The sequence below is a fragment of the Homo sapiens genome, chromosome 11 (assembly GCF_000001405.40).
Source record: "Homo sapiens chromosome 11, GRCh38.p14 Primary Assembly".
Taxonomy (NCBI): domain Eukaryota; kingdom Metazoa; phylum Chordata; class Mammalia; order Primates; family Hominidae; genus Homo; species Homo sapiens.
The window spans coordinates 124,495,549-124,567,637 of NC_000011.10; the positions used below are offsets into that span (position 1 = coordinate 124,495,549).

Genomic DNA, 72,089 nt, shown 5'->3' on the forward strand with positions numbered 1-72,089 from the left:
TTTCCACATGGGCACTGTGTAGGCTACACTTGGTGCCAAGGAAAAAGCTACCAAGATGGGCGCTTACTTAGTATCGCTCCCCATCTCCCCTCCTCCAAGTGATTCTTCATTCCCTACCAGGATCAATCTGCTTCTGTTCATTCTACAGCACCTTCAGGGATTTTTGCTTTTCTTTAATTATGTCTACATTTAATTTTCCTGTAGGGGTGTCATCTGGTAGAGTTTTTGCTCGATCATACCCAGAATTTCTTTTTTTATCCGTTTATAATATACCCGCATTTCTTCACCCTACGCTATGGATAGCATACTTAAAGTGCAAAAATCTTCAGAGAGCAACACAGTCTGCAGTCACCACTCAGATCAAGGTACAGAACATTTCCAACACCCAGAAGTTTCTTTCGTGACACTCTTTAGTCAACAGCAACACCACTCTCCCAAGAAGTTCCCATATTCTGTATTCTACCTTTATAGACCAACTTCACCTATTCTTGAACTTGACATATTTTGTTCCCTGGTTTATTTTGATAATTATGTCTGTGAGATAGATGGGTCTGTGTTGTTATATGCAGCAGTACTTTGAAGGTTTTTTCTGTGTATTTTACCATTGTATTAATATACAGTTTGTTTCTCCATTTCATTTTATGACAATAATTATTTCTTAAAATAATGTCGGATGATGCAGCTCTGATGGTAATAGAAAACATTATACATGACTTACATACTACACAGATAGATACTGAATATGTGTGTCACTTCAAAAGTTTCTGGGTAGGTTTATAAAATAGCAAAGGTCATCAACACATCTCTAAATTCATGTTAATGTTTATTAAAGTTAATTACATTATTGTTAGTTAAATTCTTGTTTAACATACATTTATGTTTTAAGTAGTCAAAATCACAATAAAGATCTATTTTTCATGGGCCGTATAACTTTGCTTTATTGCCTATTGACTTTCCCTAGATAATCAATTCAGAAAGTAGCTCATGCCCCATTTTATAAAATTAGAGACCTTGATGAAACATAATTACATGTTTTAACATATAGTGTATTTTTGCTTTGATAACATATTGCTGATCATATCTTTCATTTATTTTACTTTTTTTTTTTTTTTTTTTTTGAGACAGAGTCTCACTGTGTCACCTAGGCTGGAGTGCAGTGGTGCCATCTCGGCTCATTACAACCTCCGCCTCCGGGGTTCAAGTGATTCTCCTACCTCAGCTTCCCGAGTAGCTGGGACTACAGGTGTGCATCACCACGCCCAGCTGATTTTTGTATTTTTAGTAGAGATGGCATTTCACCATGTTGGCCAGGATGGTCTCGATCTCTTGACCTCGTGATCCGCCCGCCTTGGCCTCCCAAAGTGCTGGGATTACAAGTGTGAGCCACCGTGCCTGGCCTATTTTACTTTAAATTCTACTCAGAAACCATGTCCCATTATGTTACTATTACATTGTTTCTAAGAAAATATGTTCTCAGATTTATAATATAGTAGGAACATATTACTATGAGTCATGAATAATAAGCAGGTTAACAGCAGAGGGTGAAGGAGGGCATTGCAGGCATAGGAACAAAAAAAAAAAAAAAAGCAAAAACAAAAATTGGAAATGGAAGCCCAGTAAAGCCCTGCATATTTGGGCAAAGGTGCATGACACTACGGGCTACAATGCTGAATGGGTGGAAGGGTAAGAAGGCGGTAGTTGAGGTTGTTAAAGATGATGACCATTTATCCTATTCTCTGCACCCTCACTGGAAGACAAATTGAGAAATAAGACACAGGATAATCACAGAAGCAGATAAAAATGTCAGCTTTTTTTTTTTTTTTTTTTTTTTTTGAGATAGAGTCTCACTCTGTCACCCAGCTTGGAGTGCAATGGCACAATCTGGGCTCACTGCAACTTCTGCCTCCCAGGTTCAAGCGATTCTCCTGCCTCAGCCTCCCAAGTAGCTGGGATTACAGGTGCTTACCACCACGCCCGGCTAATGTTTGTATTTTTAGTAGAGATGGGGTTTCACCATGCTGGCTAGGCTGGTCTGGAACTCCTGACTTTAGGCAGTCTGCCCTCCTCAGGCTCCCAAAGTGCTGGGATTACAGGCGTGAGCCACCACGCCCGGCCCAAAATTTCAGCTTTAATACTGATAAAGTTAACTGGAGGACACAGCTTAAATCTACAACCACACTGGGATTTTCTGATTCCCTCATTGCTTTTGCCAGACAAGCCTAATGAACCCAGGCACAAGGAGAAACAAACAATATCAGGCCTCCCCTACCAAGGGGGATGGGGTACATCAAAGAGGCTACAAATGCTGGTCCAGAGGACAGGCCAGTCCTAAAAAGAGAACCCTGTGGAGACCAGGCCATTCAACTCCAGTTCAGTTACCCAGCTTCAGCAGGGAAAAGCGGAAATATGGATAAAATAAAAGGATTCCTCTCATTCTTTACTCTGCTAGGGCATGAAAAATAGGTGCCCATTTAAAAGGAATCATCTGCTTTCGGCCAGAAATAATTGGCCCATTTAGAAAGAAGGGAAATCTTTTGCCAAAACCAGGTTTCCTCTTGTGAAAAACACGTAATTGCTTATCTCATATAAGTACATAGTTGCGTGTTAAATTATTGCTTCCGACGCCCCATAAATATAGCTAAGAACTATTTCACTGCTGATACATTTATTTTTCAAATTATCTTGAAAAAGTAACTAGAAAATGTAAAGAAGGCAACCTCTCTAAAACTATTTCCACTTCAGCCCAGACGTTTCCCTACACTGGTTGGTGACCTGACCTACTTCTGGGGAACGAGATTATCCTATGCAATCTTTGGACAAATAACCAAAATGTGAGCTGTTTTAGAAGCCTGCTTTCCCACACCATATGTAACTTCAAGAAGAAAAAGGGTAGACGTTGTTCTGCAACAATTCACCAGCGCTTCCCACTTGCAATAACATTCTTGAATTCAGAGTAGTAACAGGGCACTCCATTCTGCCATTATTTGTGTGAGTAAAGAGGGACAGAGAGATGGCCAGAAGAGATTCCAGAAGACTAATCCCACTGGCCACCAACTAGGCCCTCTGGTGCACAAGATGTTATATGATTTGGTTAAGCAGAGAACAGAAACTAATTTCAAAGTATGTGTAGGATGTAGGAAAATCACGAGAGAGTGTTCAGCATCCTTGGACTAGTAAAGGAGGCACCATTACAACGTGCAGGCTGAAGCGGTAAGGGGAGGTGTGTGGGAGAGGCACTTGGCATGAGTGTGACTCCTGGTGGATGGACGCAGTTCACAGCACTCCCATAGGGAGAGGCCAGAGGAATGAATGCACTGCCATGCTCTCTTCTTTCCCTGCATTTCTTGCTAAGACAAAGGGCAAGAGAGTCTGCTAATGCAGTCCACATCCACCAGACTCCCAGGGGACGGAGCAGGTTGGATAAGTGCAGAGAATGCATTTAAGAGGCAAACAGAAGGGCCAGGCGTGGTGGCTCACGCCTGTAATCCCAGCACTTTGTGAAGCTGAGGTGGGCGGATCACAAGGTCAGGAGATCGAGACCATCCTGGCTAACATGGCGAAACCCTGTCTCTATTAAAAATACAAAAAATTAGCCAGGCATGGTGGCACACACCTGTAGTCCCAGCTACTTGGGAGGCTGAGGCAGGAGAATGGTGTGAACCCGGGAGGCGGAGGTTGCAGTGAGCCGAGATCACGCCACTGCACTCCAGCCTGGGTGACAGAGCCAGACTCCGTCTCAAACAAACAAACAAACAAAAGAGTCAAACAGAGGACAATCAGCGTCGTCAGAAACACAACCCTACAAATGAGGCCCAAATGGATAGGAAGAGTAAGATGATAAAATGTAGGCCACCCAAATATCTTGGGTTTATTAGACAAGAGTGCTGGGAGCAGCAAGAAGTCATCCAAGCCCTCCAAGAGGATAAGGTCTCTGGAAAACTACGAGGCTTTTTGTTACTAATGAAATAGGGCCAGGATAAATGGTATGGAGTCAGTGGTTCCAGCTCTAAATGTCTGGGAAGAGCAAAGGCATAGGAAGCCAGGATACCACTAACAGCAAAACAGACTTCTCTTTCCATTCCAAGGGGGAGTAATTCACTCACAATTAACAAAATCAAAATTTTCCTCAATAGGTAGAGCATCAAGATAAAGATAGATATGCTCTATTATGAGTTTTGTTTATGTTCACTTATCAAGAGCAGAAAATGTATCCGGAATGAGGGAAGCTGAGGAGACGAATGATAAATGACCAATTCAGATGCAATTCTTCTCTCCTTAGTGTTACATCAGTAACAAAGAAACACCTCTGCCAGTCGTAGGTGTACCAGATACTTGTCAGTGCTCCACCCCCACGCGCTCAGATCCTGTTCTCATTTTGATGCACACCAATTTCAAGTAAGCTTTCACAAACTCCCAACAGCCAGCACCTACTTTTCTTTGCCAGAGAGTTCTACTCCAGGTGCCAGAGCCCACGTCTCCTGCTCTGGAGAGCCGGGAAATGTATGTCCCCTGGAACATCCCTGAACCCATGACTGACGTGTGTCAGGGCAAAAATATTCCTGAAGCCTGGCCCCTGCCAGGATAATTCTGAGTCACGTGTCTTCAAAGACTCCATGTAGATTTGAGCCAAAGCTGCCTATTTTCAGAATGTGATTGCCATTGCACACTTTCTCAGTCTTCCTCAGACTCACATGTGCATCCCTCCACTAGATTTGCCTGAAATGCCTCCAAAGAAATCACTTTAATTTGAATCTTCATCTTAGGGTCTTCTGATAAACTCAATCCATAACTGAGAAGAAGAAAACCAAATAAAGATTGCACCCAGAGGAAAGAAGATGAAAAAACCATTTGAGGAAAAATGTTAAACCATCACTTTTTAGAAGGAAAGTGTTTCGAATGCAGAATATATCATGAAAGAATTCAAAAGCAAAATGCACGTTTTATATCAGTGTATCTTCAAATCACAGGAAATATCTTAGAGTTCTCATCTCAGGAAACTGGCTGTTGAGTCCAGCATGGCTGCCACTGGCTGTAGAAGATAACGGGGTAACCCAGTGGTTTTCAGAGGTTGGTTCCCAGAGCAACAGCAAAAGTATCACCTGGGAACTTCCTGGGAATAAAGATTCCTGAGTGCTACTTTAAACCTACTGAAGCAGAAACTGTGAACAGAGCCCAGAATCCGCATTTTTCACAAGCCTTCAAGAGATGATTGGTGTAGCCCCTGGACCCAGGAAGTGAACTAACATATATGCATGTACCTAATCCAAAGAAAAAGAAAAGCTTTTGAGTTTGCCTCAGGAAAGAGAAAATGGAGGATGGTGGAAAGGATAGTATGTCAGAGATGAAGATGATCAGTCACTACGCAATGACTACAAAATCACCAGCTTGTGAAGCAGGTGCTCTAAGGAGAGTTTGATGAAAAGAAGTGTGCCACACACAGTGGTTGATGATGCTGCGGTCACAGAAAGACAGACTGACCATTGCCTCTGGGTGGGCCATGACACCATCAATACCTACCCCAGTGCAAGCCAAGCATCGTCAGAGAACAGACCTGAGGCACACAGATCCCACAGTGACCCCAAGCCAAAAGTATTAGAGTGCTCACTGATAGCAAAGCAGATAAAGACAAGGGCAGAATCTTGCACTTCAAATTAGTGGTGATGTACCTCTCAGATATAGAGTTCATTATCATTTTAATTAAAATGACAAAGGAGTAGGACATCTGAAAAACAAAAACAAAAGAAAACAAGCTGAAGACAAGTTCACCAGGATGTTGAGGAGAGAACTTAGCCCAAGCACTGAGTGGCCAAGCACTTAAAATGAGGAGAAGCATACAGGCTGGAATTGTTGTCCATTTGTGAAACAAACAAAAATAAAAGTAGTCTCTGTTGAGACATTTCCCAAGCCATTCACTTCTGGGGAGTCATTTCTGTAGGTAGGACAGAAGAACCTCTTTTTGGACAAAACAGATTCCATGACTCTGAAATGAGAATTTCTATTGCTTTAAAAAGAGAATGACTAGCCTTAACACAGGACAGATGAGTAATGTAAGAACGCCTGTCTTTTCCTGTGTCTTTCTGAACCTTCCTGAGCCCTTCCCATGTCAGTGCACTACCAGGTTTGAAATGCCCTGATACAACCAGCTCCTCAGGCTGGGCCATACTAAGAGTGTGCACAGGAAACCTAGTACTCACAGAAAATATGGGGAAGCAGTATCTCAGAGAGCCTCAGTAGCTGCCCAGGTTGTTCAGGAACCACATTTTGAATCAGAAATGAGAACTGGCAAGAGACCTAGAGACATCATGATCTCTGCCTTCATTGCTTCAGTCGCCCCCACACCAGAATCAAATTGGGCCAGGAGGCAATTTCCAAAATACTCATTTTCAGGCCTCCATATTAGGAAGAATATAAAGAGACACATGATGCCACCATGCAGCCACACTCCCTTGTTCAGCTTAGGGTCAGCAGTGCAGAGTCTTTCAGCCCCCGCACTCCCACTTCCTAGGAAGGGAGGTGGCTTGGATGGTATTTGGGTGGGGAAGTCCTTAGTATATGTTCTTTTCTTTTACTGTAATGGTAAGAAAATTAAAGCCTCCATTATCCTGGAATCACTTCTTGTCTAAAAACCATGGTTTCAAATCAAGTCTGTGCCTAAATACGCCTCCCCAGTTGAAGAAAAAAAAAAATCTGTCTATGGCATTAGGGCCATAAGATGATATTTAAAAGGAGTTGTCTTTTACATGTGTATAGATCAGAGATCTGACTGGAAACCCAAGAAACTTCCCTCAGATACTCTCCTAGGAAGAGTTTCTGTAATAAACAAGAAAATGCGTAGTTTTTACAAATAGAGCACATTTTGACTTCTGCCCAGAATTTTACTTCCCATGGCCAGGTGCAGTGGCTCACACCTGTAATCCCAGCACTTTGGGAGGCTGAGGATCTCTTGGGCCCATGAGTTTGAGACTAGTCTAGGCAACATAGTGAGACCCCATCTCTACAAAAATGTTTAAAATCTGCTGGACGTGGTGGCTTGCACCTGTAGTCCTAGCTACCCAGGAGGCTGAGGAAGGAGTATCACTTGAGCCCAGGAGGATGAGGTTGCAGTGAACTGTGATCATACCACTGCACTCCAGGCTGGACAATAGAGAGAGATCCTATCTCAAAACAACAACAACAAAGAAAGAATTTGACTTCCCACAAAGACTTCTAATCTCCAGAGTAAAATCAGGAGCCCCTCTTTCCAGAGCCCTGAAAGGGTGCAGGATTAACTCTAAGTGGGAATCCCTAGACTGACTCCCTACAATAATGACAAATATTCAAGAACACAATTTGTGAGCCCGGCAATTGATTAGGCTCCTAACATGCCCAACATAGCAAAGCCCAGCATCATATTATCTTTTTCAGAAAAATTATCTAGAAACTTTCAAAGCTACCAAAAATTCTGGGTATTCAAATAACAATGGAAGCTGCCCCACAAGGGCTTGAAACTTGTTCATGAAGGAGAGAGAGAAGTAAATGTCATATTACCATTGGCTGTATGGAAGCAGTGATGAGCTGTGTAGGACAGCAGGGAAGAATCACACATAACCATGGTGACATTTTTCTAAAGATACTTCACTTTTGGAGGCAAGAATCAGTACATATTCTCTATTATCTTGGCTAAGGCAGAAGTTCACTATATGAATGATTCATATCTTTATTCAATAACTATTCTATAATTTCATAATTTCTACATTTAGAAAAGAATATAAAATTAAATTATACCCAATTGCTATAAAAAGTTTCCTTCAAAACATGATGTTCATTGAATAATGGTACAATTATTTTCTAGAGTTTACCTTCTTAAATAATGCTATTTATTTTCCTCATACATTTGAAATAAAATATAGTGTTGAAAAACTGGAGTGGACATAACACTTTCAAGTTTAGGCCAGATAACCACTAATCCATTCTCCATTCCTGCAATTTTGTCATCTCAAGAATGTTACATAAGTGGAATCATACAGAATTTAATATTTGAAATTGGCTTTTTCCATGCAGCATAATTATCTTGTGATTTACCCAAGTTGTTGTGCATATAAACAATTTATTCTATTTTGGAGGAGGGAGGTATGGCTATAAGAGGGCAACAGGCAACATGAGGGACCCTTATGGTGATGAAGCTTTTCTGTATTTTGACTGCACCAATGTATCTCAGTTGTGATATTGCACCATAGTTTTGCAAGATGTTACCATTGGGAGAAACTGGGTAAAAGGTATGTAGAATCTCTGCAGTGTTTTTTACAACTTCATGTGAATCTTCAATTATATCAAAATCAAACATTTAATTTAAATAAATAAATAAATTTAGGTCAGACAGAGTGGCCCCTTCCACCTCGCGACTTCATGCCTAAATGTCAGGACAGTAATCAAGACACATAAACAGAAGCTAAACCTGTGGCTCAAGATGCCCTGAAAACCAAACAAAAAGTCCTCAACAGCATAGAAAAATCAGATTTTTAAATACAAGTACAGGCGTGTTATACTCTGCACTAGGGTACAAAAGGAAACATGGGGAATAAACTGTACATGTAACAAACAAACAAAAATGGCCATGAGAATGTGAATGTAGAGAGGAAAGAAGCATTGGTCACTTTTCTTAATTTGGGGAAGAAAAGGAGAAAGACAGAAGTATCAAGCAAAACGTTTAAGGATAAATCAGGTTCGCATAAGTTTAGAGGTAAAAGATTCAGTGAAGATGAAGAGATTGATGGTCTAAGAAACACAAGGAGATTTTGAGAAAATAAAATCCCAAAGAAGACAAGAATTTGCCAAAATTTAACATCCATTCATTTTTTAAAATTTAACTTTTATTTTAAGTTCAGGGATAGAAGTACAGGTTTGTTACATAGGTAAACTTGTGTCATGGGGGTTTATTGTACAGATTATTTCGTCTCCCATGGATTAAGCCTAGTACCCGTTAGTTATTTTTCTTGATACTCTCTCTCTTCCCATCATCCACCCTCCAACAGGCCCCAGTGTGTATTGTTCCCACATATGTGTCCATGTGTTCTCATCATTTCACTCCAACTTATAAGTGAGAACGTGTAGTATTTGGTTTTCTGTTGCTGCATTAGTTTGCTAAAGATATTGGTCTCCAGCTCCATCCACGTTCCTGCAAAGGACATGATCTCATTCTTTTGTATGACTGCATGGTATTCCATGGTGTATATGTACCATATTTTCTTTATCCAGCCTACCATTGATGAACATTTAGGTTGATTTCATGTCTTTGCTATTGTGACTAGTGCTTCAATGAACATACAAGTGCATGTGTCTTTATAAAAGAATAGTTTATATTCCTTTGGGTATATACCCAGTAATGGGATTGATAGGTAAAACAGTATCTTTGTTTTTAGGTCTTTGATGAATAGCCACACTGTCCTTCAAATTGGTTGAACTAATTTGCACTCCCCCCAACAGTGTATAAGTGTTCCTTTTTCTTTGCAACCTCACCAGCATCTGTTATTTTTTGACTTTTTGAATAATAGCTATTCTGACTGGTATGAGATAGTACCTCATTGTGGTTTTGATTTGCATTTCTCTAATAATCAGTGATGTTGAGTTTCTTTTTTATATGATTGTTGGTTGCATGTATGTCTTCTTTGGAGAAGTGTTTTTTCATGTCCTTTGCCCACTTTATAATGGGATAGTTTTTTTTCTTTATTATTATTATTATTATTTTTTTTAATTATACTTTAAGTTTTAGGGTACATGTGTACATTGTGCAGGTTAGTTACATATGTATACATGTGCCATGCTGGTGCGCTGCACCCACTAACTCGTCATCTAGCATTAGGTATATCTCCCAATGCTATCCCTCCCCCCTCCCCCCACCCCACCACAGTCCCCAGAGTGTGATATTCCCCTTCCTGTGTCCATGTGATCTCATTGTTCAATTCCCACCTATGAGTGAGAATATGCGGTGTTTGGTTTTTTGTTCTTGCGATAGTTTACTGAGAATGATGGTTTCCAATTTCATCCATGGTAAGCAATAGCGTACCAACCAAAAAGAGTCCAGGACCAGATGGATTCACAGCCGAATTCTACCAGAGGTACAAGGAGGAACTGGTACCATTCCTTCTGAAACTATTCCAATCAATAGAAAAAGAGGGAATCCTCCCTAACTCATTTTATGAGGCCAGCATCATCCTGATACCAAAGCTGGGCAGAGACACAACCAAAAAAGAGAATTTTAGACCAATATCCTTGATGAACATTGATGCAAAAATCCTCAATAAAATACTGGCAAACCGAATCCAGCAGCACATCAAAAAGCTTATCCACCATGATCAAGTGGGCTTCATCCCTGGGATGCAAGGCTGGTTCAATATACGCAAATCAATAAATGTAATCCAGCATATAAACAGAGCCAAAGACAAAAACCACATGATTATCTCAATAGATGCAGAAAAGGCCTTTGACAAAATTCAACAACCCTTCATGCTAAAAACTCTCAATAAATTAGGTATTGATGGGACGTATTTCAAAATAATAAGAGCTATCTATGACAAACCCACAGCCAATATCATACTGAATGGGCAAAAACTGGAAGCATTCTCTTTGAAAACTGGCACAAGACAGGGATGCCCTCTCTCACCACTCCTATTCAACATAGTGTTGGAAGTTCTGGCCAGGGCAATCAGGCAGGAGAAGGAAATAAAGGGTATTCAATTAGGAAAAGAGGAAGTCAAATTGTCCTTGTTTGCAGACAACATGATTGTTTATCTAGAAAACCCCATCATCTCAGCCCAAAATCTCCTTAAGCTGATAAGCAACTTCAACAAAGTCTCAGGATACAAAATCAATGTACAAAAATCACAAGCATTCCTATACACCAACAACAGACAAACAGAGAGCCAAATCATGAGTGAACTCCCATTCACAATTGCTTCAAAGAGAATAAAATACCTAGGAATCCAACTTACAAGGGATGTGAAGGACCTCTTCAAGGAGAACTACAAACCACTGCTCAAGGAAATAAAAGAGGATACAAACAAATGGAAGAACATTCCATGCTTATGGGTAGGAAGAATCAATATCGTGAAAATGGCCATACTGCCCAAGGTAATTTACAGATTCAATGCCATCCCCATCAAGCTACCAATGACTTTCTTCACAGAATTGGAAAAAACTACTTTAAAGTTTTTTTTCTTATAAATTGATTGAAGTTCCTTATACATGCTGGATACTAGACATTTGTCAGATGCACAGTTTGCAACTCATTCTGTAGGTTTTCTGTTCATTCTGTTGATAGTTTCCTTTGCTGTGCAGAAGCTCTGTAGTTTAATTAGATCCTGTTTGTCAGTTTTTGCTTTGTTGCAATTGCTCTTGGTATCTTTGTCATGAAATCTTTGCCCATTCCTATGTCCAGGATGGTATTGCCTAGGTTGCCTTCCAGAGTTTTTATAGTTTTGGGTTTTACATTTAAATCTTTAATCCATATTGAGTTAATTTTTGTGTATGGTGTAAGGAAGGGGTCCAGTTTCAATCTTCTGCATATGGCTAGCCAGTTATCCCAGCACCATTTATTGAATAGGGAATCTTTTCCCCAGTGCCTGTTTTTGTCAGGTTTGTTGAAAATCAGATAGTTGTAGGTGTGTGGCCTTATTTCTGGGTTCTCTGTTCTGTTCCATTGGCCTATATGTCTGTTTTTTATAAGTGTCATGCTGTTTTGGTTACTGTAACCCTGTAGTATAGTTTGAAGTCAACACGATGCCTCCAGCTTTGTTTTTTTTGCTGAGAATTGCCTTGGCTATTCAGGGTCTTTTTTTGTTTCATATGAATTTTAAACTAGTTTCTTCTAGTTCTGTGAAGAATGCCAGTGGTAGTAGTTTCATAGGAATAGGATTGAATCTATAAATTGCTTTGGGAAGTGTGGCCATTTTAATAATATTGATTATTTCTATCCATGAGCATGGAATGTTTTTCCATTTGCTTGTATCATCTCTGATTTCTTTGAGCAGTTCTCCTTGTAAAGATCTTTTACCTCCCTGGTTACCTGTATTTCTAGGTAGTGTGTGTGTGTGTGTGTGTGTGTGTGTGTGTGTGTGTGTGTTGTGAATGGGATTGCATTCCTGATTTGGCCATTGGCTTGACTGGTTCCTATTTGGATGCCCTTAATTTCTTTCTCTTTCTTGATTGCCTTGGCCAGGACTCCAACACAATTTTGAAAAGAGTGGCGAAAGAGGGCATCCTTGTCTTATGCAAGTTTTCAAGTGGAATGCTTCCAGCTTGTGCCCATTCAGTATGATACTGGCTGTGGTTTGTCTCAGATGGATCTTATTATTATGAGGTTTGTTCCTTCAATACCTAATGTATCGAGAGTTTTTAACATGAAGCGGTGTTGAATTTTATACAAAGCCTTTTCTGCATCTATTGAGATCATCGTGTGGTTTTTGTCTTCAGTTCTGTTTGTGTGATGAATTCTGTTTGTGTTATTAATTTGCATATGTTGAACCAACCTTGCATCTCAAGGATAGAGCCTACTTGATAATGGTGGATAAGCTTTCTGAAATGCTGCCGTATTTGCCAGTAATTTTTTGATATTTTTTTGCATTGATGCTCATCAAGGATATTGGCCCGAAGTTTTCTTGTTTTGTTGTGTCTCTGCTAGGTTTTGCTATCAGGATGATACTGGCTTCATAGAATCAGTTAGGTAGAAGACCCTCTTCAATTTTTTGGAATAGTTTTAGCAGGAATAGTACCAGCTCTCCTTTGTACATCTGATACAATTCAGCTGTGAATCCATCTGCCTTTTTAAAGTCTGTTTTGTCTGAAACTAGGATTGTAACCCCTGCTTTCTTCTGTTTTCCATTTGCTTGGTAGATTTTTCTCCATCTCTTCATTTTCAGCTTCAATGCATGTGAGATGGGTCTCTTGTAGACAGCATGCCAATGGGTCTTGGTTCTTTATCCAGCTTGCCACTGTGTGTCTTTTAATTGGGGCATTTAGCCCATTTACATTTAAGGTAGTATTGATATGTATGGATTTAATCCTGTCATTATGATGTTAGCCGATTAGTTTGCAAAGTTGTTTATGTAGTTGCTTTATAGTGTCACTGGTCTGTGTGCTTCAATATGTTTTTGTAGTGGCCAGTAGTGGTCTTTCCTTTCCATATTTAGTGCCTCCTTCAGGAGCTCTTGTTAAGGTAGATCTGGTGGTTACAAATTTCCTCAGTATCTGCTTGTCTGAAAAAGATCTTATTTCTCCTTCACTTATGAAGCTTAATTTGGTCAGATATGAAATTCTGGATTGGAATTTCTTTTCTTTAAGAATGTTGAATATTGGCCCCCAATATCTTCTGGCTTGTTAGGGTTTCTGATGAGAGGTCCACTGATAGCCTAATGGGCTTCCCTTTGTAGGTGATGTGACTTTTCTCTCTAGCTGCCTTTAACTTTTTTTCTTTCATTTGACCTTACAGAATCTGATGATTATGTGTCTTGGGGATGGTCTTCTTGTGAAGTATCTCACTGGGATTCTCTGCATTTCCTGAATTTGAATGTTGCCCTCTCTAGAGACAGATTGGGGAGAGAGCTAGATTGGGGAAGATCTCATGAATGATATCCTGAAATATGTTTTCCAGGTTGGTTCCATTCTCTGCATCTCTTTCGGAGTCCCCAAGGAATCATAGATTTGATCTCTTTACATAATCTCATATTTCTCAGAGTTTTAGTCATTTTTTTTCATTCTTTTTGCTCTGTTCTTGTCTAACCATCTTATTTCAGAAAGCTGGGCTTCAAGCTCTGAGATTTTTTCCTCCACTTGGTCTATTCTGCTATTAATACTTATGATTGATTGCATTATGAAATTCTTGTAGTGTGTTTTTCAGCTCTATCAGGTCAGTTATGTGCTTTTCTATACTGGTTATTTTGTCTGTCAGCTCCTGCATTGTTTTGTCATGATTTTTAGCTTCCTTGGATTGGGTTTCAATGTACTCCTGTAGCACAATGACCTTCATTCCTATCCATATTCTGAATTCTATTTCTGTCATTTCAAGCATCTCAGCCCAGTTCAGACCGCTTGCCGGATAGGTGATGTGGTTGCTTGGAGGAAAGAAGGCATTCTGGCTTTTTGAGTTGTCAGGGTTCTTGCACTGATTCATTTTCATCTTTGTGGGCTTATCTACCTTCAGTCTTTGATGTTGCTGACTTTGGATGGATTTTTTTTTCCTTTTATCGTATTTGATGACCTTGAGGGTTTGATTGTGGTATAAGGTGGATTCAGCTGACTGGTTTTGTATCTGAAAGATTTTAGGGGGCCAACATGCAGCTCCCAACTCCTGGACTGTGTGCTCTAACTCTGGGGGACTTGTATTGTGCCCCAACTTTGTTTTCTGGCTCCTTATGGTTAGTAATCCACTGCACTGGTGGGGGATGAGGTGTTACTGGACTGCTGGTCACTACACTCTGATGGGTGGTGTCAGCCAAAGCATTTCATAGTGCAGTGACAGTGTGATCTGTCCTTGTTCACACATGCCAGCAGCAGAGGTAACGGCAGGTGCAGCAGGGTGCTAGTGGGTGCCGGGATGCCTGCCTCCCTGCAGGTGTTTACCACAGTGGCAGAGGCAACATAGCTGGGGGACGTGGGGGGCGGGCCTTGCTGGCAACTGTGTGCACTGTCACACTGGAAGTGGTGTTGGTTCAGGGGTGGGGCACTTGTAGGCACAAGTCTGGGTGCTTCCTCTGTGCCCCACAAGCAGGAGTGATCACTTAGGGCAAGGGAGGATCCACTGTTAGCACAATGGTGGGGCACTGGCGGGAATAGAGCTGGCTGGGTCTTTGCTTCCAAGGCTCTGTCTGCAATGGCAGTCAGGGGACGGCAGGGCAGACTGCATTCCTGCACACCGGCAAGGCAAGGAAAGCAAAACCTGCCCACGCAGGCACTCACCAGCAAAGCAAGGTTGGGGGTTGCCATGGGCCTGAAGGAAGCTACCATATGAGGAGAGAGGGAGCATGTGGGCTGGTGTGTGGCCATAGAGGCTGCCCTTTGGGAGCTCTCTACCAGTCAGGCACAATCTGCCAGTGCAGAAGCTATGATGCAGCCCCCATGGCACCTGAGACTGCCTTGCAGGCAGGCACAGCCAGGCTGAGGACCCAGGAGAGGCCAGCAGCCCAAGGGTTGCTCAGGTCAAACCAGCCCTGTCTGATGGGCAAGACTGCCCTGCAGAGTTGAGGTCTGACTGTCCTTCTTGGGCTAAAGTCTCCTATGGGAGTAAGTTGAGCCTAGGGGAATGGCTGTCCCTGCCCATGCTCTGCTACGGATACTTCCACACCAAACCCTCTGGGCTCATAATCAGGCTTGCTGCCCAAACCACTTCTTTAAGCAGCCCTCCTTGCCAACTAGAATGTCCGTGGTGGCCGAAGGGTCTCCTCCTACTGGGGTTCCAGAGCCCCGTGGTGAGAGCAGGTTGTTCCTTGCCAGTTCAACTCACTCATTCCCCTAGAGCTGTTGGGGGCCAGGAATGAGTCCTCGTGCATGGCAGCTCCATGCACATTCCCAGCTTTCTTCCCCTTCACCCCAGCTTCTGTGTCTTCCCTCCATCCACCCTCAGTGCCTTCCCTCTGAAGATCTGTTAGGAGCACGCCAGTCATTTCAGTCCCTCAGTAAAAGGTGCTCCACCTGGCTGCGTCTAGTCAGCCGTCTTGCCCTCCTCTTGTTTCCATTCATGTTTTTAAAATATTCATTAAATCAAGGAATGATGGATACCTCTTTAAGATGGCAAAATATATAAATTTCAGCCCAAAGCCAGCAACTTACTTTGGAAACACTAGCATCAAAACCAGGATGCTTACAGCCTTCACTGTAAGCAATTATTTAACACTGTATTAAAGTTATTAGAAAATGCAGGTGTAAATGGGAAAGAAATAAGAGGCATAAGTGTCAGGAGGAAAAAATTACAGCTATCTCTATACAGATAAAATTTATTATGTATTTGGAAAGCCTGAGAGAATCTATAGAAAAATCTCTACAAATAATAACAGTTACATTACAAAGTAGATAATTAACAGAGTAATACATCGAATGCATATGTATAAGTAATAATAATATCTAATGAAAGATAAGACAAAATAAAACAAAATTCCCAAGCACAATTATAATAAGAAATATGCAAAACATAGATAAGGAATTATGAAACACTCTTAAAAGATACTAAAGTAGACCCCCAAGACATGGAAAGGCATATCACAGTTTATGATTGGAAGCCTCAAGATCCAAAGATTTTGATTCTCCTTAAATTTACTTCTAAATTTAAGATGCAATCTTAAATGCATCTGTGCAGCAAATATGCCATCAGGTTTTTTTCTGGAGCTAGACAGATTAATTATAAAGATTATGGTTAAACATGAATAGTCAGCAAAACCCTAAAAAAGAGGAACAATATGTGGGAGGTTACCCTCAAGATATGAAAACATAATGAAGCTTCTACAGTTAAAGTAGTGTGATATTGGCTTATGGGTAGACAGATACATAGACCAATGGAACAGAATGGAAAAACACAGAAATAGCCCAGCTGCCTTTGAAATTCAGTATGAGATAAAGGCAGGAGCTCAAAAGTAGAAAAAAGAGGGACTATTTAATAAATGACAATAAAATAACTGGGTAACCATAAGAAAAAAGACAAAGTTGGATCTATTCCTCACATGATACACTGGTATAATTTCTAAATAGATGAGACATCCCAATGTAAAAGAATGAAGCCATAAAAATATTATTAAAAAATGAATTTTCTTCATCACCTAAGAAGCGACAAAACTCTTAACTTTGATTAAAATACCTGAAACAATAAAAGATTAATACATTTAAGGTAAAAAAATTGTATCATGAGAAAAGTCAAAAACCAAATCACAAATTGGAAAAAAAATACATGCAACTTACACCTCAGACAAAAAGCTATTATTCCTAATATACTGTTCTCTTAAAACTTGAAAAGATCAAAATCCCAATAGTTAAGTGAGGAAAAGGTACAAAACAAATAGACCATATAGGAATACCAATAGCTATTAAAAACATGAAAACATCCCCAGTCTTTCTCATAATAAGAGAAATGCAAAATTAAACAACACAAAAACTGTTTCTCACCTATCAGGTTGGAAAATTTGAAAATTCTGAGAAGATGCTGGGTTGGAGAGACTATAGGAAAGTAGACACTGTCATTCACTGCTACAGAAAATACAAATGCCTGTTCTCCCCAAAATGATCCACAGATTCAAGACAATTCCACTAAACTTTCAGAAGGTTATTTTTGTTGGAATTTATAAGTTTATTCTGAAAACTAATATGGAAAATCAAAGGACCTAATATAGCCAAAATAACTCTTTAAACGGTGAATGATGATGGAGGACTTACACTAACTGATTTCAAGAATTATCCTAAAGCTACAGTAATCAAAGCTGTGTGATATTGCTCTCAAGATAGATAAATGAAAGGGACAGAAGAGAGAACAGAAACAGACACACACAAATAGGATCAGCTGAATTTTAACTTAGATGAACAACCATAGGAAAGCTATGTGCAAAAAAAATTATAGATAATAATTAATAATCCATGCCTCACAATATGTACAAAGATAAACTCAAAATGGGTTACAGATACAAATGTAAAAAAAAAAATACAAAACTTCTGCAATAAGATGTAGGAGAAAATCTTTGTAACATTTCTTAAACAAAAAGTTTTGGATATAACAACAAATCTACAATTCATGAATTTAAAAAGTGATAAATTGGACTTCACTAAAATTAAGAACTTCTGTTAATAGAATTAAAAGATAAGCCATGAACTGTCTGAAAATTTAAAATTTGATAAATGAGTATTAGGCTTATTACCTGCATGACAAAATAATCTGCACACCAAATCCCAGTGACATACGATTTACCCATGTAACAAACCTGTACATTAGCCCTCTCTGCCTAAAATAAAAGTTTGAAATAAAAATAAAATAAAATAAAACTTGAAAAAGGACTTGAATCCTTTTTTGACTCAAATTTTTTGAAAACCATTTGGCAGTATTTATAAAAACTAAATATTATGTCTACCCTATTATTGAGCAAGTCCACATCTCATTATATACCCAAAAGAAATGTTTCCATAGTTCAACCAAAATACATGTTCACAAATGTTCATAGAAGCTTTATTAATAATAAGCAAAAACTGGAAACTAACTGTTCATTAACAGGATAAATAATTGTATACACATAATGGGATACTACATAGAGACAAAATAATAACGTTAATCTCTGCATACATGCAACAATACAGATGAGTATCACAGCCTTTATGTTGGGGAAAAGAAACCAGAAACAGTACAGTACATGTTGATATGAACAGTGGCTAGCTGTGGGAGTGGGCGTTGAGAGAGGGTAGTGTTCACTGGGAATGAACAAGAGAAGACCTTCTAAGGTGGTTGAAAGCATTTTACATTTTAATCCAGCTTGTGGTTACACAGGCACATACATATGAAAAAGTTCAATGAGCTATATACTTAAAATCTGTACACTTTACTGTAAGTTAGTCTACAACATTTTATAAAGGTAGTATCTATTTTATTTTATTACTGATATTGGACTGCATACCCACCACACCCACCCCACTCCCAAATTATAGGTCCCTTGGATTCAGTGGTCTATTCAATCCCATCTAAACCACAATCCCGCCACTGTACGCCTATTCTTTTCATTTCACTAACATTGAACAGAATCACTGTAGTGCAAACTAAACATTTCTCCAAACTTCCCTTATTTACCAGTAGAAGGGGACTTCCCTACAGAAAAGTTCCTAAGCATTTCACTTATCACTGCTTCTCAAAGAAAGTTTACCACTCCTGGTGGGTTTAGATTCTTTATATACAGCTATATTCCCCTTTACATAATATTGGGGATGTATTAGCTTATCTGGAGAGCACCATTGCTTCACCACATGTCCCATTATTAAAATATCACGGCTTTCTGCAAGGCCTGAAAATTTAATTATCAATTGCCTCTTCTAATAAGCAACTGCGGCCGGGCACAGTGGCTCACATCTGTAATCCCAGCACTTTGGGAGGCCAAGGCGGGTGGATCACGAGGTCAGGAGTTTGAGACCAGCCTAGCCAAGAGACCAGCCTGGCCAATATGGTGAAACTCCGTCTCTACTAAAAATATAAAAATTAGCCGAGCGTGGTGATGGGCACCTTTAATCCCAGATACTTGGGAGGCTGAGGCAGGAAAATTGCTTGAACCCAGGAGGCAGAGGCTGCAGTGAGCCAAAGATTGCGCCATTGCACTCCAGCCTAGGTGACAGAGCAAGACTCTGACTCAATATAAATAAATAAATAAATAAGGAACTGCTTGGTTCTGCCCTGATATGTTCCCCAAACTATTTTCTGCTCTGTTACTTCCTCTTGACCAGTAACATCCATTAGAAAATAATGCAAATCATGTATGTAATTTTAAATTTTCTAGTACATAAAAAACTGAACAGAAATTATTTTAATGATATATTTTATTTAACATAATATATCCAAAATGTTATTTCAACATATAATTAATATAAAAATTAATCAGTGGGGGCCAGGCACAGTGGCTTAAGCCTGTAATCCTAGCACTTTGGGAGGCCGAGGCGGGTGGATTGCCTGAGCTCAGGAGTTTCAGACCAGCCTGGGCGACATGGTGAAACCCTGTCTCTACTAAAATACCAAAAAAAAAAAAAAAATCAATGGGATGTTTTATATTTTTTATAATAATTCTTCAAAGATCTAATGTGCATTTTATACTTACATTGCACACTTAGAGTATGTATCAATATGGATGATCACTTTTCAAGTGTTCAATAGACATGCATGGCTAGTCACTACCATATTGGATAGTACAGCTCCCAATCATCTTGAACTACATACTTCTCCATAAGACCTCTAACACCCAAGTTAACCCTTGAAATGAAACTCCAGATGCTGTCTCTGTTGGTCTTAAAATAACATGACACCTCCACCCAACATCTTTACATCCCTTAAAATTTTATATCTCTCCCTTGGAAGTTCTAAACCACTAAACTAGTTCTAAACCCTAGGGCTCCACTCACCAAGTCAGTGGGCCCCACGCTTACTTCTATATGAAACCTAACATACTTCCCACTTACACATTATAAAATTCATCAAACACTGATCTTGTCATTTTGCCAAGACCACCTCAACAAAACGTTTCACCTCCTACGTTCTTGCAAAAAGTGATACATTAAAATTATCCTGTGAAAAATAGCATGAAATTACTGTGAATATATTTAGAACTTAAATTTGTTAGGTCAACTAGCATGTGAAATGAAATCTTCCAAAAAGAAATGAGACAATAAAGAATAGCATAAAGGAAAACACTGTGGATTGGGATTCGAGCTGGGATTCCAGTCCCAGGTCTGCCACTAGGTAATTTTATGTTCCTGGGCAAATACACAAATACTTCTGAGTCTGCAATTTGTGGTGTATTACATAAAGGGGAAAGATAAAATTATTCCTAAGCCTCATTCAACATTGAATATTCTATAGGTGTAGAAACTTCTTTATAAATCAAGGAAGAGATGGAGGTGAGGGTGGGGAAGAATAAATCCACTCAGAAAAGAGAGTTAAAATTTTCTCTATATATAGGATGGAAAGCACTGGAAGCTTAGATTCCTCACTGAAAAAAAAATCATCGCAAAAGCAATCTGATTTTAAAAAAATCCTAGTATCTCTTTTCTGTTTCTAAAATTTTTTTCAAGAAAAGCTTATTCTGGAAAAGGTTCTCTTCAGGGCAAGTTTGACATCCTTATTCCTCAGGCTGTAGATTAATGGGTTAAACATGGGCACCACAGTGGTATAGAACAGGGAGGACACTTTCCCCTGGTCCAGGGGTAAAATGGAAGGGGGTTTGAGGTACGTAAAAGCTCCTGACCCAAAGAAAAGAGAAACTGCAATTATGTAGGAGCTGCAGCTACTGAAGGCTTTAGACCTGCCCTCAGCAGAACTAACGCGGAGAATGCTGGAAAGAATAAAACCATAAGAGATAAAAACGGCAACAATGGGCACCCCAATGCCAACGGTCACAACAATAAAGATGACCAGGACATTTATGTAAGAGCCGTTGCAGGAGAGCTCAAGAAGGGGAAGGATGTCACACATGTAGTGATTGACAAGGTTGTCTGCACAAAAGGTGAGAAACACTATATTTCCTGTATGAGCCACAGCCCCAAAAACCCCCATCCCGTAGACACCCAGTAAAAGGAGCAAACACACCTGGGGAGACATGGTGATCGTGTACAACAGTGGGTTACAGATGCCCACGTAGCGGTCCTACACCATCGCCGACAGGATGAAGGACTCAGAAAAGACAAAGAAACAGAAGAAGAAGAACTGACTCATACACCCTGTGAAGGAAATAATGTTCTTCCTTGAGACAAAACTCATCAGCATTTTGGGAATGATGGTCGTAGAGAAACTAAAATCTACGAGGGACAAGTTGAAGGGGAAAAAGTACATGGGGATATGCAGGCGAGAGTTGAGCCCTATCAGGATTATCAAGCCCAGGTTCCCCACCACCGTGACCGCGTAGAAACCTAGAAACAGGAAGAAGACGGGGACCTGGAGTCCCGGCTGGTGGATTAAGCCTGCGAGGATAAACTCTGTCACGGAGGAGGAGTTCTCGGCAGCCATTCTCCTCTAGGCAAAGCTGTGAAGGAAAAAGACTCAGTGAGAGAACGAGAAAGAATCCTCCCCTGCTTAAGAATGACATCGGAGCAGAGAGATTATTGAACTTCTAGAAGATATTTCCTTATTCCCTTGTCTCTGTTTTCACCTTCCCCAAGTGCCCTTTAGCCATCCTGGTAACTGTCTGAGGGTGACATTTGCAGAGTGAAGGCTGCCGAGACTAAGGAGAGAGTCGGCAGAATTGAGCTGGAACAACCCTCCAACCCTCGCCGTGGCCCTCCCCGCTGTGTACTTCATTCCCTCTACAGCCCTTGATCAAGTCGGTAAAACCGGCGGCCCTTCTCTGGAGAGGTGGGAACCACTTGACCTTTCCAGACCTTCTACTTTGGGGTCTGTACTAAACGGAGCAGTAAGATGACGTTGTATCGTCCACAGTCTTTACTGGCATGACTGTGGAATTAGTATAGGATAATAGGGATGGAGTAATTATGTAACGTTATTCATTAAAAGCTAAGAAAAAGGAAGAGAAACATTTATCAAATGTGTCTGAATGCTGTCTGGCATTACAACCATCACCATTCGACACATGAGGATACAAAGCCTAAGCCACTTGCACAAAGCTCTAGTGCAACTGAGTTGCAGCAGCAGGGAAACTCCGTGGTCTGCCTCCCCTAGTCTGAGCTTTTAACCACTCTGCTGTGGCACCAGTGGCTCAGACAGGCACTCACCCTCTACAGCTTGGAGCCACAGTGCTGCTGTCTACTGCCCCTCGCCCATCTCTTTTGCAGAAATCCAAATGGCCTTGCTGTAAAGAAAGTGGCAACTTAGAGCCCAGACACCCTCTGCTTCTGCTTCTCCACTTTGAGGATTAAAACCTCCAATTTATCTTGATTCTTTTGCTGAGATGAAGAACACTATCTCTGATCATGGCTTTGCCCCGAGGCTTCTGCCCAGCTTCCAGAGATGAGACCGCAGTCTTTCCTGACACTGCGGATAACAAGCATCTGGAGAGTTTTATTCTGGAATAGAGACCTCAGAGTAGTTACGGAGGCTCCCTCAGGACCATTGCCAGAGACCAAGTTCTCTAAGGAAAAGGAAATGTTTGTTTTCACACTTGATAATGCTCCACGGGGCTTTTAATGACCTAATATTTCATTCGGGTCGCATCGTTTTAAGCACAATTTTTCTTGCTACCTTATATTGACAACTTACTGTGTACCAAACACTGTATCTGACCCAGCACCTTCATACAGACACCAAGGATCCAACAACAATGTCCAATTTTACCTCATTTATTTCTCACAGTACCTTCATAAATCAGACATGTTAATCTCCACTTTAAAAGTGAGAAGCACACGCAGCTAATAGATTCTAGAATCTTGAGTCAAACTCTGGTCTGTCCAGCTCCAAATGTCACAGGGGCGAGGGACCCTGCTGAGCTTCTTAAGCAATCACAAGACACTTAATGTGTGTAACTGACAACACCCAATTTTGTCTCCAGACACCAGAGTTGGCTCCTCTAAACATTGTCAAAACCATTTTCAGGAGGGGATCTCATTAATACAGGGACTAATACAGTTTCCTGTGGCAACTAGCCTTTCACACCCCTAACCAGGGCCTTTTGTGTATTAAGGATGATACATTTCATAGCCAAGAAATAAATCTCTATTTGGGGAAATTAGAGCTTCAGTATGCCAACAGGTTAGATATGTTTTTGATCCTGCTTCGATGGCAGAAATATTCTTGGAGAAGTTATAAAATCTTAACACAAAAGCAGAAGTCCATCTTCAGGCAAGTCCAAGTGAAACCACCGCACACAAGCCTGTGTGTTTATGAGGATGTGCACATATGTCAGTCAAGCCATGCTCACTCTCAGCTCAGTCTCAGCAATGAGGTTGCCTCATCTGTCGTTATACACTTAGAATTGTCCACACCCCGGAGTGACCCTAATGGATCCCAATCCCTGTCTCAGTCCCACTGCACAAAAGTTACAAAGGGAGAAAAATAATTTATTAAACAAAATGTACATGAGTCCATTAAGCAGGCTTTCCTTCAGATCCAAGTGCAAAGAAGACATTGGAGGTTCTCTGGAAGCTCTATGGGGAATTTTGTCTGTTACTTCAGAGACAGTTGCCATGGCAACTACATTTCCAAATGCATCTTAGACAAGGCTTCTCTAAAGCTGTGTTACCTGATGACTCACTTCAGTACAAGCAGCAAGCAAAAAAAAAACCTATCTGAAAAAATTTTTTCTTCTTGTATCTATTTCATACTTAAACGATATATTATACATGTTACATTACAGAGCATGTGAACATTTACATACAATAAAATATCTTTACATATATGTCTCATGCATGTGTGTTAGCTCTCAGACTTCAGGTAGATCATCAAGTGGTGACAGTATGGCACGGGGTCAATCACTAAACTTACTAGTTTCCCAACCACAATAAGAAGAAGCACAAACCTGGCCAGAGAGGAGAGACGGCACTTGAAATAGTCATTTCAATAGCATTCAAATAGCCTTAATTAACTCCTGAGAAAGAAGATAGAATTAAATTCATCTATCACCAGTCATATGGGTCTGCAATGTCCTTAATGTTAAATTGATTTAATAAGTGTATTTAGCATGTATAGTAATATGTGAGGTCAGGGATACAAAAGGCATTGTTTGTGCCAGAAAGAAATGCATAGTCTAATAGAAACACGTCCCATATTGGCTCATCTTTCTACTTCTGTCCCTTCATATTTCACATTTACCAGGATTCACTTCTGTGCCTTATTTCCACGCTTTTTCTGCTTCCTTAAATTCTCAGTGAGTTACTTTGTTTCATGGCTTCAACAAACCCTCTATATGGATGGCTGCCAAATTTGTGTCTTTAGTTCTCAGTTTCCTGTTAAGCTCCTTTCCTGTGTGTCCCACATTTATTTTGGATATTTCTAAGAGGCTGTTCTCCAATCATCCCTGAACTTGAGTACAAAGATGAGTATATGGCTCTTTACCCCAAAAGTAAATGTCCTCTCAACCATTCCCTTTATTTATTTGGCTGTAATCAATGATGAGAAAGTAGAATGTAGAACTTATAAAGTTAATCTAAATCCTGGCTTTTCTAGAACCATCCCAGTTTATGCCTATTATCTCAGAAAAATTACTAGTATCTCCCCTTTCATTCTGAAATATGTCCCAGTTGAATAAGCATTCAGAGCATGAACTTTGGAATCTGGCAGAACTCAGCTCAAATCTCTGACACTTACAGACTGTGTGATCTTGGGAACTTTGTTTAACCCTTCTATGAGTTTCTGGTGTTGTAATGTTAAAATGGGAAAAATACTGGTAATTCAAAGGATTGTTTTAATGAATAAATAATGCACCTTCTGGCACAAAGACACAAAAAAATCTATTATTATTTATTATTATTTCGTAAATAATTCTTTTAAGTGTATTACTTTTATTTAATTTTCATTAAATAAATAAAATTTACTTATCATCTATTAGAGTAGTAACAATTACTATCCCCTTGGATAAAAGTAATTGCAGAATGGGCTAGAACAGGAAGAGACTGAAGGCAGGGAAATCAACTCAGAGACTACACAAGAGTAGAAACAGAGAGGATGAACAGTGCCACATGTTATGATATTACGATGAAATGCAAAACAATGTTTGGCATCTCTGTGCTTGGAGAGAGAAAAACAGAGACGAGGAGACATACATCAAGTTTGATTGCATTTTCAAGCCCAGGAAAACAGGAGCAGAATGACAAGAATGGAGAAATAAGGAGGGAGAAGGGTAAAGAGCTGAGTTTTAGACAAAAATGTGAAATATTAACAGGACCTCCAAATGACAAGGATCAGAAATAAGTAGAAAACTGGAAATCAGAACTTGGGTAAAGGGATCAGATACAAATAGAGGAATCATCTGAGCAGAAGTGGTCATGGAAAAATGGGGAAATAGCCACAAGGAAGAGTGTTTAAAGACAGAATAATCGGGACAAGGATTGACTCTTTCAAAAACGCCAACAAATAGGTAATGAAAGAAGGACATTGACAAAAGGAAATGTCAAAAAATAAAAAAGCAAATGTAGCAACTGAGAGCAAGCATTTGAGAAGAAAAATATCTGGAATTAAACCCCAACTGTGTTGCTCATTTCCCAGGTGAACTTGAATAAGTTACTTAACCCAGTTAAGACTCAGCGACCCTATCTAAAAAAAAATAGGGATAACAATATCAAATTTGCAGATGTTTGTGAGAATTACATTGTGCCCCAATGAATATTCATTTAGTCAATATTAGTGGAATTTATAAAACGTCACAGAAGCCAAAGGTGGAGAGAATTTCAAGAGTGAGGAATATATGTTACCAAGAGTTTCATGGGAAGAAAAACTGAAAAATAAGCTTAAACTAAGTCATTCTCTCGCCTTTCTATTCACTCATTTTTCCGTACCATTCTTACTGTGCTTAGTCTAATAAAATTTTATACTATTCATTGATTATTTCAAGACTATATTCCATAAGGCCCAACTAGATTAAATACTTCTTCAAGGAAAATTTTAAATCCTATAGCTTCGGGGGTACACTAACATAATCATTATTTATCAGATGACGAATACTTTATAGATAATCTTCAAAAAATGATGAATGTAATAAACTTGCATGTAAATATAATGCAATAAAAATCCATATTACAAAAACATAATTCTGGGGATTTTCTTAACTACCTGAAATAATTTGCCACATTTTATTCTCATGAAAAAAGTAATATGAGCTACACATAATTAAATTTACTGAAACTAAGTTAGAAGGCTTCACTGTGTTAACATTGATACTGACATTCATTGACACTGAAATGACAATGATGCCAGAAGATTTCTGTCTGTCAAGGTCAAAGTGTTTGTAGAAGACATCTCCCCCTTTCTTGTAGGTGCTGGCAAAAGAAAGTAGCTAAATGGCAGAAATTGCTCCGAAGGCTTTAGCTAGAGAGCTGCCAAGAAACTTAAAACTTCTCAAAACTGAATTCTCTTTCCTAGGGGACTTAAATTCTGGAAAAGTGCTAATTTATGCAAAGATACTGTAAAATCTATCATTTACAAGGAGTGTAAAGAGTACAAAAGAAATCAAGACTGTGCTAGAAAGTACAATATGGTGGGGTTAATCAGGACAAACCTATAAAAAACCTTCAAGCAATTTACTGGAAGTGAAGTACGTGGTTTGATGAGTAGAAGCAGGGAAATTATTCTAAGCATAACAGAGACATCTTAATTGACTAATAATAAAATTAAATTGAATGTCTTTTATGTGCAAAGAAACTAAGCGGTTTTATAAAGACAGCAAGGTAACAACGTTTTCTTGTTGGATAGACTCCTCTCTAGTCCTAATTGCAGGATTGAAGAGACTGTCTACAATTTCTAAAGACTTCTGAAAAGAAAAGCCACACACTCTCCCAGTGATGCATTCCAATATTTTGCAAAGCTTTCTCTCGGGAACTTTATTCTGGTGATTAACAGAAATCAAGAGGCAATGTAGCATCCTAGACAGATGCTAGGATTAGGAGTCTAAAGATCTGACTCTGGTCATGCAGTCTTGGAGAAGTCACTAAGATGTCCTTGCCTAGAAATTCCTCCTCTATAAAAGGAAAATTAAAACCTGCCTTATAGATTGCTTGAGCCCAAGAGTTTGAGACCAGCCTGGGCAACATAGTGAGACCTTGTCTCTATTTTATTTTATTCAAGAAAGAATTACTAGACCAACCAAGAAGCAGGAAAATGTGGCCCATAACCCAAAAGAAAAATTGGTTTATAAAAAGAAATTTTTAAAATGATAGAAATGATATTCGTGAAAGAGGGCTTTAAAACAACTGTTGGGCTGGACACAGTGTCTCATGCCTGTAATCCCAGCACTTTGGGAGGCCAACGCAGGCGATCACTTGAGCTCAGGAGGTTACAACCAGCCTGGGCAACGTGGTGAGACTCTGTCTCTACAAAAACTACAAAAATTAGCTGGACATGGTGGCACGCCCCTATATAGTCCCAGCTACTCAGGAGGCTGAGGTAGAAGGATCGCTTGAGCCCATGAGGCAGAGGTTTCAGTGGGCCCAGATTGCACCACTGCACTCCAGCCTGTAACCCCAGCACTTTGGGAGGCCAAGGCGGGCGGGTCACAAGGTCAGGAGATCGAGACCATCCTGGCCAACATGGTGAAACCCCATCTCTGCTAAAATCCAAAAAATTAGCCAGGTGTGGTGGTGCGCACTTGTGGTCCCAGCTACTCGGGAGGCTGAGGGAGGGGAATCGCTTGGGCCCAGGAGACAGAGGTTGCGGTGAGCCAAGATCGTGCCACTGCACTCCAGCCTGGCAACAGAGCTAGACTGTCTCAAAAAAAAAAAAAAAATGTAAGACTGTTATAACTATTCCCAGGAAGTTAAAGGAAAACGTGAACAGAGAGAAGACACGAGAAAGAGCCAATGGAACATCTAGGTATGAAAACTACAACATCCAAAATAAGGCTGAGATAATTCCACTCCCACTTCTCTCACTAACACAACAAACTTCTTCAAAAATCCCTGTAGGGTCAATGGTTTGCTTTGCTGGACAAGACCCCTCCCTTACTAGGCAAAAAATCAATTCAAATTTGAAGTTTTAAATTGATTTTTTGAGCTGTGATCTCACGTTTTGACAATTATGAGTTTCCACCAAGGTTATTCTGAGGACTCTAACTTGAAAATAAATAAAGGTGTGCTCACAGGAAAAAAAACAAAAAAACAAAAAACAAAACACCTGCCTTATATATGCCACAACATTCTTGAATAGATCAAACCAGCAGTTGTTAAATTTGATGAACATTTTTCAGTCTCTTTTTACTTGACACAGGGGACAGCTAACTCCTTGAAACACTCATTTTCCTTCTTTGAAGACACATCATCCTTCCGATCTTCCTCCAACTTCTGGCTACTTCTCAGTCTCCTTCAAGGGCAAACGTTGGATATTCCTCAGGGTTCTAGCCTCAGTCTTCTTCTCTCGGCTTTCTACTTATGCACTCCAAAATATTGTCTACTCTCCTGTCTCATATTACCCTCTGCTGATGACTTCCAGATCTGTATGTCTGTCCACAGCTGAACACTCGACACCTAAAATTCAACACATTAAAAAATCGGTATCACAATCTTTCCTCAAAAAACTTCTCCTTCCCCTATATTTCCCATCTTAATAACCAACACCATTTTCCCAGCTGCTGAATCACCTACATCAATAATAAAGTCAATTTGATTCTAACTTTTAAAAGAATCAGGCCAGTTCCCTGAAAATTAGTTCACTGAAATTTAATTTACCAACAGGACAATTTACCAAAAACCAATTCAACAATGAGCAATTTGCAAAACTTTGTTATCCCTTTTAACAACTTATTTTTTACAAGTACTCTACATATGCATTAGAAAAATTATAAAATACATAGTATTTTATACATAGTACTTTACAATAGAGCAGGAAATAAAAATTATTCATATTTCCACCACCCATAAATAACCACTGTTAAGATTTAGGTGCATTATGTTTGATGTTAGATTATATTGTACATATGATCTTGAAATATTTTTAAACTGTATATCATCGGCATCTTCTTATGTCAATAAATAAACATTATTTTTAATAGCTTTATGATATCCCTTCCATGGGAGTACTATCATTTCGTATGTCAATTCTTTGTTTGACATTTTATTATGTCCAGTTTTCACTATGATAAACACAGCAGAGATGAATATGCATTTTTGGAAACCTAACCATTTATTTTCTGAGGATGAATTCCTAGAAGTCAAATTGCTAAGTCTAAAAATATGCTGTTTAAGAATATTGCGGAAATGTTCTCAAGAAAGACTTTTGCAATAACACTCCTACTAGCAATGTCTGAGCATGTCTTTTTCTCCATGTCTTTTCTAACAATTTCCTAATGCATCCAATACATGCTAAAAATGCCATCACATTGTTTTAATTCATACTTCTTCGATTATATGTTAGGCTTTAGGAATTTATTTTTATATTTCTTGACCTTACCCATTTATACACATTATAGGAATATTTAAATCTACTTTGTTATACAGCCATTATGGAAAACAGTTTGGAGATTCCTCAAAAATGTTAAAATAGAACTACCATATGATCTAGCAATCCCATTACTGAGCAAATATCCAAAGGAAATGAAATCAGTATATTAAAGACATGTCTGCACTTCCATGTTTATTGTAGCACTATTCACAATAGTCAAGATATGGAATCAAACTAAATGCCCATCTAATAAAGAATGGATAAAGAAAATATGGTATATATACACAATGGAATACTATTCAGCCATAAAACAGAATAAAATCTTATCTTTTGCAGCAACATGGATGAAGCTGGAAGACATTATGTTAAGTGAAATAAGCCAGGCACAGAAAGACAAAATACTGCATATTCTCACTCAAATGTGGAAGCTAAAAATGTAAGGTGACTGTAGCAAATAACAATGTAATGTATATTTCAAGATAGCTAGAAGAAAAGATTTGGGATGTTATCACCACAAAGAAATGATAAATGTTTAAAGCTATTAATATGGTAATTAGCCTGATTTGATCATTATAAAATGTATACATGCATTGAAACATCATGCTGTATGCCATAAATATATACAATTATTATACATCAACCATAAGGTTTAAAAGTAATTAATAAAAATAAAATAAATACTTTATTGAGGTATAACTGAAGTAAAATAAACTCAATTGATGTATACAATTCAGTAATTTTTGACAAATGTATATATTCATGCAACCACCACTCAATCAAGATATATGTCATTTTCATTGCCATAAAAAGTTCCCTGGTATAATAAATGACCTTCAAGCTTGGTCTGAGCCAACTATTGCCTGATTTCAGTCACGATGCATTGTTTTTGCCTGTTATCAAATTTTGTAAAAATGTTATCATTCAGCATATACACTTTTTTGTCAAGTTCCTTTCACTCAGCATAAACATTTTTGATTCATTCATGTTATTGGGTGTATCAATAGTTCATCCCTTTTATTGTTGAATAATAATCATTCATATTAATAGACCACAATTTGTTTACGGCTTTGCACATTGAGAGAAATTTGGATCGTTTCCAATTTGGGACTAATGTAAATAAAAGCTTCTCAAATATCCATATGTAAGTCATTTGGTGGACATATGCTTCCATGTCACTTGGATAAATATCTTAGCAGTGGAATTGCTAGGTGAGCTAGAATGTGTACTTTTAATTATGTAAAAATCTGCCAAAATGTTTTCCAAAGTGGTTGTGCCATTTTATACTCCTACAAGCAATAACTGAGAGTTTCAGGTGCTCACCAATACTTGGTATTGTCAGTATTTTTAATTTAGCCATTCTATTGGGTATGAAATGGTGTCACAATTTTATTTACATTTCTCTCACTATTAGTGATATTAATCCTATTTTCATGTTCTTATAGACCAATTTGGCTATTTATATATTTCTTACTTGGCTATTATGTTTTCTTATTATTGCATCTAGATATAAGTCCTTTGTCAAATATATTTTGAAAATACTTAATCTCAGTTAGTGGCCTGTTTTTCATTTTCTTAGTAGTATTTGCAAGGAATAGAGTTTTAAATTTTTATGAAGTCCCATTTATATTGTGGTTAGTGATGTTTTTTGTTCTGTCTAAAATTATTTGCCTAGCCCAAGGTTGTAAAAGCTTTTTTTTCCTTCTATGTATTCCTTTAGAACTTGTATTATTTTTGTTTGTTTTCCTTTTATAAATTTATTTTTATTTTCAATTTTTGTAGGTACATAGTAGGTGTATATATTTATGGGGTATATGAGATGGCTTCATATAGACATACAATGTGAAATAAGCATATCATAAAGAATGGGGCATCTATTCCCTCAAGCATTTATCTTTTGAGTTACAAACAAAACAACTGCATTCTTTGAGTTATTTTTAAAAGTACAGCTAAATTATTACTGACTATATTCGCCCTGTTGTGCTATCAAATAGTAGGTCTTATTCATCCTTCCTATTTTTTTTTTTTTTTTTGTATCCATTAGCCATCTCCATCTCCTCCTTTTCCCCCTAACTACCTTCCCAGACTCTGGTAACCATCCTTCTACTCTCTATGTCCATGAATTCAACTGTTTTGATTTTTAGATCCCACAAATAAGTGAGACCATGTGATTGATGTTTGTCTTTCTGTGCTTGGCTTATTTCATTTAACATAATGACCTCCAGTTCCATCCATGTTGTTGCAAGTGACAGGATCTCATTCTTTTTTATGGCTAAATAGTACTCCATTGTGTATACATACCACATTTTCTTTATTCATTCATCTGTTTATGGACAATTAGATTGCTTTCAAATCTTCACTACTGTGAACAGTGCTGCAACAAGCATGGGATTGCAGATACCTTTTCGAGATACTGATTTCCTCTCTTTTCATTGATTGATGGATCATGTGATAGCTTTATTTCTAATTTTTTGAGGAATCTCCATAGTGATTGTACTAATTTTCATTCCCACCAACATTGTGCAAGGGTTCCCTTTTTTCCACATCCTCACCAGAATTCGTTATTGCCTGTAATTTGCATATAAGCCATTTTAACTGTGGTGAGATGATATCTGATTGTAATTTTGATTTGCCTTTCTGTGATGATTAATGATTTTGAGCACCTTTTCATATACCTGTATGCCAGTTGTATGTCTTCTTTTGAGAAATGTCTATTCAAATCTTTTGCCCATTTTTGATCAGATTATTAGATTTTTCTTATAGAGTTGTTTTATCTCCTTACATATTCTGATTATTAATCCCTTGTCAGATGGGTAGTTTGCAAATATTTTTTCCCATTCTGTGGATTGTCCAATTAAACTATGTTATATTATTTAGTATGGTTCCAAAGTTAATGAGTTTCTATACTTTTTTAGTCCTTTTACTATCCAAAATGTTCCTTATTTTGGATTATTTCTATTGTTATACTTTCAAGTTTGTGGATCTTTCTTTCCTTCAGTGTCTAATCTTCTATTAACCTTATTCAGTGTATACTTTATTTCAAATATTGTATTTTCTTTTTTTTTTTTTTCTTGAGATGCAGTTTTGCTCTTGTTGCCCAGGCTGGAGTATGATGGCGTGATCTCAGCTCACTGCAGCCTCCGCCTCCCAGGTTCAAGTGATTCTCCTGCCTCAGCCTCCCAAGTAGCTGGGATTACAGGCATGAGCCATCATGCTCGGCTAATTTTGTATTTTTAATAGAGATGGGGTTTCTCCATGTTGGTCAGGCTGGCCTCGAACTCCCAACCTCAGGTGATCCACCTGCCTTGGCCTCCCAAAGTGCTGGGATTACAGGCATCAGCCACTGCACCCAGCCCAGATATTGTATTTTCATCTCTAGTACTTCAGCTTAGGTCTTCATTATACTTTTCATTTTTCCCTGCATTGAGTTAATGTTCTCCTTTTCATTCTTGAGCATGTTTTTAATAAATGTAATAACATTTTTAAGGTCTCTACCTATTAATTTCATCATTGCTGTCATTTCTGGGTCTATTTCTATTGATTGCTCTTTCTTCTGGTTATGCTTATATTTTCCTGCTTCCTTTACTGGTTACATTTTATTGGATGCCAGAAATTGTGATTTTTACATTATCAAATGGAAGATTTTGTTGTATTCTTTTGAAGATGATCAGATATTTTTCTGGCACATAGTTAAGTTATTTACGTATAAGTTTGACTATCCCAAGTCTTGTTTTAAAGCTTTGTTAGGAAGATTCAAAGCTGTTTCACTCTTTTAAAGTCTCTACCTAATGCTGTATGTATTATGAGATGTCTACACAGTGGCTTGAAGGAAATCAGACTATTTCAAGCTTTTTATAAGTTTCTGAAGTTTTTTGACCACTCGTTTCATGTAGTCCTTCACTCTGAAATTTTATCCCACACATATGCAGATCAAGTTTTATCCCACACATATGCAGATCAAGAAATAGACGTTCCTCTGCAGATCTCTGATTTTCTATGTATAGCTCCCCCATTCTTGGGTATTCTGCCCTGCATCATCTAGCCACATACATCTTTCCAAATACTGACTTCTGATTTTTCAACTTAGACATCACTGATCTCTTTCTTTTGACCACTCTAGATTGCGGCATGAAAAATACCTATAGTCAAGAAAGCCAAACAATCAGAGGGCTCATGTTTTTTTTCTTTCCCTCCTTTCAGAAATCAGTTTGATATTGTCTGTTGTCAAACATCAGAAAAGTTGTGTTTCATTTATTTTGCCTGATTATCTAGTTGTTTATGGCCCAAAGACAATTTCAGTAGGAGTTTATCTTTCATGGATGGCAGTGAAAATTCACTCACTAAATTTTAACTATGCTGAATCACTATGTTGAAAAATTACTCAAATTCAAAAAATATTATTTTCACTGACATGGAATTTTTTTTTGCTTACCCATAAATCATAAAATCTAAGGAACAAAATAGCTTAATGTTATTTCATCTAATGACCCTTCTTGTTTAGAATGTAGGAATCTTTAGCCAATGTCAGGCAATTGACCTTCAAGGAACTTACATTCACCACTGTATAATTATTCAACACAATCTACCAAACTACCTCTAGCAAATAACTTACGAGAAAAAAATACCAGCTGCTTTTATAAATTATGTTTTCTTATGTTTTTTTTCTCATTAGATAGACAGGAGAAATGAAAAAAAATTATCCTAAGAAGATGCTCCAGTGACAGCAGTTGTTTCTTGAGATCAACTGTGAACTGCCATTTTTACTTAGATGTACCAACACCCCTTCTAAGGGCATCTACACATGATTACCATCAAGTGAATGTCTTCTCTGCATTGGTGATGTTTGCTCTAAAAATAGACAAACTATAAATAGCATTTTGAAATCAATAGAGTAGAAACAGGGAAATGGTAAAGCATAAGAGATCTTGACATTATTCCATAGAACACATTTGCTGTGAGGAGAGAAAGTGGCTAAGGATAGGCTGATCACTAAGAATCCCAGGATTTAAGAATATGCAGAGAGGGGCATCAGGGAAAATGCCCACTTTCCTCTCAAATCATTTTGTTCTTGGTTAGTGAGCTGCATTATATGCTTTTTTCTAGTTCTACCTACTCCTAATCCTGATTCAATCTGAACTTTTTCTGAATCCTCCGAGCACAGTAGACAGCAAACAATCCCAGATCTTTCCTCAGTGCTTTATTTTACTCAAGAGAAACTGTATTCCGGGCCTAATTTACCCAATTCTTCAAGCTACAAAGTTATTCGAGTTCAATATACACAAAACAGTCAAATAACAAAATCTTTACTTTCTTCTATGGCTGAACTTCTCTGCATACCCAGAGACACAGAGCTCAATGCCCAGAAAATGCCACAAATTAATTAAGACAGAATTCCTATAGGTTGAAACCTGATGTAATTATTTTTAAGGCTCCGTAGGTGATCATAACGTGTAGCAAAATTAAGGATAACTACCCTAGGACCTCAGGTTCAATAAAAAATTTGAACAAAGTCCAGATGGCTAATGAAAACTCATACTTGTACAGCAACTGAATTATCTGGAAAACATTTCCATGTATATTATTGATTTTTATTTTTAAAACAGTCTTGAAAATTGATATTATAACTCTATTTTTCAGAAATAGGAGTTAACTTGTGATTGTTGGCCCAGGCTACTAGGATTTGAGATGAGATGAGCTCATGTTTTCATTGTGGGTGTAATATTTTGGAACTGCATAGATGACAAGGGAGATACCATCTCCAGGATAAAATACATCTTTAATTCCAAGAAATAAGATATACTAGTAGTGGCCTCTAAGGTAATTAAGGAAGATACGGATAGTAAAACTCCAGGTGGAGCTTTTTCCCACCTTCATGATCTCCAAAACACTCCAAAGTTGCCTGAATCCTGGAAAACATTAGAAGGAGTGAGGAGATAAAATAAGGAAAAGTAAGGAAAGAATTCAAGATAACAAACTCAGGGGCAGATGCTTATATCTAGCCTAACCAGAAAGCCTCATATATAGCCTTCCTTAGGCTCTTCTCTTTCATCCCTGCAGACCTCCCACCCGGGGAAGGAGTGAGTTTCTTGGCTACAGAAAATCACTCTACACTTTGGGAGGCTGAGGCGGGTGGATCACTTGAGGCCAGACCAGTCTGGCCAACATGGTGAAACCCCATCTCTACTAAAAATACAAAAATTAGCCAGGCATGGTGACACACACCTGTAATCCTAGCTACTCAGGAGGCTGAAGTGGGAGAATTGCTTGAACCCATGAGGCGGAGGTTGCAGTGAGCCAGGGTTGCGCCACTGCACTCCAGCCTGGGTGACAGAGTGAGACTCTGTCTCGAAGAAAAAAAAAATCACTCTACAGTGACAGAGTTCATTCTCAGGGGATTAACAAAGCAACCAGATTTCCAGCTCCCTCTTTTTCTCCTCTTCCTCAGGATCTGCTTGGTCACCATGGTGGGGAACCTGGGCATGATCTCCCTGATTTGGCTGAACTCTCAGCTTCACACTCCCACGTACTACTTTTTCAGCAATCTGTCACTCGTGGATCTCTTCTACTCCTCCATCATTACCCCTAAAATGCTGGTGAACTTTGTGCCAGAGAAAAACATCATCTCCTACGCAGAGAGGGGCATCAGGGAAAATGCCCCTTTCCCTCTCAAATGATGTTGCTCTTGATGGATGAGCTGCATTATATGCTTTTTTCTAGTTCCAACCCATTTTATGAAGGAACTATTACCCTAATACCGAAGCCAGACAAAGACACTATAAGAAAAAAAAAAAACTATAGACCAATCTCTGATGAAAATAGATGAAAACATCCTCAACAAAACACTAGCAAACAAAATTCAACAGTGCATTTAAAGGATCATATACCATTATCAAGTGGGATTTATCCCAGGGATGCAAGAATAGTTCAGTATAAACAAATCAATGAATATAACACATCATATTAAAAGAATGAAGGATAATCGGCCGGGTGTGGTGGCTCACGCCTTTAATCCCAGCACTTTGGGAGGCCGAGGCAGGAAGATCACTTGAGGTCAGAAGTTCAAGACCAGCATAGGCAACATGGTAAAACTCCATCTCTACTAAAAATACAAAAATTAGCCGGATGTAGTGGCACGTGCCTAAAATCCCAGCTACTTGGGAGGCTGAGGCAGGAGAATCGTTTGAACACAGGTGGCTGAAGTTGCAGTAAGCTGAGATCGCACCACTGTACTCCAGCCTGGGTGACACTCCATCTCAAAAAAAAAAGAAAAATCACACAGTCATCTCAATGGATCCAAAAAATCATTCAACAAAATTCAACACCTTTTCATAATAAAAACACCCAATAAACTAAGTATAGAAGGAATGTATCTCAACATAATAAAACCGTAAAAGGCAAGCCCATAGGAAACATCATAATGGTGAAAAATGGAAAGGTTTCTCTCTAAGGTCTGGTACAAGGCAAGAATGCCCACCCTCACCACTTCTATTCACCATAGTATTGGAATTGCTAACTTGAGCAATTAGGCAACAAAAAGAAATAAACATCATCCAAATCAGAAAGTAATAAAATTATCTTAGTTTGCAGATGATATGATCTTATATTTGGAAAACCCTAAAACTCCACACACAAAAAACTGTTAGAGCTAATAAAAAAATTTAGTAAAGTTGCAGGATACAAAATCAACAAACATTAGCATTTCTACGCACTAACAGTGGCCTATCTAAAAAGGAAATTAAGAAAGCAATCCCACTAACAATAGTATCAAAAATAATAAAATACTTAGGAATAAACTTAAGTGAGAAAGTGAAAGACTTGCACATTGAAAACTAAAATATTGATAAATGAAGTTAAAGAAGACACAAATAAATGGAAAGACATCCATGTTTATGGATTGGAAATTTTAATAGTGTTAAAGTGTCCATACCACCCAAAGTTATCTACAAATTCAATACAATCTCTACCAAAATCCCAGTAGGATTTTTTTTATAGAAGTGGAAAAAAATCCTGAAATTCATATGGAACCAAAAGAAAAACAGAATCACACTTAAAAATGGTCAAAATGGTATATTTTCCATTGTGTTTTTACCACAATTAAAAATTTAAAAATAAAAAATAAATCTAATAAAGTATTAAATAAAATATGTTTCTACCTCTTGCTTTGACAAGCTACCTTTATAGCCCTACAAAGCCAGATTCAAATTAGAGTCCTAAGAATCTTCAAAGTTCCATGTCAGAAGGTGGCCAGGGAAAGCTGCCCTGGCTCCCAAGTGCCTGCCCATGGCCCAAAGCTTCCCTCCTCCACTTCCCACTGCCAGCTGGGTTAGGGTTAGCATTAGGGTTAGGGTTAGGGTTAGAGCCAGGAAAGAAGCTTACACAGACCCTGGAAGATGAGGAGTCTAGCCCCAAACTAGATCTATGTATGATCTTTCAGGCCTGACTGTAGGAATTACCAAGACACACAAGCAATTTCTTTGTGTGGCAGGCCTCGTGAGGAAAATCTGCCCTCCCCTCACCAGACTTGGTGCACAGCCAATGCATTGCAGTCTCCAAGAGATTTGCAGTCAAGGACTCACACCCTCTCCCAGCCCCTACCCCCCTGGCCCACAACCTTATGTATATCTGCATTCCTACCTTAGGTGCTTCCATTCAGAGACCTCCTCGATAGAGGGAGTGAGGGAAGGGGGACCTCTGCTGAGACACTGCTCAAGTGTGTCTGCCACAGGAGAGACTTGAAGACACTTTTCTTTAGTACTCAGACTTTTCCACACAGAGAACTTCCCCCTCTCACTGACCCCGATCCTTTCCCCACTCCCACCCTGTCTGGGCTGATCCACCTGACCCTTCCCAGTGCTGTGCTGTTCTGCAGGGGGAGAGGGCACCTCCTTCTTTCTCTTTTTGCCTCTTGCTTACACAATAAGCAAACTGCAATAAGTGAATAAAGGCTTCCTTGTCACTTTCAGTTTGTCTCAATGTCTTAGAAATGGGAGCATAGGCTCCAGCTAGATGCTTTCCCTTTGGTTCTGCAGACTAATTTGGAAGATGTGGTCAGTGGATGGCCAGAGCAGAGTCCAGGAAAAGGAGCCCTCTCAGCAAGGCTAAGAAGGTCCACAGATGCACTCCCTTACCGCTATTATTTGACCTGTCACTGTTTCTCTACCTCTCCTCCTACCTCCAAACTAGCTAAGCCCACAACTGAAATAAAAAGTAACATTTGTCCTTCACACTACAATTTATAAAGCACATTAACACTCAATATCAATTAATCTTACATCCTTATGACCTCATAACATTATTCCCATTTTATAGATAAGAACATTGGGGTTAAGACTTACCCAAAGGCACAAGTGAGAAATTGGCACCCCGACCCCATATCTTTTAACTATAGATTTCAAAATTCATGCTTTTTTAAACTATAGCTTTCAAAAATTCAGGCTTTTTAAACTATAAATTTCAAAATTCATGCGAAATTCTACTACTCAGCCTTGCCATGCATCTCCCAGCTTTGCAGGAGGATCTAATCTGGTCTTTAAAAAGCTTCAAAAAGTTTGGGGCGGAGGATTTTATCACTAAAAGCAGAGAGGGTATAAAAAAAACAGTCAGGGCTCAGATCTAAAACCATCATGGCAGGAAGAATAAAACACAAGGACAGCAATCTCTGTCAGGGTCTTAATGCTCCATTCTCATCTCAAAACACAAAATGAGGGCCTTTAATGCACTTAAACAAATGCTAACCAAATTCCACACCAATTACTTGGAATATATGTTCTCAAGCCCTCAATCTTCATACCACCCCACTGAAAATACTTCATTAATGAAAGGACAATAGAAAGCCACTGGGCTTTATCTGTTCAGAGATGCAGCTTGCAGCAGCCCCGGATAAAGTCTGACCCTCCTCCAGAAAACATCCACTCAAGTTATGCCTCTCTCTAATTACCAGGATGCTTGGACAAGGGCCTAGCATTTTATTTAGAGAATCATCCCTGCTCCCAGCACAAATAAATACAAGACTGCAGCTGCAGATACTGTCTACTCAGAGCCGGCTTCCTGCAGTTACCATGTTGTCACCCTATCCTAGGATCTCATCTAGCCACCTCTGCACCCCAAGCTCAGCAGGACCATGTCATTCACTCACACGGCTACAGAGAACATGCTGTCAGATGCCCTGTTGCCTGACTAGTGACCCTGTCTCAAGGGGCTAGGCCTGGATCCACCTCCCCCAACCACCCAACCAAACCAAATGGTCAAGTTTATAGCTATATCCCCCATCACCACCACTAAATGGCCATTTGCAGCTGCAACCTTCCCCTGCTGTTGAAGTCCCTGACATTTGGCCAGGAATTATCTGGTGAATTGTCTCAGAGCAGGAAAGAATCTCACCACCTTCTACTACTCTTTCCGTAGGTTTTAGAGTAAGACAGCTCAAAGTATGAATCCCTCAGTGACTAGATTTCCTAACCCTGGGCTGGGTTGAGTTACCCAACAGGCAGATCAACTGTATGCTTAGGACACCAGCACAGTGAGTGTCTTTGAAAAGCGTTTCTAAAATTTTACAATGAAAACAGCAACCACAACAGCAAAACTCTAAAGAGAAGCTACTTTAATTCCTGCAAATATGTAAGTTAAATAAAAACTTTTTTAGTTTGAATTTCCAGTGGGTGGCCTCTAAAGGTCTGAATCAGGCCATGCTTTGGCAAGTCACGTATCCAAGACCTCTGGACTCCCCTCCTCCCGGGAGACTGATTGCATCACCTAAGTGACATCATGCCTGCCACAGGATAGGTGGTGAATAATCGTCACTTCCTTTCCCTTCTTTCTCCACTTCCCTGTGTTTCTCTCTACAAACTCAAGACACGCAAACATAAGCAAACCCACATATCTGTCTTTTTAGGTTCCAACTCAGCAATTCCACAACCCCTATTAAAAAGAACGTGGGGCATGCGAGAATTAGGATTTCTGATTCTCTCCCCTGCCTGTGCTGTAGACTGAAGGCACTTCCCAGGAGCATTTCCCCAGTCTCCCCACTGCCTCGTCCTTCAGCCATAAGATGGAGACAAGGGTTGCTCTCACTCAAGACTCCTTTCCTCTTTGTAGCGTCATGCCCCCACCCTCCTCTGTTTCAGAAATCTAGGCAGAAACTCTTCTACAAGTGACAGCTGTCCTAGGAAGGCACTCTGGTGCAACAAAAACAGCCCGTTGCTGACTTGCCTGGGAGTCAAGAGGAATCTTTGGGAGACAAGAGCTGTAAGACCAGAAGCCTGAGTCAGAACACTTGGCTGAACTGGGGCAAACAGCAGGTGCTGTCCCCTGCCACACTCTGCACTACTGTGGCCCAGCAGGTACCAACCCAGAAAACAGGAGCATGGCAGGAGGCAGGGAAAAAAACTGGAAGAGTAGATACACAGATAAAAAAGTGGCCTCTAGCGACTCCTAGGTGGTGGCTCTCCAAGCTCCTCCACTTCCTCCTCTGTGCTAGCTCGGGCCTGCGTCAAAGCCACATTCCTGTCCCAGCATCTACTCTTGCAACATCCGCTCCAAGCAGACTGCCTACACAGACAGCTCCTGTGGGTTCGCCTTGGCCACTGCAACCAGGATGAGCCAGGCTGATAAAACACGGCACCCTCTGGCTTCCCACATTACAGCAAATAGAGGCTACCTCACTAAGCAGAGTGAAAGAGCAACCACCACATAACATTCTTTAATCTGTAAAACTGATATTTCTCTAATCTGGGTAAAACTGTCATAGGAGAGATGATTGGGTCCAGTGACCCAAAAACTCTGTAGTCTGTAAGCCAACTTCCAGCTCTAAATTTTAATTGATTTCTGACTTTATTTTAGAAAATGTGACCTTTTTCCCCATTATTTTTCTCCCATGAGTTTCACCCAATACCAAGAAATAGCCAAAGAAAGCATAAGAGAGAAGGAATTATTTTGTGCTTATTAAAACAAAAAACAAGTCTATTTATTAATTTTATGAATTGTTATTTCTAACCACTTAGCAGTTTGAATGTTCAGGAAAAAAAAAAATGTCCTCCCTCTAAAACAGAGAAAAATGCTGAATGAAAATGTTAATAACAAACATACTAACCCACCAATTGGCTTAGCTGGTCTAAAAATAAGAGATTTTAGAAGTAAAAAATAAAGACAGAAGCACAGCATCTAACAGTATAGATAAGGCTGGAGCCACTGTTTCCCTTGGAAGTGTCTGCCAGTCGTAGGAGGCCTGCAGCCTGGGTTTTGACACATGAGGGGCGAGAGATGAAGCCTGGAGCCCAGGCAGGATGGATGTAGAATTAGAGGCCACCTTACCTCCCCACAACCCTCATAAACCAACGCCAAAAGTATGTAAAGCCTGAGTGAATGAGCCAGAAAAGAAGTGTCCCTTCAGGGAGATGGTGAGGATACAGGCTGGTCTCAACCTTGACTCTGGATGGAAAGGGAAAACAGAGAGAAAGGAAAAGCCTCTGCTTTAAGAATTCTTTACCACACCAGCATACACAGGTGCATAGACCTGGAATTTACATTACCTCTACATGACATGTAAAACCCCAAGCCAAACATCTATTAGAAGGAAGTCCTAGATGTCATTATTTATAACTAATTAGAAGTGGGTTAAGTGCTCCAAAGGTAAGTTGAGGGTCTTACGGACTCATTAACTGGGGAAACTGAACTGACTTTCTAAGGTAAGGTACAGCCTCTCTGAAGAAGTGAAATTCAGATACCCGAAGGATAAGGAAGTGCAGTCACTATCTGGCTTCTCATTGCTTCTCTGCCTTTTGGCTAAGATCAAGAGAGATTTGGCTTCTCAGTATCAGAACCCTGTTCTCACTGGGGAATCTGCCCTTGTGTGAATCTTAGTTGAAATCTTCCCACTAGTAAGACCAGACACTAGCTCTCAGACTCCTGGAATCCACAGCCCAACCACACCACCCCATCTCAGCCAATCAGATGCTCTGCATAGGTCTTGGCTTCCAAAACAAATATTATGAAGAAACCAGGGTCATAGAGAGTTCACAAAGCAAAGACAAAGACAGTGTCTTCCAGCAACCAGCTGTGGTGGTGTATGTGATATTCCGTTGCCAGTGTAACATAATTGGACTATCCCAAGACTGTGTATGATTCTAGCCATTGGTAGAAAGGTTAAATATGACCTACACTACAAGGAAAACATTAAGAGGACAAATACTCTTTGGAAAGCATTCAAAAAGAGTCCTAGTAACCATCACCACTCAAAGTCAAGAAGAAAATGACAAAGGTTTCATTGCAGCAAGTTAGATAGTCTTGTTCCTCAAGGTGTTGAACAGACCGTTCATCACTGGCCCCATCTTGGTGAAGGACACTGTAATTTACACTAACCCATAGCTTCTGGAGATCTGAGGTACATGAATGTCCCTAATCCAAAAAAAGAAATAAACAGATTTATGGAATCTGGCTGAAGATTTGGACCACTGGGTTAATGAAAAATGTTGAAAAGAATGAAAACAAAATATGAAAATGATAACACAGCATGGTACACTGCTGGTTCTCATGAATACAAATCCACCTGCTTCTGACATAGGTACTGATTCAGGCAGCCTGAAGCGGGCCTATGTTACACAAGTTAAGGCTCATGCAACTGTGATCACAAAACAGGAATTGGTCCATGTCCCTTGATGGACCACAGCATCAGCAAATTCTATAACTTATGAACCATCTACAGAAATGAAACTTATGAAAGAGACCGGCAGGGTCATGGCCTCATAGTGATCCAAGGCCAGTGGGATAAATATGGAGTAATCACTAATGACAAAGAAGCCAGAGGAAAAGGCTGAGTGTTTGATGTCACATAGGTGATGATGTTCTTTTCTGTCACAAAGCTTATTGTCATTTGGGGAGAAATGACAGAGGAATAGAAGAAACCTATGAAGGAAAAGCTAAAGATATAAAGGTACATGGAGGTGTGGCAGTGGGTACATGGAGGTGTGGTGTGGTCATCCCAGTTAGGGTGACCAAAACACAGAGTAGAGAGAGGGTTGAAGCTCTGGCTCACCTGTCAACTTAGCGAAAATATATCTGAGAAAAGAATGACTAAACAACACATAGGTCAAGGAAGAAGAAATCACAGGGAAAATCGAAAAATATTTTGAATAGAAAAATAAGAAAGACACAACAGGAATCTCTCCTGAGAAAATAATCAGAAATCTAGATAAAAATTTTAACACATTCTTTCAGTAGGAGATTGCTTAATTTTTTAAAAAATTTTAACACAAAACTCATAGTTATGGTATTATTTATATCAATTAAATGTTGGGGAGACTGACACAGTGTTAATGTTTAGCAACAGGAAAAAGCTGAAATAAAATATGACATAGCTACATGATTAATTAAGTCCATGGAAAATTACAATTCAAAAAAATATTGATAAGGAATAAAGATCACATTATAATGATAAGTTAAACAACATTTTGTAACACAGCACATACAGGATGATCCCACTGGAAGAGACTTTCATATTCCAGACAATATTCTCCTTTCCTGTTCTCCGAATGGTGGAGTAGACCAGTTAGCTATTATTATACAACCAAACACAATCTCATTGGCATACAACAAGGAATATTTGTTTCTCATATGTCTACAAATTGATTGTGGTAGTTCGTCTTGTCTGGGCTCAGCTGGGCCGCACTGCTTGCTCTGCACAGTGAACACTGCTCCTCGTGTGTTCATATTGAGAATTAGTTGGGAGCGGCAGCATTTACCCAGGAGGGACTCTTCTCAAGGCAATGGCAGAAGCCGAAGAGGGCAAATACCATGCAAAGATATTCCAAGCTCCTGCTAACATCTCATCTACTAATATCCTATTAGCCAAAATAGTTCACCTGGCCAAGCCAACAGTCATAGGCAAGGAAAAATATACCCTACTTCTGTGAGACCATGGCAAGGGAATGGATATATAATACTACTAGATGAATGACGAATTTTGACCAATAACTCAAACTACCACATTGAGATATAGGTAATCATTTTCTTCACACATATTTCACATTCCAAATTTTCAACAATAATATATGAGTTGCTCCAAGAATCAGAAAAAGAAAAACCATGTGCCTCATTAGTTAAAATAGATAAGCACGTATAGAACTTTGTGACGGATTAAAAATACTTGCCATCCTGATATTCTTAACTATCAGAGGCTCTGACCTCACCACAATATCAACCAAATAGTGATGGGAGTGGTGCAACCACGAGATGAGGACAGAAGATCAGGGAACCAAAATGTTACCCTGTGGCTCCAGGGCTGGGGTCCACAGTGATGCATCCAGGGCCAAGTGTGCCTCTGTTCTTTCTCTCCCTCCTCAGCTGCATCCCTTCCCAGACCTCTTCTGTGATTGGCTCCTCTTCTTTTTACCCCTGCATTGTTCTCTTATCCCATCCTCTTCTAGGCTGTTTCCTTTGGAAAATGCCTTTTTATACAACTTTAAAACAAGATAGGTGGATGAATAGATAGGCAGATAGATTAGATAAATTAGATAGATATGTACATACATACACAGATACATGCATAGATAGAAAGATACATAGATAGATATGCTCGAATATGAGAAGATTCATAGGAAATCAGCAACAACTGTTGTTTTTAGGAAGGAGATTTTAGGAATGGAATGATAAGATAGGAGGAAGACATATTTTCACTGTATAACCCCCATTTATATTGTTTAGTGCTGTACCATACGCAAATATTACTTAGTCAAAATATATGACTTTTTAAATGATACTTAGAGTTCATTTTTCTCATGACTAAGCAGAGTTCCAGGAAGATGAAGTGACTTGTCTCAGCTCATGGAAAAACTCAAGGAAGTGCTGATAATTACATAAAAGAATTATTGCAGGGTGATAACTAAAATGTAGTAAGTGCCCTGCATTTAATTCTTCAAAGACCCCACGAAGTCAGAATCATTACATCACTTTCAAAAATAAAAAAATTAATATTTAGAGACATTAAGTAATTTGCCCAAAGTCACAAAATTACTAAGCAACTGAGCCAGGATACAAAACCAACTTCATCATGTGCCTCACGAATCGCTGTTTTCATCTGCTCTCTACCTCAAATAGCCTATTCACCTCACCCACCAGACGCCCACCCACAAGTCTCCTGAACTCACTTCTCTTTCCTATTCCACGCTGACTAAAGAAAAATCTTTCCCACCACACACACACACACACGTACACACACACACACTCTCAGTCTTATGACTTCAAGCCCTTCGTGTCATACCAAAGAACAAAACTACACCCTCATCTAAACTTCCCTTTTTCCCAAAGAATATTCCCAAGGAAAAGCTCAGAAATCAAAGTGTCTCCCCAGCACTTAACATGGTTAATGCTAATCCAAAGAACCTTCCTTTGCTACTAATAAATTATTTAGATCAAAGTGTATTGATCTGGCGTGTTCTATAACTATCATTATATGTTGTGGGTTTACAACCCAGTCTTGGATGAATTATCTTTTACCACATATGTTTATATGAGTGCAGTCTGCAGTACCTTAAAATTCAATGGAAATTGCCTCTTTTAATAATCAGCTGCTTAGTGCTGTTTTAATAACTAACTAGATTCTCAACATTATTTACTTCGCCTCGAAAACTTCCAGACCCTTAGTTGATTATCCTAAGCCACATATTTCTCCATCACAGCTCAAACACCCAAACTAACCCTTGAAAAAGCTCTACATTCTGATTCTTTAAGTTTTCAAATGAATGTATGATTTCTACTCAGCATCTTTATAACCCTTAATCCTATGGAAGTCCTAATTCCCTAGACTGGGTTCCTAGGGTTCCACACAACCTCAATCTTAACTCAATGTCAGTCACATTCTACAAACTTGACACAATTCTCTTCTCATTTGGTGAAGACCAACTTAAGAAAATGTTTCATCTTCTATCCTCTTGAAAAAAAATGAAATATTTAAAAATTATTTATTGAGAGGTCACATTAAATTACTATGAATAGAATTAGGTTTTAATGTGTTAAGTTTTCTTACTTTTAAAAGGATATCTGCAAGGGCAGCAATGAAGCATGAAAAAATGACATAAAGAAAAAAAAAGCAGCCTGGAATTCAAGGACCTGGATTCCATTCCCAGTTGTGGCACCAAGTAGTTGTGTGTCCTTGAGCAACATATGTATTTCTGAGTCTCCAACACATGTTAATTGAAGAGACTAGATTAAATAATGTGTAAGGCCAATTCACGATTAAATGGTCTATGATTATAGAAAAATTTGCATAAAATGAAGAAATCCTGGAATAACTAGGTGAAGCAGAGACAGGGAGAATATGTCTGCACTTAACACTCATCCAAATGTAAAGATTTAAAATTCTTTTTCTGTACAAGACAGGAAAAAAATGGAACTTGAATCTCACTGAAAACACACACTAATAAGCAAAGCATTGTATCTCCTTCCTCCAATACTAATCCTTTCTTAAGAAAAGATTTTTCTGCCCAAAGTTCTCCTCAGGGCAACTTTGACATCCTTGTTCCTCAAGCTATAGATTAATGGGTTTAACACGGGGACTATTATGGTATAGAACAGGGAGGACACTTTCCCTTGCTCGAGGGGCAGGATGGAAAGGGGTTTGAGATACATGAAAGCACCAGAACCAAAGAAAAGAGAAACTACAATTATGTGGGAACTGCAAGTACTAAAGGCTTTGGACCTGCCTTCTGTAGAACTGTTGTGTAGAATGCTGGAGAGGATGAGGGCATAAGAAATAAAGACAGTGACAATGGGCATTCCAACGTCAACAGCCACCACAATAAAGACCACCAGCTCATTCATGTAAGAGCTGTTGCAGGAGAGCTCAAGGAGAGGAAGGATGTCACACATGAAATGATTGACAAGGTTGTCAGCACAGAAGGTCAGGTTCATTATGCTTCCTGTGTGGGCCATGGCCCCAGCAAACCCCATCCCATAGGCACCCAACAAAAGGAGCAAACACACCTGGCAAGACATGGTGACTGTGTACAACAGTGGGTTACAGATGGCCACGTAGCGGTCATACGCCATCGCTGACAGGATGAAGGACTCAGAGACGACAAAGAAGCAGAAGAAGAAGAGCTGAGTCATACACCCTGTGAAGGAAATGATGTTCTTCCTTGAGACAAAACTCATCAGCATTTTGGGAGTGATGGTAGTGGAGAAACAGAAATCTATTAAAGAGAGGTTAAAAAGGAAGAAGTACATGGGAGTGTGCAGGTGAGAGTTCAGCCCAATCAGGGTTATCAAGCCCAGGTTCCCCACCACGGTGACCGTGTAGAAACCCAGAAACAGGAAGAAGAGGGGGATCCGCAGTCCCGGCTGGTGGGTTAAGCCTTCGAGGATAAACTCTGTCACAGAAGAGTTTTTGGCTGCCATTCTTTTTGGTCAGGCAGGAGAGTCGGAGGGGACAAGAGAAGAGGACCACTTAGAAAGAAACATCACCACCACATTCTTAGTCTCTATCTCCCATTCTTAGAAAAGGAATCCAAGGAGAGAGATTTGAACTTTGGTAGGAAGGTTTTTACCACTCACTGTGGGTCTATCTTCACAGTCCGAGTGATTATAACTCCCAAAGTGTAATATGAGACTCAACTGTAACTGCAGAATGAGAGCTGGATCTGCTGAAGAAAGGGGTACCAAAAATAATCCAAATGTCTTTTAGATCCTTAGGTCAGTCCCTTTTCTATATCTTTCCCTCTCCTGTCTCTGCTTCACTTGGTAAAACCTGGACCTCTTCCCTGAAGGGAATCCTGAGATGCAGAAGCCACAGTGGCTCTGCTCAGAGCTTCCACCTCTGGGTCCACACTGTCAGATTAAGTAGGTGAGCTCATGCTTTTCCAAGATCTCTTAGCTCAAGTGGCTGTACATTTAATAATTTTTTAAAGCTGACACTTATTGAGTGGTTACTATAAGAGGTTCTGTTTGAAGAGCCATGTAGCAATATTATTATCTTCATTTTACAGATGAAACAAGTAAGATGACATAACTAGACAAAAGTCCCCAAACCACCTGCAGCCAGAAGGTGAATTTCGGCAGTATGGCTCAAATGGCTTGCACTTGAAATCACCATGTTACATAAGTGACCAGCATCGGGGCAGGCACTCACCTTCCTTCCCTTTAGAGCCATAAATGCTATACTCTACTGCCTCTTTTTCACATTCTGGGGAGGAAGATGACCCTAGTGAAGACAAGATGACAGATCTGAGCTCAAAGCCCTCTCTTCCCAGTACAGGTCAAAGGATCAGAACCTCTAATGTATCTCATAACACTTCCTGCACTGAAGGACATGACTTCCAATTGTTCATTTGCCCAAAGGCCTCTCCAGCTTCCAGGAAGGAGACAAAGCTTTTTCCTGACCAGTGAATAACAAAAGACTAAAGAGTTTTATTCTGGATTACAGACCTCAATGATCTGGCCATTAAGATAGAGACTCCCTCAAGACCACTTGCTTAGCAATTAGTTTCCCTAGAGAAGAAGAAATGTTTGTTTATCTCTTGGAATTGCTTGATTTGGCTTTCTACTAACATGTATCCTGTACTATTAAGAGAAAATCATTGTGAAAAAAATGATTGTCATTACCATTTCTTGAATACCCAATAATTTAGTACCTGACATAGTACCCTTATTCCAGCTGCCAAGATCCAGAGTACACATATACAAACATATCTTTATTTATTTCTCACAATACCTATTTTACAGGTAAGTTGCTCACAGAGACAAGATGTTTCAGAGTCCACAGGTATGCTTAGGTCTGTCTGACTCCAAGCCCCTTATGTAGCTGCTAGACTAAACTACCTCCCAAGGACAGCTACTGAAATCCATAAAGCAGAGCCCTTGCCTTCTTGGATCTGACAGTCTCTTGGAAAATAACAAGTAAATATTCAATGAATTTAAGTTTTAAAAGGAAGCAATTAGAGCCTGGAAAGGTTAACACAAAGGGCTATTGTAATTTAGAATAGGCTATTCAATAATTTATTCATATTCCACTCACCTCAGGAATTAATTGCACTACTCTAGTCCCAGCTCAGACAAGAACATACTTCTCTCGTTCCCCTCCCCTGTCCTCTCATGGAGTGTATGTTTAATGGTAACAAGAATCCCTATCAGGTAACTGCTCTCAATGTCTACCAAGACCAGCCTTTCTCTAAATTAATAACTAGTCAAAATTCCCTCTGGCTGTCCCTGCCTTCCACCCACTTTTCTTTGAGCACTTCTCCCAACTGACTTTCCATCTGTTCAGTGCCCTCAAACTGAGTCCTAGTAGACCAGACTCCCACTGCAGGAACACATCCACATTTGTTCTTCCTCTTTGGTTTGCATTTGTCTTTTTCTGTCTTTTACTCCATACCTCCAAGCTCTGCCTGGATTAAAATCGTCTATCCTATGTCTCTGTCTCTAAGATATTTACTTATTTTCTTTAACATCAAACCAACAAACTCATAAAATTTTAGACCCGAAAAGACTTGAGAGAGTATCTCATCCAGTGTTTCCCAAACCTAGCTGGTTATCACAATTATCTAAAATATTCATTAAAAAGAAATGCTGGGCTCCAACCATACCTTTGGAATCAGAATCTCCATAGATATGGATATGGTGGCTGTGTTTTTTTAAAATCTTCCCAAGCATTTCCAATGCCAGGAACTGATAGATTCACAGAACTATTATTTGCCCTCATCTTACAGGCAAAGACCTCTAAAAAGTTCAAAGAAGTAAAGCCATTCACCCAAGGTCACAGATCTCTTCTAAGTCTCCGCATTTCCAATCTCTCCTCATCCATTAACTCACCTGACCTTCATTTTGGCTGGAATGTAAAACACAAATAATGGAAACATAAGTTATGAGACTTTTTATTTCAAGTGTGATGGTATAGCTATTATTGCACTTACCCCTCTGACCACAAAAAAAAAGAAAGAAAAAAAAAGGCTGGAAAAAGTGTATAAAGCAACTATTTGCAATACTTGGAAAGTAGACAACACAGGGATGAAATTCTTGAGAAAAGGCAAAAAAACAAGGTAACTAACACATTCACCCCAACTTTCTCTAAGGCCAGTTTCTAAACGATGCATAGTAAAGTGATGCCCCAACAAATGGCAGCAGCTTCTACTAGTGGAATGAAAAAGTGTAAGGAGGCTAAGACAGCTGGAATGTGTGGGGCAAGGAATGGAGAATAAAAAGCCAAAAAAAAAAAAAGGACCCTCAGGTACCTGCACAAAGGACTCCCTTAAGTTCTTGGCTGAATCCTAAATTTTATATCTGGAGGGCAAGGTTCTACCGGCTTAGGAGACAACAGCTGCTGGGGGCTAAGAACTGAACAGAGATCACAGAGGATCCACAGTGCCTGATATAAATTAGAATTCTGACCTACTGAAAATGGAGAGGCCTTGGTCAGCAAACCAGGCTTTAAGTGAGACCCCTGAAAAGTCATACACTAAGAGTAAATACTATTCCTTTGTGCTAAGGGCAAAACTGAATCATAACAAAGGCTAAATCCAGGTCTTAACATGATCAGAGGGAACTACTAGTAAATTAACTACATCCCAGAACAAAATTTAACACTCTGTAACAAAGGCCAACATAATCCACTGTCTCTAAAACATATCCACAGTGTCCAATATCATAAAGTCAAAAATTACTGGAAACACAAAGAAGCAAGAAAATGTGACCCAAAGTCAAGATGGAAAAATATATTAGAAGCAGGTCCACATCTGAACTAGATGTTGAAATTAACAGACAAGGACTTTAAAATAACTTCTATAATTATTTTTAAAATATTAGATAAAAGGACAGAATTGGCTAATATGTGGTAAATTCCAACAAAGCAATAGAAACAATCAAGATAACCAAATGAAAATTTCAAAACTAAAAAATATTGGAAATAAAAATTCACCAGATTAGCTTAATAGCAGATCAGGCACAGTCAAAGGAAAGATCAGTATAAGCAAAGACAAATCGATAGAAATTATCTGTACTAAAATACGGACAGGCAAAAAGTAATATTAAAAAAGAACATGGTAACTAAAACATTTAGTGCAATGCTAAATAGTCCAACATATGTATATTTAGAGTTCCAAAAGGTGAGTCAAGGGAGAATTGGGTAGAAATAATTTTTTAAGAGATAATAGCTGAAATTTTTCCAAGTTTAATAAAATTTATGAATCTATAGACCCAAAAAGTTCAGGAAACCACAAACAAGATGAATATAAAATATACCACACCTAGGCATATTATACATAGTCAAACTGTTGAAAACCAATAACAAAAACAAAGCAGCTTAAAAGCAATCAGAGATAAAAGATGTATTGCATTCAAAGAAGCAAAAATAATAATAATTGACTTGTAATAAAAGAAATAGAAGTCAGAAGACAATGACATGACCTTTAAAATACTGAAAGGAAAAAAATTGTCAACCTAGTATTGGCAAAAATATCCTGGCTAAAATATTCTTCAAAAAAATAAAGGAATTTTCAGACAAAAGGTGAAAGAATATGTCACCAATAAGCCTACACTGCAAAAAAGCTGAGAAAGAGAGAGAGGGAAATGGTCCCAGAGGAAGGCTTAGATCTGCAGGAAGAAATGTGAAACACTGAAAATAGGAAATATATGGGTAAATATAAAAGGCCATTTTAAAATTTTCCTTAAATTTAAATTACTTTGACCATTTAAAGCAACAGAAAACAATTTATGGTAGATTTAAAATATGTGTAGAAGTAAAATATATAAAATGCCAATAACACAATAAAACATAATACGGTAATACAAATAATGCAATAAAAATAACAGAGAGAGATATAGTTAAAATTCCAACAAAAGACCTAAAATGAAATATTTTTAAAAATTTAAATGACCCAAGAGGAACAAACTTAAATTAATATTTTAAAAATCAATCATTATCCACCACATTAATAGAATAAAACAGTAAAATTATATAATCATCTCAATGCAGAAAGAGTATTTGATAAAAGGCAACACTTATTCATGATAAGAATTCTCAGCAATGTAGGAATAGGAAGGAGTATCCTAAATCTGATAAAAGACATCCGTGAAAAACCTACAGCTAAAAACCTACATCATATTCAGTCGTGAAATACTGATTGTTTTTATTGTGAGGTCAATAATAAGTCTAAAATGTCCGCTCTCATAAGTTTTATTCAACATTTTATCGGAAGTCCTAGCCCACTTAATAGGGGTAAACGTTGAGCTTCTCAACAGTCTCAAAAAGAACAAGTCGGGCACGGTGGCTCACACCTGTAATCCTAGCACTTTCAGAGGCCGAAGTGGGCAGATCCCATGAACCCAGGAGTTTGAGACCAGCCTGGGCAACAGCTACACAGGAGGCTAAGGTGGGAGAACCACCGGAGCCCAGGGAGGGTGAGGCTGCAGTAAGCCATGATCACGCCACTGCACTCCAGCCTGGGTGACAGAGTGAGACTCTGTCTCAAAAAAAAAAGGAAAACCAAAAAAAAAAAAAAAAAAAAAAAAAACAAGGACAACGTAATTTAGTCTCTACCATGTATCAGTCAGAATATCAAGCATATAATGAAAAATTATTCTTGACTGCCTCTCCCTCCACCACCTTGCTGAACACTGCACCTGACCTTCCAGCTGCTCAGTGTTCTCAAACTAAATCCTCCCCCATAAGATTGCCAGTGTCAGTTTGCTGTCTCTGATTTGTTTGCATAACAGGACTAAAATGGAAATGCAAGATATAAAATCATCTTAATTTACACATGACTTGAATATACCTAGTAATCAAAGTAAGCCTATAAACAGGCTATTAGAACTTAAAAGTGAATTTAATAAAGTCATGGAATACAAGGTTAATGTATAAAAATTAACTGCATTTGTACAAACTAGCAAAAAATTACAAAATGAAATTTTTCCAATAACATTGACACTAGCAACAAAAATTGATATACTTAGAAATTTATTTAACAAAATTTTTGTATACCTCTATATTGAAAACTCTAACATATAACTGAATAATATTTAGAAAATCTACATATATGAAAAAATATATCATATTCATGGATTGAAAAACTAAATATTGTTAAATTGTTACATCTACCTAAATTAATCAGCAGATTCAATTCAATACCAGTTAAAATGCCAGCAGACATGTTGACAGAAATTGACAAAATAATTCTAAAAATTATATGAAAATGCAAAGGACCTAGAATAGCCAAAACAACTTTGAAAAAGAAGAAAGTTGGAGAACTTACACTATTTGACTCCAAGAATTATATAAGTTTCAGAAATTAAAACAGTTTAGTAGAGAAGTAAAGACAGGCAAATAGATTAATAGAGCAGAGCACAGCACCCACAAACAGACCCACTTATAGGGTCAATTGATTTTTTTTTTTACAAAAGTGCTAAAGCAATTCAACAAGAGAAAAAAAATTTGATGAATGATTCTGGAACAACTAAATAGCAATATATAAACAAAAATGATCTTTTAACCCCTATCTTATTCTATACATATTTAATTCATGATGGATCAGAGACTTAAATATAAAATCTAAGCCTACGAACATCTAGAAGAAAATCAGACCTTAGAATAAGACCTGTTCTCAAGACCTTAGAATAGGATTTCTTGACCATAAAAGACAATAACCATAAAAGAAAAAAATAATAATCCAATGTGATTAAAATTCTAAACTTCTGCTTTTTAAAATACAACATTAAGAAAATGTAAAGGCAAACTACAGGGAGAAAATAGTCACAGTATATGTATCTGTCAAAAGACTCAGGCCTGGGTGAGTGGATCACCTGAGGTCAGGAGTTTGAGACCAGCCTGGCCAACATGTTGAAACTCCATCTCTACTAAAAATACAAAAAAAAAAATTAGTCGGGCTTAGTGGCACATGCCTGTGGTCCTAGCTGCTCAGGAGGCTGAAGCACAAGAATCGCTTGAACCGGGGAGGTGGAGGTTGTAGTGAGCCGAGATCACACCACTGCACTCCAGCCTAGGCATTGTCCTTGAGATGTCTCGCTCCATCTCAAAAAAAAAAAACAAAAACAAAACAAAAAAAAAAGATTCATCTATAATATATAAAGAACTCTTACAAATAAATTATTGAAATACTAAAAACTTTTGATGGGACAAAGATTGAAACAGACATTTCAGAAGATACCTCAAATGGCCAATTAGCATACGGGAAGTTGCTCCAAGCATTATTTATTAGAAAAATGCAAATTAAAATCACAATAAGCTGTCACCACATACCCATCACAGTAGCTAAAATTAAAAAGACTGACAGGACCAAATGTTGGCAAGAATATGGGGCAAATAAAACACTCTTATATCACTAGTAGAAATGTAAAGTGGTACAACCATGTGTAAAAGTTGCACTATCTAATAAAACGAAACAAATACCCTGGACCCAGCAATTTCACTTCTATGTATATACCCCAAAAGTCAATGCATATTTCCACAAAAAAAAAATCTCAAACACAAATATTTATGGCAGCTTTATTCCTAACAGCCAAAAAGTAGTCATGACCCAAATAAGCATCAACAGAAGAATACAGAAATAAGCCATGGTATAATCACTAAATGGAATACAACTCAGCAATAAAAAAAAAAAAAGAGCAGACTATTGATATGTGCAGCAACCTGGGAGAAATCTTGAAAAGAAATAATGGATTTGTCTGGAAAAGTATGCTAGGAACACACTGAGGTTAACCTACAATGCTATAATTAACCACAATTTACTAGCCAGTAGGTAACCTCCAATAGTCATTGAGTAAGAGAATGACATTCATTAATTCATTCAACAAATATTGAGAAACTGTGTCAGACACTGTTCTAGGGGCTACAGATAAAGCCCTAACCAAAACAAGTCTCTGCCCTCACTGAGCTTGTATTCTAATAGGAGGAAGACAGACCATAAATAACTTATGTAATATATTAGATGATAATAAGAGCAATAAAAAAGCAAGGAAAGTGAATACAAAGGGCGAGTTGTAAGTTATGCATTGAAATAGGATGGTAGGGTTAGGCGTCTTTGGAGAGTGACATTTAAGCAGTCTTGAAAGACTGTGATCAGAGTTGTGCTGGTCAATAGCAGTTACTCTAGTGACCACCGGGTGAATGTTGCTTAGCGTATCGCAATGCATCATTGCTTCATGCTTCTGACAATAGCTCTACCTATAGCACTGGCTTGAATGAATGAATATTGGACATTGTGACAAGTTAGAGAAGCAAAAGACCTTTCCGAGCTTTTTACAAAATCACAAGTTATGCAATGAAGTTCACTGCCTGCACACATTGTTGGTCTTTAAACAACCAGCACTAGCTGCTCTAAATTCCCTTAGTTTTCACATTCATTCTCAGGAAGGGATCTGATAAAGTCATTTCTATAGGGACAGAGTGAGCTGCTGAATAGCCACCTACACTCCAAATCCTTTCACAGGGCCATTTACAATGCTTTTAGCCAAAAAGGAAAGAAACTTGTTTGGAGAAACTCAAACCTCATTGAGCAAGTAGGTAAGCTATGTTTTTGATCATGATTTCTCTTAAGAAGTTTATGAAATCATACCATAAAGGTATGACTCCTTGTCAAGTCCATCTTCAATCATGGCACTAATCACTTCACATTTATATGTGTGCACACATCAGCATCTGTTTGCTTATCAACCTCTGGGAGATTTTTTCAACCAGTATTCCACAGTAATGGTGCCTCATCTGTAGATTTACACTTACAATTTTGCTGTGTCCTACAGTGTCTCTAATGAGTCCCAATGCCTGATCTTTATGCCACTACACATAAGTTACAAATGGAGAAAAACAATTAACTATCATAAACTCTCTTGGGGACCCAAAGGCAGAGAAAACTTTAGGGGTTCATTAAAAGCTGGCTTTTCTCTAGGAGCCTTAGAAGTTTCTTGTCTGGATGATGCAACACTAGGGAATGTTTCTACGGGTTGATGTCATTTCAGAGACCATTGCCATGAAAACTTTATTTCAAATGCATTTCAATCATGGCTTTTCCAAAGTCAGAGTTACTGACGACTTGCTTCAGCACAAGCAGAAAACAGCATAGAAAGAAACACTTTTGACTACGTTCATTTTGGTACTGTTGGTTCTTCCTCTATTCCTCTCCCCTCGCATTTCACCTTTTTCAGGGTCCCATGCACTTCCTTTTCTTCTTTAAGGTTTGGTGAGCTCATCTAATCAACCAGCTCCTCTATATGGAGGCTCCCAAATTTGTTTTTTTTGTTTGTTTGTTTGTTTGTTTGTTTGTTTTATTATTATTATACTTTAAATTTTAGGGTACATGTGCACAATGTGCAGGTTAGTTACATATGTATACATGTGCCATGCTGGTGTGCTGCACCCACCAACTCGTCATTTAGCATTAGGTATATCTCCTAAAGCTGTCCCTCCCCCCTATCCCCACCCCACAACAGTCCCCAGAGTGTGATGTTCCCCTTCCTGTGTCCATGTGTTCTCATTGTTCAATTCCCACCTATGAGTGAAAACATGCGGTGTTTGGTTTTTTGTCCTTGCGATAGTTTACTGAGAATGATGATTTCCAATTTCATCCATGTCCCTACAAAGGACATGAACTCATCATTTTGTATGGCTGCATAGTATTCCATGGTGTATATGTGCCACATTTTCTTAATCCAGTCTATCATTGTTGGGCATTTGGGTTGGTTGCAAGTCTTTGCTATTGTGAATAGTGCCGCAATAAACATACGTGTGCATGTGTCTTTATAGCAGCATGATTTATAGTCCTTTGGATATATACCCAGTAATGGGATGGCTGGGTCAAATGGTATTTCTAGTTCTAGATCCCTGAGGAATGGCCACACTGACTTCCACAAGGGTTGAACTAGTTTACAGTCCCACCAACAGTGTAAAAGTGTTCCTATTTTTCCACATCCTCTCCAGCACCTGTTGTTTCCTGACTTTTTAATGATTGCCATTCTAACTGGTGTGAGATGGTATCTCATTGTGGTTTTGATTTGCATTTCTCTGATGGCCAGTGATGGTGAGCATTTTTTCATGTGTTTTTTGGCTGCATAAATGTCTTCTTTTGAGAAGTGTCTGTTCATATCCTTTGCCCACTTTTTGATGGAGCTGTTTGTTTTTTTCTTGTAAATTTGTTGGAGTTCATTGTAGATTTTGGATATTAGCCCTTTGTCAGATGAGTAGGTTGCGAAAATTTTCTCCCATTTTGTAGGTTGCCTGTTCACTCTGATGGTAGTTTCTTTTGCTGTGCAGAAGCTCTTTAGTTTAATTAGATCCCATTTGTCAATTTTGGCTTTTGTTGCCATTGCTTTTGGTGTTTTAGACATGAAGTCCTTGCCCATGCCTATGTCCTGAATGGTAATGCCTAGGTTTTCTTCTAGGGTTTTTATGGTTTTAGGTCTAACGTTTAAGTCTTTAATCCATCTTGAATTAATTTTTGTATAAGGTGTAAGGAAGGGATTCAGTTTCAGCTTTCTACATATGGCTAGCCAGTTTTCCCAGCACCATTTATTAAATAGGGAATCCTTTCCCCATTGCTTGTTTTTCTCAGGTTTGTCAAAGATCAGATAGTTGTAGATATGTGGCGTTATTTCTGAGGGCTCTGTTCTGTTCCATTGATCTATATCTCTGTTTTGGTACCAGTACCATGCTGTTTTGGTGACTGTAGCCTTGTAGTATAGTTTGAAGTCAGGTAGCGTGATGCCTCCAGCTTTGTTCTTTTGGCTTAGATCCACAATTGACACCCTAACATCGCAATTAAAAGAACTAGAAAAGCAAGAGCAAACACATTCAAAAGCTAGCAGAAGGCAAGAAATAACTAAAATCAGAGCAGAACTGAAGGAAATAGAGACACAAAAAACCCTTCAAAAAATTAATGAATCCAGGAGCTGGTTTTTTGAAAGGATCAACAAAATTGATAGACCGCTAGCTAGACTAATAAAGAAAAGAGAGAGGAATCAAATAGATGCAATAAAAAATGATAAAGGGGATATCACCACCGATCCCACAGAAACACAAACTACCATCAGAGAATACTACAAACACCTCTATGCAAATCAACTAGAAAATCTAGAAGAAATGGATAAATTCCTCGACACATACACCCTCCCAAGACTATACCAGGAAGAAGTTGAATCTCTGAATAGACCAATAACAGGCTCTGTAATTGTGGCAATAAGCAATAGCGTACCAACCAAAAAGAGTCCAGGACCAGATGGATTCACAGCCGAATTCTACCAGAGGTACAAGGAGGAACTGGTACCATTCCTTCTGAAACTATTCCAATCAATAGAAAAAGAGGGAATCCTCCCTAACTCATTTTATGAGGCCAGCATCATCCTGATACCAAAGCTGGGCAGAGACACAACCAAAAAAGAGAATTTTAGACCAATATCCTTGATGAACATTGATGCAAAAATCCTCAATAAAATACTGGCAAACCAAGTCCAGCAGCACATCAAAAAGCTTATCCACCATGATCAAGTGGGCTTCATCCCTGGGATGCAAGGCTGGTTCAATATATGCAAATCAATAAATGTAATCCAGCATATAAACAGAACCAAAGACAAAAACCACATGATTATCTCAATAGATGCAGAAAAGGCCTTTGACAAAATTTAACAACGCTTCATGCTAAAAACTCTCAGTAAATTAGATATTGATGGGACGTATCTCAAAATAATAAGAGCTATCTATGACAAACCCACAGCCAATATCATACTGAATGGACAAAAACTGGAAGCATTCCCTTTGAAAACTGGCACAAGACAGGGATGCCCTCTCTCACCACTCCTATTCAACATAGTGTTAGAAGTTCTGGCCAGGGCAATTAGGCAGGAGAAGGAAATAAATGGTATTCACTTAGGAAAAGAGGAAGTCAAATTGTCCCTGTTTGCAGGTGACATGATAGTATATCTAGAAAACCCCATTTTCTGAGCCCAAAATCTCCTTAAGCTGATAAGCAACTTCAGCAAAGTCTCAGGATACAAAATCAATGTACAAAAATCACAAACATTCTTATACACCAATAACAGACAAACAGAGAGCCAAATCATGAGTGAACTCCCATTCACAATTGCTTCAAAGAGAATAAAATACCTAGGAATCCAACTTACAAGGGACGTGAAGGACCTCTTCAAGGAGAACTTCAAACCACTGCTCAATGAAGTAAAAGAGGATATAAAGAAATGGAAGAACATTCCATGCTCATGGGTAGGAAGAATCAGTATCATGAAAATGGCCATACTGCCCAAGGTAATTTATAGATTCAGTGCCATCCCCATCAAGCTACCAATGACTTTCTTCACAGAATTGGAAAAAACTACTTTAAAGTTCATATGGAACCAAAAAAGAGCCCGCATCGCCAAGTCAATCCTAAGCCAAAAGAGGCTCCCAAATTTGTAACTTTAGCTTTCATGTTTCTTTTTTATATATATACTTTAAGTTCTGGGATACATGTGCAGAACGTGCAGGTTTGTTACATAAGTAGACATGTGCCATGGCGGTTTGCTGCATTCATCAACCCGTCATCTAGGTTTTAAGTGCCGCATGCATTAGGTATTTGTCCTAATGCTCTCCCTCCCCTTGCCCCTCAACCCCCAACAGCCCCCAGTGTGTGATGTTCCCCTCCCTGTGCCCATGTGTTCTCATTGTTCAACTCTCACTTATGAGTGAGAATATGTGGTGTTTGGTTTTCTGTTCCTGTGTTAGTTTGCTGAGAATGATAGTTTCCATCTTCATCCATGTCCCTGCAAAGGACATGAACTCATTCTTTTTGATGGCTGCATAGTATTCCATGGTGTTTATGTGCCACAGATATATAGACCAATGGAACAGAACAGAGGCCTCAAAAATAACGCCACACATCTACAACCATCTGATCTTCGACAAACCTGACAAAAACAAGCAATGGGGAAATGATTCCCTATTTAATAGCTTTCGTATTTCTATTAAGCCCATAAACTGGTATCCAATCACTTTACTATAGGCTGTCTAGTGCTCATTACAAATACTAACTTGAAAGCTGAGCTCATGTTCTCTTCTGCGAAAGCACTATTTAAGTGGGTATAACCACTGGAAAGGAACTACAGTATAGTATCAATAAGGTGACCAACTGTCAATTTGCCTGGAATACTCCCAGTTTTTGCCTGTTGTTTCAGCAAAACTATTAATAGCACCTTCTTTCTGTCTCAGATATATTCTAATGAATGATAAATTATGGTCTCCCTAAGTATTCAGAACTGAACTTTGGAATTAGATGAACCTCAGCACAAATCCTGGCTCTACCTCTTATTAGATGTGTGACCTTAGGAAGTGTTTAACCTCTCTCTGAACTGCAAGTCCCTAATCTTAAAATGAATATAATAACCAACCTCAAATGATTATCGTAATGAATAAGTGGTGCTGATTACAGCACTTAGAAGACATAAAATGAAGTAGTTTAAATAATATTAGCATTCAAAATTATTTATTTTAATAACAGTGGTGTCTTATGTAGCTAGTGGTGTTTGAATAGGCTGAAACAGAGAGAACAGCAGGCAGGGAGATCAGCTAGAAGACTTTCCACAAGCAGTAAATCCAGAAAGAGATGAACAGTATAGGAGACGTGGTAATTGGATAATTAACATGATTTGATGTCTCAATTTTTACAGGAGAGAATGATGGAAAGAGGCACAAATCAAATTTGACTAAGATTTTAAGCCCAGGGAGTCAGGAATAGGATGACATAAATGAAGGATCAAAGGGTGACGAGGGTAATGAACTCAATTTTAGACAAGGCTACAGAATGCTGGCAGAACCTTTAAAAGGCAAAGATCAGAAAGAAGTCAGCAATAAAAGATCACAACTTGGGAGAAAAGAGGTAGAAATGAAAGCTGGAGAATTATAAAAACAGAGAGGATCACAAAAAGCAGAGGAATGGTGAATTCCTCCAAACAAGTGTTTAAAGAGAAAATAATTGCAATCTAAGGACTTAAAGTTTCCTCAAAAATGCCCACAAATGGGAAAAGGAAGTTGACCAACAGAAGTGTTTAAAAGGCATAGGTAGCATTCAAGAACAGGCTTTGGAGTCAAACAGCCCTGGAATTAAATCCCTACTCTTTTACTCATTAATTGTGTGAACTTGCAAAAGTTGCTTAACACTCTCTAAACTCGATGTTGCCATCTGAAAAACAGGAAACACAATAAGAAACTTGAAGGTATTCGTGAAGATATATGTGGCATTAGTCAATATTCAACTTAGAAAATAATTGTGGAATAAATGAGAATTTCACTGATGCCAAAAGAGAAGCATATTTCAAGGGTGAGGAATAGTTATATTCCTGAGCAGTCAAGAGGAAGAACTGAAAATAACTTTGAATTCGATCATTCTCTTGCCCTCCTGTTCACTCATTTTTACATTAATCTCCACATGTGCTTAGTCTAAAAGAGCCTTCTACTATTAATTGATTATTTCAAGACTCTATATTCTAGATAAAAATCTTCTTTCAGGAAAAATCGATATTCTATAACTTTTGTGTACACTAACACATTCAGTATCTGATACAGTAATGAACACATTATAGGTGCTCCTTTAAAATATTATTGAATATAACAGACTTTCATATGAATACACTTCAATAAAAATCCATATTGCAAACCCGTAAATTCAGGGATGGTCTATTATTTTCTGAAGTAATACATTAGCAGTTCCTGTAGTCATTTGGTGACCCTCCTTAGCTACCCTGCTCCATGCCAAAAAAAAAGAGAGACAGAAAGAACTAGTTTTAAAAAATTAATTTGTGGCCTTTAATATGCTAGTATTGGTGTTTTATTGACAATTATGCCAGAAAATGTATGCCTACTGAGTGAGACTTCCAAAGTCAAGGTATTTGTAGAAGAAACTACACAAAAACTTACCACAAAGGCAGTAGAAAGAATTTTATTTACAGAGCAGTCCCAAGTAGGCACCACAAACCTCTTCAAAATAAAATTCTTAAACATCACATTGCCGGGCGCGGGGGCTCACGCCTGTGATCCCAGCACTTTGGGAGGCCAAGGCAGGCAGATCACCTGAAGTCAGGAGTTCGAGCCCAACCTGGCCAATATGGTGAACCCCCATCTCTACTAAAAATATAAAAATTCGCCGGATGTGATGGCGTGTGCCTATAATCGCAGCTACTCAGGAAGCTGAGGCAGGAGAATCGCTTGAACCCAGGAGATGAAGACCACAGTAAACCGAGATTATGTCACTATACTCCAGCCTGGGCAACAGAGTGAGACTCTGCCTCAAAAAAAAAATTACATTTCAGGAACACATGTATTATTTCATAAAGCAAAATCTGCCTGTACAATACTATAAAATCTAAAATTTCCCAAGGGTGAAAAACAAATCAAGATATGTGATGGATTAAAATAAAGAGCAGATTAAGCAGGGATGATCTACAAGTGCAAGGTATGTGGTTTAATAGGTAGAAGACGGGAGGTGATTCCAAGTTTAATGGAGAATCTCCATGGACAAGAAAATTAAAAGAAAAATGTCTTAGATAAGCAGAAAACAAGGATTGAAAGGACTTTCCCCAGTTTACAAAGACCTTTACTGAGAAAGAAAGCCACAGATTTTCTTGGTAAGGTGTTCCAGAATTTCACAAAACCTGCTCTCAGGAACTTTGATCGCTAGCTTAAATCAAGAAGAAATATGTTATTGTGGAAGGAGCGGAGTCTAAAGATTTGGCCCTTATTGCATTGTCTTGAACAAGACATTAAGTTCTCTTTGCCTGGCATTTCTCCCTCTGTAGAACAGCAATAATTAAACCTGACTTATCTATTAACAATGTCATGATGTCATTGAATAAATCAAATAAGATGTCTTTAAACCCAGTGAAAACTTTTCAGTACTGTTTTACTTGATGCTGTTGATAGCTAACTTCTTCATGAACTATTCATATCCCTTCACTTTCAAGGCCCATGAACTTTCTGATTTTGCTCCAATTTCTGGCTACTTCCTTTCACTCTCCTTCTCCTTCAAGTCTTCTTCTTCATCTGCCTATAAGTGCTGATGACCCACAGATCCTCAGCCTTCTTCCTCTCATCCTAAATACTTTCTCTGAAAGATCTTATCTACACCCACACCTTGAATGCTTTGGTCTGTTGAAAATAATATCTGTATTTCTAGGCTAGAATTTTTTACCTGAAATAGCAAAAACCTACTAGACATCTCCACCTGAATGTCCCGTGGACACTTAAAACTCAACACATTGAAAGCTTATTTTATTATCTTCCCTGTATTAATCAGTTCTCACGCTGCTATGAAGAAATACCTGAGATGTGGTAATTTATAAAGAAAAGAGGTTTAATTGTCTCACAGTTCTGCATGGCTGGGGAAGCCTCAGGAACCTTACAATCATGGCCGAAGGCACCTCTTCACAGGGCAGAAGGAGCGAGAATGAGTGCCAGCAGGGGAAATGCAACTCACTCACTATACGAGAACGGAATGGGGGAAAACTGCCCCCGGGGTTCAATTACCTCCCACCGGGTCCCTCCTACAACACGTGGGGATTATGGTATTACAATTCAAGATGAGATTTGGGAGGGGACACAAAGCCAAACCATATCATTCTTTCTAAAATTTCTCTTTTTTTCCCCATGTTACCCTGTGTCAAAATATGGCACCATTTTCCTAGTTTGTCAATCCCCTTCATCAATATTTAAAATATGTTATTTTCATCTGTTTTAAATATTCTTTAAATTTATATATTTATGTATTTATTCTTAGAGAGAATAAATAAATAAGGCTTGAGTGCAATGGTGCAATCATAGTTCACTGCAGCCTCAAATTCTTGGGCTCAAATAAACCATCCACCTCAGCCTCCTGAGTACCTGGGACTACAGACATGTACCACCATACTCGGCTAATTTTTAAAATTATCTGTAGAGATGGAGTCTGACTACATTGTCCAGGCTGGTCTCAAATTCCTGTATTCAAGTGATTATACTGCCTCAGCCTCTCAAAGCACTGGGGATTACAGGCATCAATCACTTGATTTTATCTTTTTTTGCTTTTTGGTAGAGATAAGGTCTTGCTATGTTGCCCAGGCTGGTCTCAAACTCTTGGGCTCAAGCAGTCCTCCTGCCTCAGCCTCCCAAAGTTCTGGGATTACAGGGATAAGCCATCACTCTCGGCCTGATTTTATCTTTTAATGATACATACTGGTTGCCTAAAAATCAATTTGCTGAAAGATAACTAACCAAAAAGTCAATTTACTGAAAGCCAATTCACTGAACACTCAATTTGTAAAACGACCAGTTTGCTAAATTTAGTTTTACTTTCAAGTTTTTTTGTAAGAAGTATGTGCTTACTTCATAAAACTACAAAACATAAGTAAACATAAAGCAGAAAATTTAAATAACTCATATTTCCACAATGCATAATCAGCTAACATTTAAATGTATATTTCTCCATACATTTTCTGCATTCATTTAATTCACATAGTATTGTTTTTAAGAAAAGTAGATCATATTGTATATAATATTTTTAAGTTTTTTATTTAAAAAATATTATTAACATTTTCATATAAATAAATACAATTAAACATCATTCTTAATGGGCGTATGGTATTCCTTTGACAGGAGACCCATAATTAAATCTGGCAATTCCTCTTTGACAATTTCTATGTCCAATTTTTCACTATGATAAACAATGCTGAGAAGAATGTGCATTTTTTGCAAACATAACATTATTTTCTTAGGATAAACTCCTAAAGTGCAGTTGTTGTATCTACAGACTTGCTCTTTATTACATTCTTTTATACATGCTGCTGAACTATACATACATAAGGGTTTGTGTAGTGTCCCCTAGTTCCCCCGACTTCCTTTCTGTGTCCTCACTGAAAATCACAGAGTGCCCTGACCACTTTGTGACCCAGCCAGCTGCAGGTTTTACCCAGCAGGCTCAACCCCAAGCCCTTGAACATTCTCAGGCACTGATAAAGGTTATCTAGGTTGTTGCCCAAAACACTAAAAGAAACGAGCCCCAGCCCTGAGCCAAACTCCTTCAGCCCTCATAAAGGCTCCACACCTCGGCCCCCTCACTGTGGACATACCCATGTAGTACACCCCCTTTCTCTTGCTGTCTCTGGTGAGGGTGGCCATAGCCCTCTGTAAGTTTTTCCTGATAAATGCTGATCACTCTAGCATTTACTATTTCTTTAGAATCTCAACCAGACCCATCTTGGGAAGGTTTGGGGAACATCCTTATGGAAACTCCCCTGCCACTGTTTTTGTTTTTATTATTATACTTTAAGTTTTAGGGTACATGTGCACAATGTGCAGGCTAGTTACATATGTATACATGCGCCATGCTGGTGTGCTGCACCCACCAACTCGTCATTTAGCATTAGGTATATCTCCTAATGCTATCCCTCCCCCCTACCCCCACCCCACAACAGTCCCCAGAGTGTGATGTTCCCCTTCCTGTGTCCATGTGTTCTCATTGTTCAATTCCCACCTATGAGTGAGAATATGCAGTGTTTGGTTTTTTGTTCTTGTGATAGTTTACTGAGAATGATGATTTCCAATTTCATCCATGTCCCTACAAAGGACATGAACTCATCATTTTGTATGGCTGTATAGCATTCCATGGTGTATATGTGCCACATTTTCTTAATCCAGTCTATCATTGTTGGACATTTGGGTTGGTTGCAAGTCTTTGCTATTCTGAATAGTGCCGCAATAAACATACGTGTGCGTGTGTCTTTATAGCAGCATGATTTATAGTCCTTTGGGTATATACCCAGTAATGGGATGGCTGGGTCAAATGGTATTTCTAGTTCTAGATCCCTGAGGAATGGCCACACTGACTTCCACAATGGTTGAACTAGTTTACAGTCCACCAACTGTGTAAAAGTGTTCCTATTTCTCCACGTCCTCTCCAGCACCTGTTGTTTCCTGACTTTTTAATGATTGCCATTCTAACTGGTGTGAGATGGTATCTCATTGTGCTTTTGATTTGCATTTCTTTGATGGCCAGTGATGGTGAGCATTGGTGACTCCAGCCATGGGTTCAGCTGGAGTAAACAGTTTACCTATACACACCCCATAGGTAATATATGAGAGTACCTTTTTCCCCACACCTTAACTTACAGTGGATATTATCATTCAAAAAACTTCTCAATCCAATTTGATTCTGAAAATGACATATTTTGATCATATTTCTTTGATTACTAGTGGTGCTGAATATTGGACATGTTTTGTTGACCATATCTATTTTTTTCATTTTAAATCTACTTTATAGATTTAAGTACAGTAAATTATTAAATACCATGCAAAATGCGCCTATTGTATGTGAACATGTCCATTACCACACAAAGCTCCCTAACGCACCTCTGCATTCAATCCCTCCACTGTCCCTGAGCCCCAGGCAACCACTGACTTGCTATTTATCATTATTGATTTATTTTGCCTGATGTAAAATTTTATACAGGTGAAATCCTACAGTATGTACTCCTTTGTGTCTGGCATCTTTTGCCCAGTCTAATCGTTTTGAGATTCATCCATATTGTTGAGTATAGCAGTAGTACATTCCTTTGTATTGATGAGTAGTAATCTGATGTATGATTATTTTCACAAACTTGTTTATCCATTTACTTGTTCATAGACAGTTAAACTGTTTCCGGTTCAGGCTTTTATGAATAAAGCATATATAAGCATTCATGTACAAAACATTTTGTAAGTGTGTATTTTCATTTCTCTTGGATAAATACCTAATGTTAGAATTGTTGGGTCATAGGCAAGTTTAACTTTATAAAAACTGCCAAACCATTTGTTTCAGTCTGTTTTGTGTTGCTGTAACAGAATACCTGAAGCTGGGTAATTTATAGAGGAAAGAGGTTTATTTGGCTCATGATTCCAGAGTCTGAAAGTCCAAGAGCATGGTGCTGCAGTCTGCTTGGTTTCTGGTGAGGGCTCATTCTTGTGAGCAAGAACTCACTACCATAAGAACAGCACCAAGCTGCCCATAAAGGTGAGACCTCATGACCCAAATGCTTCCCAGCAAGCCCCACCTCTTAAGAGTTTCACTTCTCTACATTGGTGCACTGGGAATTAAGCTTCCATCATGAGTTTTGTCCGGGACACTCAAATCATAGCACCACTTTATAGAGAAGTTATTCAATTGTACATTCCCAACAGCAATGTAGGAAAGGTCCAGTTGCTCTACATCCTCAACAAAACTTGATATTGTCAGATTTTTAAATTTTTAACATTTCTAGTGGGTATATAGTGTTATGCCAGTGTGTTTTTAATTTGCATTTACCTGATGTTTAATGATACTGAGCATCTTTTCATGTATTTCTTGACCATTTGCGTATCTTCTTTTATGAGGTAACTATCTAAATTTTGGAGTCAATTTTAATTGGGTTGTTTGTCTTTAGATGATTTGTAAGAGACTTGTTTTATCTCCTAAAATAAATCTTTTGATATATGCATTGAATATTTTTTCCCAATCTGTGTCTCACCTTTTCATTTCCTTAATGGTGTATGATCTGAAGTGGTGCAGAAGTTTGGATACCATGAACTCTCAAAACGAACCAACCAAAACTCCCTACAAGAATAAACTGGAAGGAATAAAACCCAAACTAAGCAGAATAGAAACATTAGAGACAAAAGAAAGAAACAATCCAGATAAAAGCAGAAAAGGGGCAGAACCAAGAGATCTCAGGTGGTAAGGCATCATATTTTCAGCACTTCACAGAAAAAACAAAGAAGAGGTTCCACATGTGTGAAATTAGGAAAAAACTAATTTGATATTAAAATGAATAGAAAAGAATCAAGGTAAATCCCATATAAAGTTATTATTATTATTATTATAAGAAAGAAGAATGATTTTCTACAGAAAATATAGAGCAAGCTACAAAGACATGCTGACAAACAAATAATAAAACTCAGCATTAGTAAAAAATTATAAATTAAGCAATAAGACTCAGGAAATTGTTAGAAATAAAAAAGTTTCAGAAATTGAGACTGAACTAGGAGTAACCAAAATAAAATAAACACAACAGATAGTGCCTTAGGAGAAATCAAAGGTGAAAACAAGGGAGAAAAAATGAAATGAAGAGGATTTGGGGGAAAGTAACAAATGTAGACACTAGGTAAAGATCTAGCTGGCAACTGGCATAGAGTAGGAGCCTCAACAGAGAAATCTAAACCAATAGAACAAGTAATAAAAACTGTAATTCAAGAAACTTTCTGGCATTAAAACAATAGATTTAAAGTAACATGTTAAAAGAAACATCACACCTAAGAAAATTGTCTCAGAATGAACATTAAAATATATCCTAGTAAGATTATTGGACTTCAAAAAAAAAAAAAACACACTTTGATAACTATGTAGTCCTACAGTTCCTAGTTCTGCTTGAAAAGACCTAAAAGCAATGGCTAAGCCAAGAGCAATGAGCCTCTCTAGCACCTAATTTGTGTTCTTGAAATATCATTTCCCTGCTAAAAGAAATCAAATTTCTAGGAGAAATGGTTGATTTCCAGGTCTGAGGAATTAAATGTATGAAATGTGCCGAGACCAGCTCGGTCCGAGAGACCCTAACCCAGCAGCGCTACAGGAATTAAAGACATGCACACAGAAATATAGAGGTGTGAAGTGGGAAATCAGGGGTCTCACAGCCTTCAGAGCTGAGAGCCCCGAACAGAGATTTACCCACGTATTTATTAACAACAAACCAGTCATTAGCATTGTTTCTATAGATATTAAATTAATTAAAAGTATCCCTTAAGGGAAACGAAGGGATGGGCCGAATTAATTGCAGCAGGAACACGTCCTTAAGACACAGATCGCTCAGACTTTTGTTTGTGGCTTAAGAATGCCTTTAAGCGGTTTTCCGCCCCGGGCGGGCCAGGTGTTCCTTGCCCTCATTCCCGCAAACCCACAACCTTCCAGCTTGGGCGTTATGGCCATTGTGGACATGTTACATTGCTGCAGAGATTTTATTCATGGCCAGTTTTGGGGGCAGTTTATGACCAGACTTTGAGGGACTTGCTCCCAGCAGAAATGAGTTCATAACATCTTGTCATATAAGATAGCAAGGAAGGCATAATACTAGAAACTACTAACACCATGTCAAAGACACCGGAGACAAACTGAAGAGAATTCTACAGGCCAAAGATAGAAAAATGTGATCAACAAAAATAACTGCAATAAGTTAACTTCGTTATCCGTTACACTTATTTTACACATAAAATGTGTTTACAGTGGTGAGTTTATAATAAAGAAAAATAACTGGTCACCTTTGGAGTATAACAGGATATCAAGTTATTGTTTTGAAACTTAGAAAACGCAGGTGATGTGTTTTTACATTATCTGTGGTATCAGATACACAAGACTATGTGTTTGATAAAATTTCGTAGAACTAAATACATGCACAGATGAGTGTAAGTAAAACTGGGGAAGTCTGAATAAAATCCGTGAATTGTATCAATGTCAATAATCCTGGGTATGATATTGTACAATCATTTTGCAAGATGTTACCACTGAAGGAAAATGGCATAAAATAGACAGCAAAGAATCTTTCTTCATTATTTCCTGCAATAACATATGAAACTACAATTATCTCAAAATAAAAAGTTTAATTTAAAAATCTTCATTGCAATATATTCATGGATAACAAAATACTGAATATGTTCTTGAATAGGAAATTTCCTTATGAACACACTTCTCTTATGAATGAGCCTGTATGAATGAAGAGTTCTTTTAGTCCACCTTCACATGCTCCTGAACCTCCTGTCATTCTATACTGTCAGTTTACTTGGTGCAGCAGCAGGGTGCCAAATTCAGCATTCCCTTATAAATGTAAGGAACGTAACATTCCTTTACTAAAAGTATACAGCTTGTTTTTTAAAAAATTGAATTTGTTTTTAAAACACATTATAATAAACATTTTAAAGCTAGTCAATTGTGCATAATCATGAATAATAAGTAACAACCATAGTGGTAGTAACTGATGATGGTGTTGATGGCAATGAGTGAGGTGGTTGTGGTGATGATGGACATAATGATCATAATCATGACGATTGTGACAATAGTAATGGGACTGTTGATAGTAAAATATTCCAAAGCTGGCATTAGACTGTAAGTTTCCCTAGCTGCAAGATCACTCTACCAATAACAGGAAAATTAACACACCTGGGAGACAAAGCATGTTTCTCAGAGCCAGTGTAAAGCAAGGCTCTAATTGCTCTGTTAGTGAGAACCCCAGCCTCTCAAGTGATTATAGCCCAGGAAATATTGTGCCCACATATTCGTAAACACAATCCCAAGCCCCCAGTCTTAGTGATCCATTTTTTAATGAATTTGAGTAAATGTAGGACTCAGTATAAATCAGTATGGTTCCTGCATTTTCTGATTGTTGAAACCAAGGCAGCCCTTAAAGTTTCCAGCAGACTGTGCTTTATTTTTCCTCATCACAGGTATTTAATTACAAACTTAAAGCAATTGCCTGAGAAAAATATTTCTTCCATGAACTCTTGTTTGTGATGCAGACTATTTACAACCATATATTTACTTTCACCACTATGTGCTTTTTTAATCTGTGTGCTGTGTTCTCATTGGCAGTTATCCTAAGGCTCTTATGGCTTAGTGAAACTAAAGGTAATAATTGTAGTAACTAATATAAAATATATGGTTTGGCCAGGCACAGTGGCTCACACCTGTAGTCTTAGAGCTTTAGAGGACCAAGAGAGGAGAATTGCTTGAGGCCAGGAGTTGGAGACCAGCCTGGGCAACACAGAGAGATCCCATCTGTAGCCAAAATTTTAAAAAGTAGCCCAGCATGGTAGCATACACCTGTAGTCCCAGCTACTCATGAGGCTGAGGTGAGATGCTTGCTTGAGCTTGGGAGTTCAAGGTTACAGTGAGCCATGATCGTACCACTGCATTCAAACCTAAGCAACAGAATGAGACTCTGTCTTTAAAAAAGAGGAAAAACAGGAAAGTAAAAGAAATACGTGGTTTATATTTGCCTCTTTCATGTTATTAGAAGACTATGAGAGTGAAACGTTAAATCAGTGCTGTCTAGCGTTCTCCTACACAATGGTGTTCCCACCTGCTGTGCACTCAGTGAACAGTGTTCATTCCACACTGCTTTGTAAAGCACACGATCTACAGTTATAGTTATTCAAGTTGGGTGTTTCCTTTCATTTTAAGAGGCAGACATTGGGTAAAAAAGGATATGTAAAACTTTTTAAATCTACTGTTGTTATTTAGAAAAAAATTCTTCTTTGTGATAAATGAAAATAATACATTTCTATTTCCATTGTAATAAATGGGAATAACTCCTTATGCACAATGCTTGGGACTAGAAATGTCTTGAATTTCGAATTTTTTTCCGGTTTTAGAATGTT

General features: G+C 38.5%; 1 protein-coding gene and 3 pseudogenes across 1 annotated transcript, besides 2 other annotated features; 1 reads left to right on the forward strand and 3 right to left on the reverse strand.

Annotated features, from left to right (window-relative positions):
• Positions 14,393–15,027: an enhancer, noted in NCBI's record as "H3K27ac-H3K4me1 hESC enhancer chr11:124379837-124380471 (GRCh37/hg19 assembly coordinates)". NCBI's record gives its function as "activates a minimal SCP1, AML or CMV promoter by ChIP-STARR-seq in primed H9 embryonic stem cells {active_cell/tissue: H9 hESC(primed)}" and the evidence as "EXISTENCE:reporter gene assay evidence [ECO:0000049][PMID:30033119]".
• Positions 15,028–15,661: an enhancer, noted in NCBI's record as "H3K27ac-H3K4me1 hESC enhancer chr11:124380472-124381105 (GRCh37/hg19 assembly coordinates)". NCBI's record gives its function as "activates a minimal SCP1, AML or CMV promoter by ChIP-STARR-seq in primed H9 embryonic stem cells {active_cell/tissue: H9 hESC(primed)}" and the evidence as "EXISTENCE:reporter gene assay evidence [ECO:0000049][PMID:30033119]".
• OR8B10P (olfactory receptor family 8 subfamily B member 10 pseudogene) lies at positions 20,762–21,694 on the reverse strand (annotated as a pseudogene).
• Positions 36,059–36,437, forward strand: OR8A3P (olfactory receptor family 8 subfamily A member 3 pseudogene; annotated as a pseudogene).
• Positions 42,994–43,770, reverse strand: LOC100421985 (olfactory receptor family 8 subfamily B member 3 pseudogene; annotated as a pseudogene).
• OR8B12 (olfactory receptor family 8 subfamily B member 12) lies at positions 47,174–48,106 on the reverse strand. Its single transcript, NM_001005195.1, has one exon. The coding sequence runs from the start codon at positions 48,104–48,106 to the stop codon at positions 47,174–47,176; it is 933 nt and encodes a 310-aa protein (NP_001005195.1).
• Between the last annotated feature and the right edge of the window lie 23,983 nt (positions 48,107–72,089).

Coding starts and splice junctions, on each gene's coding strand:
- OR8B12 (NM_001005195.1), bottom strand. CDS start 48,106: ATGGCAGCCAAAAACTCTTCTGTGACAGAGTTTATCCTCGAAGGCTTA.